The sequence below is a fragment of the Lupinus angustifolius genome, unplaced genomic scaffold (genome assembly GCF_001865875.1).
Source record: "Lupinus angustifolius cultivar Tanjil unplaced genomic scaffold, LupAngTanjil_v1.0 Scaffold_32_82, whole genome shotgun sequence".
Taxonomy (NCBI): domain Eukaryota; kingdom Viridiplantae; phylum Streptophyta; class Magnoliopsida; order Fabales; family Fabaceae; genus Lupinus; species Lupinus angustifolius.
In genome coordinates, this window is record NW_017720727.1 from 1,933 (window position 1) to 74,021 (window position 72,089).

General features: G+C 30.9%; 5 protein-coding genes across 8 annotated transcripts in view; 2 read left to right on the plus strand and 3 right to left on the minus strand.

Moving 5' to 3' along the window:
- Nucleotides 1–13,261: 13,261 nt before the first annotated feature.
- Nucleotides 13,262–14,511, plus strand: LOC109338641 (probable carboxylesterase 9). Its single transcript, XM_019575915.1, has one exon. The coding sequence runs from the start codon at nt 13,426–13,428 to the stop codon at nt 14,380–14,382; it is 957 nt and encodes a 318-aa protein (XP_019431460.1). The 5' UTR covers nt 13,262–13,425; the 3' UTR covers nt 14,383–14,511.
- Nucleotides 14,512–24,976: 10,465 nt separating this feature from the next.
- Nucleotides 24,977–33,174, plus strand: LOC109338649 (probable carboxylesterase 8). Of its 2 annotated transcripts, none has more exons than XM_019575928.1 (2): nt 24,977–25,595; nt 32,897–33,174. In XM_019575928.1, the coding sequence occupies exons 1-2, from the start codon at nt 25,040–25,042 to the stop codon at nt 33,157–33,159; spliced, it is 819 nt and encodes a 272-aa protein (XP_019431473.1). In that variant the 5' UTR covers nt 24,977–25,039; the 3' UTR covers nt 33,160–33,174. The 2 variants fall into 2 exon arrangements, with proteins under 2 accessions (XP_019431473.1, XP_019431472.1); XM_019575927.1 differs by lacking the exon at nt 32,897–33,174 and adding an exon at nt 30,044–30,957 and having other exon boundaries at nt 24,981–25,595.
- A 2,237-nt stretch (nt 33,175–35,411) lies between these two features.
- LOC109338647 (receptor-like serine/threonine-protein kinase At2g45590) lies at nt 35,412–37,816 on the minus strand. Its single transcript, XM_019575925.1, has one exon. It carries the CDS (start codon nt 37,719–37,721, stop codon nt 35,736–35,738), a length of 1,986 nt encoding a protein of 661 aa, XP_019431470.1. The 5' UTR covers nt 37,722–37,816; the 3' UTR covers nt 35,412–35,735.
- A 14,569-nt stretch (nt 37,817–52,385) lies between these two features.
- Nucleotides 52,386–59,223, minus strand: LOC109338648 (synaptotagmin-5-like). The gene is made up of 11 exons (XM_019575926.1): nt 58,767–59,223; nt 57,650–57,751; nt 57,240–57,290; nt 56,733–56,853; nt 56,352–56,473; nt 56,163–56,261; nt 55,584–55,664; nt 55,401–55,486; nt 54,929–55,154; nt 53,557–53,721; nt 52,386–52,914 (listed from the first exon to the last, which is right to left on the minus strand). The coding sequence occupies exons 1-11, from the start codon at nt 58,869–58,871 to the stop codon at nt 52,528–52,530; spliced, it is 1,545 nt and encodes a 514-aa protein (XP_019431471.1). The 5' UTR covers nt 58,872–59,223; the 3' UTR covers nt 52,386–52,527.
- A 5,723-nt stretch (nt 59,224–64,946) lies between these two features.
- Nucleotides 64,947–72,089, minus strand: part of LOC109338646 (putative acyl-activating enzyme 19) — a 16,620-nt gene continuing 9,477 nt past the window's right edge. For 2 of the 3 annotated variants that reach the window (XM_019575921.1, XM_019575924.1), the window contains exons 6-17: nt 70,843–71,492; nt 69,618–69,693; nt 69,420–69,506; nt 68,312–68,355; nt 67,559–67,667; nt 67,407–67,466; nt 66,492–66,573; nt 66,322–66,386; nt 66,176–66,235; nt 65,806–65,850; nt 65,535–65,644; nt 64,947–65,328 (exon numbers count right to left, since the gene is read on the minus strand). In XM_019575921.1, the coding sequence (XP_019431466.1) occupies nt 65,097–65,328; nt 65,535–65,644; nt 65,806–65,850; nt 66,176–66,235; nt 66,322–66,386; nt 66,492–66,573; nt 67,407–67,466; nt 67,559–67,667; nt 68,312–68,355; nt 69,420–69,506; nt 69,618–69,693; nt 70,843–71,492 (1,620 nt within the window). In that variant the 3' untranslated portion in view covers nt 64,947–65,096. Of the gene's footprint in view, nt 65,329–65,534; nt 65,645–65,805; nt 65,851–66,175; nt 66,236–66,321; nt 66,387–66,491; nt 66,574–67,406; nt 67,479–67,558; nt 67,668–68,311; nt 68,356–69,419; nt 69,507–69,617; nt 69,694–70,842; nt 71,493–72,089 lie in introns of those variants that run through there. The other variant, XM_019575923.1, reaches the window with a different exon arrangement.

A 72,089-nucleotide genomic window follows, 5' to 3' on the forward strand; every position in this document is an offset into this window, starting at 1 on the left:
CTATCATTTCTATTTTCTCTTGTATTATTTCATTTCTTTTATGTTTGAAGAGTCAATAGTATGTAAAATAAAATTAGAAATCAAAATAATGGGCACATGATATAACTTTCAATTATAAATTGAATTACATTACTGTGACGCTGGTACTGGTAGGGTCTTTGCTCTACCAAACTCGAACTTGAAAATTAAACCTGGATAAAACCTGAATTTGAACTCGATCACATTGAATTTTCCCCATTAAATTTAGGTTGGGTTCGAGCGGGTACCCATTGAGTTTTTTTTATTGTCATACCTAATTGTAAGATATCCTTTAGATAATTGATTAATTATTTTCAAAGTATTGTGATTTTTTCTCTCTCCAAAAATCTCAATTTAGAAATAAAACTTTAATATTTGACATTGGATTATATATATATAATGAGGATAAACTATCTCCCCATATAAGGAGACAAGTTATCTCCTCCAAAGACAATAAAATCAAAATGTGTGTCCTATTTAATTTTTATCTACAAAAATATTTCTAAAATTAAACAAAATAATTACATGTCATACTTTTATTGACTATAGGAGATAAGTTATCTGCTATTATTATGAGATATTTTAATCTCATATATAATTTGTCTTTGCTTAACGAGTAGCCTAACTCACAGAGAAATGAAAAATTAAAATAAGTAGAGAAAAATAAAAATATGTTTTCAAATCATATTTGTTAGGGGTGAGCATGGGTTGGATAAGGCTTGTCTCTTACCCAATCATAAATGTTGATTGAGTCATTTATTTAAACTCGGACCCAATCTTAGACCTAAAGCTAATCTGACCCTAAATATCGATTGAGTCAGCCTATGAACCAGAACATGGTCATAGACCTGATTAAATAAAATTCATATTTATTTTAGATAAAGTCTCATCAATATTATTTATTATTATGGATATGTAATTTGACATATGAAATGATATGTCTATGTATATTTTGTTGATAATGTATATATGATGAAAAATTAGAGAATCAATAACACTTACGATCAAATAATATCATTACTCTGTACAGAGGTATAAAAGTTCGGTTCAGTTTGACTTTTTGTATAATTCAGTGATCGAACCGAACACAAAGACATGGTTCAGTTCATTGTGATAAAGTGCAAATTTTATTAGAAGAACCAAACTGCTCATGAATACTTTGGTTCAGTTTGGTTCCACATTTTTCATGTTTTTTATCAATTGAAAGTTGAAAATGTATTACAAGAAATATTATTTGTCCGTAAAAGGAAAAACACTATTATTATCAGTAAAAAATTGAAACTAGCAATTGATTCTTAGTAACATATATAATAATTATGTAATTTAGGCGGAAATGAATAACCACACATATGCAATAGTAGAATTCATAATTAGTAACATATATATTATTACTAAGATGAGAATAAAGTGTGTCCTAATAACATGAGATGAGATTATCTCATCAAAACAATGAGAGGTTGTCACCACATTAAAATCTGCTACCACAAATAAATTAAAAAATATTATAACTCTATTTTTATTGTCTCTTCCTTACCCTATCTTCCCAATGTGATGTCTAATACTATCATGTTAGAAATGTTCCTAACCATATCTTTATAGAAATGTTCTCCATATTGCCCCAACCTTAAACCATAAATATTTCACATGCTAAATGCTATATATTCCAAAGACAACTCAAATTAAAATGTTTGTAAAGATGAATTAACCCTCATTGTTTGAAAAGATTTACAAGTTCATTCAATTCATGATTTGATGGAAACATACAAACAAAATTGGAAGAAGATTATACCTAACCAAACAAAATTACAAAAAAAAGAAGTGGAGAATGAGTCACATTCTTATTATAAACATGAGATATTATATTGGGAAGACAAGATGAGTCACATTCTTACTGTAAACATGAGATATCATATTGGAAATATAGTATAGGGAAGAGACAATGAAAAAAGAGCCTAAGTTTTATAGAAAATATGAGAGTATGAGACATGACATTAGGAATATAGGGTAAGGAAGAGACAATGAAAAAATATATATAATAATTTGTTAACATTTTATTTTTTTTAATTTATTTGTGGTGGCAGATTTTAATTAAGTGGCAACCCTTCATTGGTTTGAGAAGATAACCTCATCTCATCTTATGTGATCAAGACAAACACTTTATTCTCTATTAACACTAGTTACCTAAGATTATATGATTTTCTTTGTAGAAATTAAAAATATTAAGGTAAAAATATGAAATTAAAAATTAATCAATTGTAGTAATTACACAATGTTTTATCTTTATATATACTAATGTGTTCATCCGTACTTTGTGTCTATCGACTCACATTCTTATTTTTCTCATATGTGTCATTTTTGTGTTACATTCTTTAAAGATAAAAATTCAATAAAGACCAAAGATGTAAGAAGATTAATCAAATATAGAATTGAAGAAGAAAATATAAAAATAAGAAAATGTGTGGAAGAATAATAATATATTGTGAAAAAATAAAAGTAATATTTGAATTTTATGATGATTATTAATGTAGGAGTTAAACATGGTAATTTTGGAATGTGAAAAATTATGTCATGGTATTTATTTGTAATTTTGACTTTATATATAGTATAAATATAAATATATAGTATAAATTTGTATATAGTATAAAAGTATAGATATATAACAATATAATTCACAATTTGTATCATACGTTCATACATAACAATTTAGTAACATATATCAATTAATACTATATATAATATTACAATTCACAATTAGTAACATATATTGCAATATATGTAAAATAATTTATGGTATATTTAGTTTCAAATTCAATACTATGAAAGTTAGAAGATGTTACATATCATCGTGACACTGAGAAAATATCACATATATATATAACAATTTAGTATGTAGTAACCTATATAACATTAACATAATAACAATATTTAGTAACATATATAACATTATAATTCACACAAAATTGGTTGGTAATTTAAGCCACAAAATTGTTTGAAGAATTCTCTAGTATATATTTTTTAATATGTGGTTTGGTTCAGTTCCAATAGTTCATAAAGTTCAAAAACCATGAACTGAACCGAACATAAATGATTCCTTAAAATAACTGAACAGAACCACGAAACCAAAATGAACAATATTTTGTGGTTTGGTTTGGTTCAATTCCATCGTTTTTGCAGTTTAAACCATAACCGCTAGAGATGAATAAGACTCGTCCCTACTCGCTCACCCGACTTAGCCTGATCATGATCGTGCTCGAACAGGGTCAAGTCTCATCGAGTCTAGGTCAGGTTTGGACTTAAAAACTAGATCCAATTAATATTTTTGGTCGGGTAAAGAACAAACATGACCCGACTCGAACATGTCTCATTGTTACATAGTCTTCATGTTTGCATGTGTTTCTATTTAATTATATATAGAGTAATGATATCTCTTTGGTTGAAAGTATCATTCCTTTAATTTTCCCCAGCATATATCATTTCATTTGTGAAATTAATAGTCATAATAATAAATAATATTGACTAGACTTTATCTAAAAAAATTATGCATTATATTTAATTGGGTCTATGATCATGTTCGGGTTCAAAGACTGACTACATCAACATTTAGTATCAGGTTAGCTTCAAGTATAGGTTTGAGTTCAAAAAAATGGCACGATCAACATTTAGGTTCGGGGTCCCTTAACCGACCCATGCTTACCTTAGTAACCACTTACACATCCTAACTATGTACATAATTGAATAGAGACACATCTGGGTCGGGCCTTGCTTCTCCTCTTTCCAACCCTAAATAATATTGACTATGTCTATTTTTTAAACCCGAACTCAACTTTAGATCCAATGAGATCCAATCCTATTTAAGTTCGATAATGATCGGACCAAGATAGGTGAATGGGCTGAGTTGAGTCCTGTTGACCACTAACATTAGCGCATATAGAATTAAATGTTAAACTTGTAGTACACATGTCAAAAGGATAAGAATAGATGATAACTATTCAATAGCCAAATGTCAAACGTGTTGTATCCATGGCAAAATATCAATGACAAATTGCACATTACCGATGACAACTAATTTATAATAAAGTATAGATAGATTACAAGTAACTAAGAAGCACAAAAGTTGAATGTGATATGACATGAAAACGAACAATGTTCAAAACTTAGGGTAAAGACGTATTTTGAGTAAACACCATTTTGACACCATGTGTCTATATTTAGATATATTTAATTTAGAGTAAAGATTTATTTTGACCCCTTAAATTTTTGTGTGTATAATTTGAATTGTAAAAAATTAAAAGTTTTAAAATAGTTCAAAAAATATCAAATGTCGGTCAAATTATTTATTTTATCATTTTTATGACTCTTGGTAAGTATTATTTTGACTCACTTCATAATATTTAAGTATTAATTTAGATTTTTATTTTTGAGAGACCAGATACACTATGCTAGAATTTACATTTAACAATTTTCCTTTAATAGTGCTTTCTAGCACAACGTTGTTAAGTACAATACGAGAGATAATTAATAGCGTTCTTTTAAACAAATGTTATTAAAGTTTATAGGTGAATATAATTTTAACAACGCTTTCTTCAAAGAGTGTTGTTATATGTTTGCCTAAGATATTCAACAACATTCTTTTAAGCAAGTGTTGTTGATTTGAATCTATTTAATAGTGTTTGCTTAAATAAGTGTTGTTAAATGTGACATTCAACAATGTTCAATACAATAAGCGTTGTTAAGAATCATACATTAAAAAGCGTTTGTTTTAGTTATTACTTAATATGTATTTATGAAATTATTTAATTTTATTTTGAAAGATATAACTCAAATAAATATTACACGAAAGTAATCCAAATTGTTAACCGAAACTGATATGCTAGTATTTCATATATAACACAATTTGGTCATACATATACGAAAAATGCAATTGGTTATTATTTCAAAAAATATTCTAAATAATTAACCAATATTATTAAAATAGAATATTAAGATATATGATTTGACACAAAAAACTCATATTTGGTAAATAAAGTAGCTATTTGTCATTCCATTATCAATAGTTGAATATAATATGACAAATAAATAATTTTAAAGAATTTTGATATTTAACAACATTTTTTAAGCAAACGCTATTGATTTGAATCTATTTAACAATCTTGCTTAAATAAAGGATGTTAAAGATGACATATCAACAATACTCATTATAATAAGCGTCGTTAAAGTCACACATTTAACAACGCTTGTTAAAAGTCATATATTCATAAAGTGCTTGTTTTAATGAACGCAAATCTTTGTAGATTTAAAAACAAAATCTCACACACAATAATATACTTATTATTGAGTATTCTATTTTTTTATTATCTTTTTTTCCTCTTAGTTTCTCTCTTCAAGCAAGTTATAAGCTTTTGGTTTCTATTTTCGAGTACAAGGTCAATCATTATCTGATTTTACCTTATTTATTTATTTTGATTAACTCTTGTTGCTTGCATTTATATCTAAATTATCTGTTTATTTTACAATATGAGAAATGTCAAGGTTGAAGCTAGGTGGAGCTGTTGGTGATTCACCAAACTTGCAATCTCTGTATGTATTTCTTGCATTTGGCTATTATTTTTTCATCCATATGTAAATTTTACTTTGATTCTTATTATGTTGAATATAAATTATGTCTTTTTATCTTATTTTTTCTTCAATTAAGGGAGAGAAGAAATTCATAGATTTGTCTTTTAAATCTTAATCACCTTCACTTTCGCTACTGCATATATTCTTTTGGATCAATGAATTTGAACTAAAGGACATGAGTTCTTTCAATGGTTTATGAATTGGGTTTCCAAAATGATGTTTATACAATCAAATCTCTGTTAAATGTGGTGAAATTTGACATGTTTGTTACGTGTTTGATATAATGTCTAAGAGAGATTTTGTGAAGAAGATATTTGCTGCTGACCTTGACACGGTTTTGATGAAGACACCAACATCACCAAAAAGAAGAAAATGAAGAATATTTATGAAGGCAAAGAAGATTAAAGCTTCAAGAAGATTAGAATAAGTCTCTATAGGTACTTCTATCTTAAAACTCTTACTTATGCAAAGTAGTAATGCTCAAACTATTTTTAAAGAATAATGAAACACTTTGAAAATACTTCAAAACAATTTTTGAAAAGATGTGTAACAGGTTACTTAATTCAAGTAACAAGTTACATTTGAGAGAAAAAGAGTTATCCAACTTAAAACTGCTCAGAGTAATCCATTACTGCATTTGAGTAACATATTACCAGTTTTACAAAAGCTGAGTAACCGATTATCCAAATGGTGTAATCGATTACTCAAATTCGAATTTATAAATTCAGTGGATAGAATATTTGGGTAATCGATTACCCAATGTAAGTAGTTGATTACTGAGGACTGTTGAAAGAGATTTCAGATTTCAAAACGAAAAGTTTTCACTCCAAACAAAATCTCTTCACTCTAAACAACTCCTACACTTTTAGAAAGGCACCTTGGATGTTTGGAAAGCCTATATAAAGACTCTAAACTCTCACAACATTAACACACAACTTTCACCCAACTCTCATAAATTCTCTCACTGTTTTTCTGCACTTTTGCACTAAGTTCTTAATCTTTCGAAAGATAATTTATTCTGAGTAATTGCTTCAAAAAGTTTTCACAATTATATTGAGCATTATTACTAAGCATACAAAGAGAGTTGATTGGATTGTTGATTGGATTGCAAGTGATATAATATTTCATACTTGTAAAGGCAATCCAAAGTCATTGTTGTAATTCTTCATTCATTGCAAACAATCTTTCTTTCACATGCTGTGAATAGAAAGGGGATAGAGTGACTTGGAAAAGTATTTTCAAAGGTATAAATATTAGTGAGTGTGTAAGGTACAGAGAGATCTCGGGGTGAGATATTGTAATTACAACTGTTAATATTTAGTGGAAAATTTGGAAAATTTCTTGTGCTGCAAGAGTACTGGACGTAACCTTCAGTTGACAAGAAGGTGAACAAGTATAAAATACTTGTGTACTCTCCTTTCCCTTTCCTCTTTACTTTATACTTGTTTATTTTTCTGCAATATTCCGCTGCACATTAACTCTTACATTTTGCAGAAAAAGCTACTATAATTTTAAGTCAACTAATTCACCCCCTCTTAGTTTCAATCCTGTTCTTACAGATTTGTCTTATTTAAAAGTAGACACTTAACAACGTTTGCTTCGGTGAGCACAATTAAATGTTTATTTTATACCGTGCTTCAAAGCGATTTTAAAATAACCATATATTATACTACGCTCACATCGACAACATGTACCGTAAGTATACACAAAAATTTATAAGGATCAATAGGTACCCACTCTTGAATTTAAACTCAAAATTTATATCTCTAAGATGTTCTTCAAGTATCAAATAGTCTAGAGTTATTAGGCCATGTATAGAAAGTTGAGATTTCACTAATTTAGAACATTTTTGACAAAAACTTCAAAACACATCTACATCCAACCACATTAATGTCAAACATCCTTATTTTTCACCTAATATAACACTTATATTATCAAAACAAAACAAAATATTAACTACGTGGAGCTTTACTGCAAAGTTTCAATAAAAATATCAATTATAAATATTTTAATTTTCAATGAGTTTTTTTAACATATTTCTTAAAATAAGGACTTCCATGTCAATAACGTACTTTGCAACAATACAATTTACCTGGAATAAGTTGAGTCAACCTTTGCTCAGCTCGACTCATTAAGGATTGACTCGAATCCAGTTTTAAATTGAGTTAAAATTTAAACTATTATTCATCTTAAGTTCGACTCAATTAAAGTTCACAAATTTTAGAGCGGATTAACAGGTTAAAATTTATGCCGCTCATTACCATAAGTTTAAAGGTAAACAAAGTGTTGGTGGATTATAAATTTACATATAGAGAAAGCTTGTGAATTTTAATAATAAATGTAGTTAGAATTAAATTTTATCTAACAAAGATTATCTACATGTATATGTATATGTATATGTATGAATAGAGAATGACTCAAGTGAGAAAATAGTTAATATGTATGATTTGATCTTATATGAATTCTCAAGATTAAAAGATAAGTCCAAATGATTTTTTTAAGTAATAATACAATTATCAACTATCTTTTAGCCTTAATCATCCATGTATGTTTGTATGCATCAATTTATTGTTCTCATCATTTTTATATAAGAGTTGTTCTCACTTGAGTCTCTCATATAAGTATATATGTATGTATATATATAATCGAGTCAAATTATATCTAACTTATATTTGTTTTGTTCATTTAACGAGCTCAATTTTTAGTTCTTTTACTTAATGAGCTAAACTTTATCTCAAATTCAACTTGTTTGGTTCATGAACCAACTTTATCGAAGTAAATAATATATAAAAATTTAAACGAATCTCAAATTGGTTTAGTTTATTATCATCTCTAAGTGCAATCATCCTATAAGACATAACCCCTAGCTACAATAGTTAAAAGATAATCAAGAAAGTGATACTATAACATGTAAAAAAAAAGTCATGTACATGATCCCATCCCAAAATAATAAACATTATAACAAAATTGTAGTAAAAAGTGGTCACCCCCACACCTTGTCTCCAATACTAGAGCCCAAACAAATAAGAGATAATGTGAGTGACCAATTAGTGAGCAACTAAGAATATAATAAAGTGAAATGATACTATAACATTTAAATTATAAGTACCCACCTTGAATTAAGCCATCCGGAAGCAATGGGTATCAATCACCTAGATGCAAAACAATTCCTTCAAGCATTTCTAGATGCAAAGTCATTCATAACAATATTAACATTAATAATTTCCATATCTTTCTTAGTAATACATAATAATAAAAAAAAAAAAAAACATAAAATACTTACACCATTTCATTTTTCTTGTGATATTATTGACTTCAAACATGTTTCCAACAATTTTAACTTTGAGATTTTCTCAGGAAATGCTATAAACTATACAACTAAAGTGAAAACATGACTTAAGAGTAAATAAGCAATTGAACATGTATGCATTTTTATTTCCAAGATTACCCTTCTCTATAACATTTTTCTATTCTTAACTAAAAAGAATATAAACCGAAAATAAAATGATATTAATGAATGATTTCAATGCATATATAAGATGATTCCTTGAGATTAGTTTAGAGAATCTGTTAATTGGTATTAATCAAGGTTGTTTAGGCAGGACCGGACCGGACGGTCCGACCGTCACTCGGTGGTGGGAACGATCTGGTACTACCCAAAAACCGGGGAGTTCTCCAAGCCGCTTCTGACCGTCTGAAAACCGATCTAACCGATTTAGGCCGGGAAAATCTGGAATAACCCGACTGGTTTAACCGGGACGACCTAAATCTATTTAAAAAAAAACTAAAAACCTAAAATAGAAACAAGGGAGAAGGGGTGGTTTGGCCATTTACAATGTTGCACAACACCCAGAAAACAAAAACCTAGCAGTCAAGGAGAACCTCTTTCGCTCATCTTCGATCGTTGTTCTGAATTACTGTCACTTGGCCATCTCTTTCATCCATCTGCATTGTTATCTACCATTGCCTTCACTGCTGTCTCGTGGTAAAAACCCACTTTATACATCTATGTAGTTGCATCTTCTTCACTACTACCATCCACATAAAGTACTTCTTTATAGTTTATACTATATCACGATTCTTCAATTAATATTCATTAATTATTGTTGTTGCCTTGATATCTTTGAAGAGACAGTGAAACACAATGCTGTTTTTTATTTTGTTTTAAAAGAATGCATATGAGCATATCCATATAAGATATATTTATTTAAAAAATCGCATAGTGCCATGACATATGTGGTTTTAAGAGATACGTGCTACTTATTTTAATTATCACACGGTGCCACTTATTTAATTATTATAAAATTTTAATTATCACACTGTGCCACTTATTTAATTATTATAAAATTTTAATTAATTTTATAATATAATTATATATGATATCATATTGTCGCATGGCTCACCGAACAGTCTAACCGGTTAAACCGGTTAGAACCTATACAGAATCTGTTTCGAGTTGATGTTCGGCTCGAGTTTCATAACATTGATATTAATAATATTTAAGATGAAGAAAATATTTTCTCCTTCTTGGAAGGTTTCAAATACTATATAATATTTGTTGGTTATGCAATAAAGAAAAGGTAACAAATTAAATGGGATTTCATTTAATTTGAATAGAATAAATAATAGTATTGTTTCTAGGTTAGAGAGGAAGGAGAAGTTGGTAATGATAGAGATAAATGTGATTGAAACTTATAGAAATTGATGGCCCTCGTAGTAGAAGGAATAAGAAGATAAAATGTAATTAAATATATATGATTTATTTTGTAATTTGCCTAAATCATGATTTTTAAGTTTTACTCATTATAGGTACCATTAATAATTTGGGCCAATTTTATAATGCATGTCCATGTCTTTTGGGAAGGCATAACATGAAAAATATGTTTATCTATTCTAGAATATTCGCCCAACATGCCCTTTTTGCCAATGGGCATTAGTAAAGGGCAAAATGGACAGCCACAAATATTATGACAGAAAGTACTGAACATCAAATGTGCAAATATATATGCATTTTGTTAAAATTGAGAAAGTGTATTACATTTGTTATATATACATTTGTACAAATAAAATATTGTCATTTTCTTATTAATATAAGCATTTGTATTTTATATATTATATTTGTACTATTTACTTGTATTTTATATAAATTATGTACTATACATATGTTGTATTATATATATGCATTTGTATTTTGTATGTATTATTCCATTTGTATTGATGTTTATTATGACAAATACATTTTTATATCTGTATGCAAATTATGTAATATTTTTGTTTTTTGTATGTTCATTGTATATTCATATATATATCTTATTTCAGGTGACCCGCAACTCTGTTTTGTCCATATTTATGGTGCGCATGATATAATATTTTATGTCCTATTTAAAAATGTGCATGATCATATCCTCCCTAATTAAGCAGATATTGCATGGACATGGACAAAATAATCCTAATTGCCAATACTAGTGATAGGTAAAGAGAATAGAATTAAAAAAAAGTAATTAAAACATTTCACATAAGATTAAGAGATGTTTTAACAAACTCAAAAGCAAACACATTTGCAATACGCACAATTCCTTAAAAATATCATTTAAGGCAAATTATAATAAATCACTGAGAAAATGGTAACTAGGTTACTCCAAGTAAGCAATTTTTCTTAGAATATTTTTTAATCAAAATTTGCATTAAGATTTCCCTTTTTTCAATTTTGCTCATACAAATCATTTATTTAATCATGAGAATGGATTCTTACTTTCATGAAATCGATTCTAATTGCTACAAATTTATTTTTTTCTCATTCTAATCATATGGAATATGGAGGAGGCACTTCTTGTGATGTATCCTATATTTCCCAACATAGCTCAACCTTTTAGTACCCATGTTTCCAAAGATTAGCTTTTAAATAGATATATGTGATGAGTGAGAAAAAAATAAAATGCAATGCCTCTTATATTCTTCTTATTTATTGTAAGGTATATATACCTTTACTCTTAAAACTAAAGAGTAATTAAATATTTTGGTGTCTCATGTTTTTCGACCTTATTAAGTTAGTCCCTATAAATTTAAATTATCAATTTAGTCTCCAACGAATTCAACGTGGACCCACATTAGTCCTTCTATCCATACTCGCCAATTAACATTAACAACTTGTTTTATGTGTGTCATTAATTGTTGACTTGACGAGACATTTTTCGTCCATGTAGGCGTGTCTCACACATCATCAATCCATATGTTATTTTTTCCCACAAACAAAAACGACGTTGTTTGTAATTTTTTCAACTTTTTAACTTGAATCTCGTTATGAAATGATGTCGTTTTGGTTAATTTAAAAAATGAAACCATGACATTGTTTTGAGTTTCTTCTTCCGCCTAAAATAGGAAAAGAAAAGATCGAGTTACAATCCCCACAACCTTTAACAACAAATTAAAACTAAATCATTCAAAAATGAAAAGCTATAGTTACGTGAGCAGTAGCCATGAATTGAAGAGGTCACAACATAATGTTATATTTATGATGTGTTTGGCATAATGTATATACCACTATTATGTTAATGGCTCATGGTTATAAAAAATCTACTACCAGCCTCACCTGCCTATTTCAAATTCATAGCACTCTTATTTTATAATATGAAAATAAAAATAAATTAGGCAACCACCACTTTCAAAATTAATTCATTGAACAAGGATATAAACTGTGGTACACTTTCCGAGGGTGTCAAATTCATAGGAAAAAAAATCAAATTCAAAACATTGTGTTTTATGTGTTAAGTATAGATTTGGTCATGATTGATCAGGTTCCTAAATTTGAAAGCGAAAACCAAAACAATTTATTAAAAATAGACCAATAAATTCTGAAAAAGTTTGGTGTTTTGCGAATTTGGTTTTTAATTTATTATTTGGATCGATCTGAATCTAATAAAAATAATCTTTAATTTGTTGAAAATGTATAACTTTTTAAAGTGCAATATATTCCAGTTAACTCATTTCTTTATCTGAAAAGAAAAAAGAAGGTACAAGTATACGGGTATATAGTAAATTAGAACAATCTATAATGTAATTTGTGTTTTCCTATTTTGCCCTCAATATCTTTTTATTTCTACTAAAAAACCCTATAATATTATTTTCTTATTTTATCCTTATTACCTTCTTATTTTAAAAGTGTATTTAAAAAATTGAATATTAGACTAATTTAATAAATTCAACCGTAAATATAGCGCAAAAAATTATATTTGAATTTATAAAATACAAACTATACATTACAAACGATAGGAAAATGGGTTGACAAACACGACAGTGCATGTCAACAAGCTAGTAAAGATAACTGTAAAATATCATTATCTTTTACGTAAATCACAATTATTATATAGCTTTTAATTATAAATATTTAAAAATTGAAAATAACATGCAAGTTAGAGTTACACATGCACCACATTTTTAGTTGCAAACTACTATACTTCATGCGTGTGAAGAGGGAAATCTTACTGAACATTTCAACATCTCATAAATCATAATGTAGTTAGTTTCTTGCAATATTATGACCACACAATATTATTTCATTTGGTGCAAAACGTTACACATGTTAGGCTAACCTACTCTACCTAGTAACCTTTCATCAATGAAGAAAAAATCCTCATCCACACCAAATCCCATAATTTTAGAAAATCAACCATTTCTTACGTACTTAATTACTAATCCTAGCATATGGCTTCATGTAATTGCATCCCAACAAATTTAAAACTACAATAATTATTCTCTATTTTCTCACCTGACCACCCAAAAGAAACAAAGAAAATGTCGAAATTTGATCCATATAGCCATCTTGGTGTCTCACTCAACCCGGACGGGACCCTCACCCGCACCATCCATTGTCCCGTGACGGAGGCGAACCTCGAGCCCTCTCCCGGGATCCCCACTGTCTCCAAGGACTTAACCCTAGACCAAGAAAAGAAAACATGGCTTAGAATTTTCAGGCCAACAAAGCTTCCTTCCAACGACAACACGGTGGCTCGGTTACCAATCTTGATATACTTCCACACTGGTGGTTGGGCCATCCATGACCCATCCGATTTCCCAATACATGCAAAATGCTCGCAAATCTCCTCAGATATCCCCGCCATTGTTGTCTCAGTGGCGTACCGTCATGCACCGGAGAGTCGCCTCCCGGCGCAATACCAAGACGCCCGAGACGCTATCTTGTGGGTCAAGAAACAAATGAATGACCCAGATGGAGAACAATGGGTGAAAGATTATGGTGATCCTTCAAGGTGTTACCTATTTGGATGTGGTTGTGGTGGGAACATTGCATTTAACACAGCCATGCAAGTTGCTGACTTAGATTTGGAACCTTTAAGGATTAGTGGAGTTATATTGAACCAACCCATGTTTGGTGGAGAAAAGAGAACAAGCTCAGAGCTTAGGTTTGCAACAGATCAAATATTACCCTTGCCTGTTTTGGATTTGATGTGGGAGCTTGTTTTGCCTAAAGAAACTGACCGTGATCATAGGTATTGTAACCCTCTGGTTAAAGGGCCACACTTGGATATGGTGAAGAAGTTGAAGAGGGTCCTTATTATAGGGTATGGTGGGGACATATTGGTGGATAGGCAACAAGACCTAGTGACCATGTTGGTCAAGTGTGGGGTTCAAGTGGAGGCTCGGTTTGATCCTGTGGGGTTCCATAATATAGATATGGTGGATCCTTCAAGAGCTAGTGCAGTTATAAATATTGTCAAGGAATTTATTTTTTGAGTTTTAGTTTTAGATAATAGTGTAAGTTGAATTGAATAATTATATCACTCTCATTGTGTCCTTGAATTAATTTATCTTGTATTAATCACAAGAAATTTTAATAAAAAATTGTTTTGAGTTTTTTTTAAAGATGAGAGATTAATTTGTTCGGATACTAGTGTGGCCATTTTGCAATGTCTATCCATCATTGAATTTACTAGACTTGTGTATGCAAGTAACACCTATTTATGTGGTATAAAAGTAGAACAAATATCTTATATCTCAAAGAATTTAGTCAATCAAATTCATAAAATAATATAAAAATATTAATTTTTATTTTTAATTAAGTAACACTTTTTAATTAGATGGAAAATATAAAGTGAGACAAAAATAAGAATATTTTTGGTAGTAAAAGTAAAGTCAAATCATTGTAAGTATTGTTCTACAAAAAAGATGAACAATAGAATGCTATGAAAGTAAATAATATACAACTAAAATTACAACAAGCACTTGTTTAATTTAGTGTTATAAAAACCGGTTTGGACTGACAATCGGATTGGTTCAATCATGAACCAAACATTGGACCAGTATGAATCTCTCATATCAATTTTGTACCAAATTCAGAATGAATCGATTCAACTCGATTAGTTCAAGCCTAAAATCAATGCTCAGATAATCAAAACAGTTGAATTGGCCAAATTAATCAAAAAAACTATTTTTTAAAACAATCAAAATAATGCCTTTTAAAAAATGGATAAACATGAGATATAGTGAATAAATTTCAATTCAATCAATATTAAAATTATTTATCAGATCATATTTATTGAGATCAATTAACTTAAATGGAATAATTTTATAGGTTTAGTTCAGATTTAGATAAATTATGGATAATTTTGCCACCAAAAGTAAATATAAATGTAAATATCTTTGTTGATGCAATAGAAGCAATTGTTGCACATTATTGACTACAAATAATTAAATAAAGAGCAAATAATAAATAGAAGATATGAAAATAAAAGAATTTGTTAACATAATTTAGTCAATTGTGCCTACATTCTAGAGAGCATTGAGTAGCTATCATATTATTTTTGAGAATAAATATTACAAACTCCAGCACACTTTTGGACTTTGCTACATGATGTGTTTCTAATTCATGCTTATTTATACTAATATATAAATTCAAAACACGACTAAAGAATAAATATGTAATTGAACAGACGTAATTTCTATATTATAATTTTGTAGTTTGCTATATCTAATGTTTTTTATGTTTGCTTTTGTAACATATAAGTTGCTAATAATTTTGTAACACATCTTGCAAATAATTTTGTAACATACATGCATAAAACATAAAAATGAATGTAATCTAATTTGATTTGATACATTTCTTCAACACATAATTAAAATCTAAATCAATAACTGGTTGAAATTAAAAACTTTGAAGGAAAATAATGTACCTCTCTCTATAGAAACTTTAAGAAATTTATAGGCACAAGTTGAGAAATTTATTGAAAATTTATGTATAGATTTGATATTAAAAAATAAGAATATGAATTGACAGACACGAAGTGCTGGTCGGCACACTAGTAATTAATAATGTGATAACAGGATTGAACAACCATAGAAAAAAAACTTTATGGTAAAAAAGGTGATTGTTAAAAAGTTGTTGAAAAAGTGGGTTTTTAGAAGGGGAAAATGATTTCAAAATTTTAGTTGAAAAAGTGTTTTTTATTAAAAAGCATGCGATGTTAAAAGTTATTTCACTTTCAATTTTATACAAAAATAAAAATCAAATTGAATACTTATATACCTAGTCATTTAATTTACTAAAATAGAGATGAGCGATTTTTGGGTACGCGATGGACGTTGAGCAGTTGTCTTGATTCTCTTAGCACGTCATCTCTCCATTGATATTGAAACTGAACCGTGATGAAGGTTTAATGGAGGAATTGAGGGAAACCTAGTGTAGGGTTTTCAATTTGGGGGAAAACGAAATTCTTGGAAATTGGAGATGGAGAAGCTGGTTTATGGAGTGGAAATGGAGTGAGGTGATTCGGTTTGGGCTAGGTTAGAGCTTAGGGATGATATTGGACTTGTTCCTCTGAGATTTGAGAGAAAAAGAGATGAATGGAGTTTTGAAAAATGCCCAGAAACACTTCCGTTTCTGATATACTGATATCATTAATCGATTAACAGCATTACTTAATCGATTAACCTGAGTTAAAAATACAAGGTTTCAAATTTTTGCCCAGTTAATCGAATAACTTATGACCTTAATCGATTAAATGCATCAGATACAACATTTTGGATGTTTTTAAAAGCATGTAGGGATTTCAAACTCTTTATTAAATCAATTTTAAGCAATCACATATATATATAAGGCTTTTATACACAGAATCATTGATCATACAACGAATAGTTAGCATTCAACATGTTATTCATATTAAAGCATACAAGGCAAATAAGTCATGCAATGCAATTTCATAAGCTCAATCAATATATTTTTCATCAAGGATTCCTAGTGCTCTTCGAAGAACATAGAAAGTATCCCGTGAGAGGGGCTTGGTGAAAATATCCGCTAATTTCTTAGATGTTTCAACAAATTCTAATACACAATCACCTTTTTGAACATGATCACGCAAAAAATGATGTCTTATTTCAATATGCTTGGTTCTAGAATGCAAGACGAGATTCTTGGAAAGGTTAATGACGTTTGTGTTATCACACTTAACAATGATCTTTTCTAATATGAGCCCAAAGTCCTTAATTTGTTGCTTCATCCAAAGGATTTGAGCGCAACACACGCCATCGACAATGTATTCCGCTTCAGCGGTGGACAAAGCAACACATGCTTGCTTTTTACTATGTCATGTCACTAAGGAACTGCCTAATAGGTGACAATCCCACTAGTGTTTTTTCGATCCAACTTACACCCAGCAAAGTCAGAATTGGAGTAACCTACCAAGGATAAGGAGACATCCCTAGGATACCATAATCCCATATTTATAGTTCCCTTTAAATATCTCATGATACATTTTACAGCAATATAATGTGATTCTTTTGGCAAAGCTTGAAATCTAGCACACATACAAACGCTAAACATAATATCTGGGTGGCTAGCAATTAAGTACAATAAGGAGCCGATAATCCCACGATATTTAGTTACCTCAATCATTTTTCCTTTTTCATCTTTGTCAAGATAACATGTGGATGTCATAAGTGTAGATGCATCTTTACATTGCTCCATATCGAACTTCTTTAATAATTATTTGCAATACTTCGATTGATGAATGAAGATGCCACTTTCCATTTTTTTTTTAATTTGAAGCCCAAGGAAGAATGTCAGCTCACCCATCATCGACATCTCAAACTCCCCCCGCATCAACTCAGAAAATTCCTTACAAAGGATGTCATTAGTAGATCCGAAGATAATATCATCAACATATATTTGTAGAAGTAAAACATGATTATCTAATCTACGTATGAACGAACTCAATCTATCATACCAGGCTCTGGGAGCCTATTTTAGGCCATAAAGGGCCTTCTTGAGTTTATACACATGGTTCAGGTATTTGAAGTTTTCAAACCCTGGTGGTTAGTCTACGTACACCTCTTCTTGAATATAGCCATTTAAAAATACGCTCTTAACATCTATTTGGAATAGTTTAAAGTTCATAATTGATGCAAAAGACAAGAGCATCCTAATGACCTTAAGTCTGGCTACAGGAGCGTAGGTCTCATCATAATTGATCCTCTCCTCCTGGTTGTAGCCTTTGGCCACTAAGTGAGCCTTATTTCTTATTATTAAGCCAGATTCATCTAGCTTATTTTGAAAGATCCATCTGGTGTCAATTACAGGATGATCTTTTGGTTTGGGGACCAAGTCCCACACATTATTTCGCTCAAACTGGTTTAGCTCTTCTTGCATAGCTTTACCTCAGTGTACATCCTCGATGGCTTCATGATGTTCTTTGGCTCTATTTGAGATACGAATGCAACAAAATTACAGAAATTACGTAAAGAACTACGAGTTACCACCCCCGTAGATATATCGCCTAACACCTTATCGACTGAATGATCCTTTTTAGTTTTCCACGCAATAGGCATGTCCTGATGTTCTTGTTCTACTATTTGCTCAGCATCTTCTTGTTGGATTTGATTCATGTCCTTGGATTGCACTTCTTCTAGTGTACCTGAAATGTCATCATAAAAGACCTTTCCATTCTCTTTTGGAGAAAATTCGTCAAAATGAACATGAATAGACTCTTCTACTTCCATGGTATATTTATTGAACACATGAGATACCTTACTATGTAATAAATACCCTAAGAATATGTCACCATCAGCCTTCGAGACAAATTTTCCTAATGATTTTTTTCCATTATTTAAAATAAAACATTTGCACCTGAATGCATGAAGATGAGCAATATTCGATTTTCGACCTTTAAGAATTTCATAAGGTGTTTTCGAAAAAGTAGGTCTAAGTAGTATTCGATTAATTGCATAACAGGCAGTTCCTTTAGAACTCCATTTTTCCTCTCAACAACTCCATTTTGTTGAAGGATGCGACGAGCTGAGAACTAATGCATGATGCCATGCTTATTACAAAATTTATTAAATTTATGATTTCCAAATTCTCCGCCATGGTCGGATCGCATGTAAATAATTTTCAGGTTAGACTGGTTTTGGATTTGTTTGGCTATACATTTAAAAGATTTATAAGCATCGCTCTTTGATGCTAAAAACAAGATCCATGTGAATCTAGAAAAATCATCAACAATTACCAAAGCGTAATAACTTCCTCCAAAACTCATAATTTGCGACGGTCCAAACAAGTCCGTATGGAGAAGCTCCAAAGGTCTAGTAGTGGATATCGCATTCTTTTTATTAAAGGAATTTTTTACTTGTTTGCACTTTTGACACATGTCACAAGAATCATGAGTTTTAAAATCGAGTTTTGGAAGACCGATTACCAAATTATTTTTAGATAATTTTTCTAAGTGTTTCACATGAATGTGAACGACACGTCTATGCCAAAGCCAGATGTCATCTTCTTTTGAAATAAAACATTTTGAAAACAAGAAAGTGACATCCTCCAGATCAACCATATAAATATTATTTACGCAATATCCGAAAATTTTTATATTATTAGATAATACATCACGAATGATACAACAATCAGAATCAAATGACACACGATTACCTTTGTCGCATAGTTAGCTTATGCTCAACAGATTATGTCCCAAACCTTCTACGTATAGAATATTCTCGATTATAGCGTGAGTTGAGTTGCCAATCTTCTCGGTGCCTAAGATTCTTCCTTTGTTGTTGTCTCCATAGGTGACGAAAGCCTTTTCTTTTAGTGACAAGTCTAGGAATTTTGACTTGTCTCCAGTCATATGTCTCGAACAGCCGCTATCAAGATACCATTTTTGCCCATATGTTCGAAGACATACCTCCAAAATAGATCACCAGCTAGTTTCAGGTATCCAAATTATGTTCGGTCCTTTTCTGTTAGTAACGAGGGAGATATCTTCCTTTCTTACCCAAGCATAAATACCATTGGGTATCCCATATCTCCTGATGTAATAGGAATGAGAGGTGTAGCCATGTGTGCCACAATAGAAACATGTAGGGACTCTACTTTTCTTATTAGACATTTTATATGGACGAGTTAGAGGTCTCCTATATGGTCTATTTCTATGGGATGGGGGAACATACCCTAATCCATTGTGGTCACCAACGTTTCTCATTTTACTAAGCATAGTGTCTAATTGATGCTTACTATTTGTAAGTTTTGCGAGTTTTTTATTTAGTTTAAAATTCTCGTTTTTCAAGTCATCGCAAGACTCACAAGTAGTTGTTTGACATAAATTATTTTTAGAGCAGTCGCATGAAGTACAGGAAAAAATTAGATCTAAAGTTTCATTTTCCAATTTTAACTCATCTAATTCTTTTTGTAATTGAACTATTTTCTGACCATTTAGCAAAATTATTCTCTTTCTATCAGCACTAATTTTTGCTAATTTCTTAAGCTCTTCATGCATCTCAACATAAGCATCATATAAAACATCATATGAGGGAGAATCATCAGAAGAGGATGATGTGTAATATACCTCATTTGTAACATCCTTACTACCTGATCCGCAAGTCTCATCTATTATGGTCATTAGGCACAGCTCTGCGGTGTCCTCTTCATCTGAGGTGCTTGATGTTGTTTCTTCCTCCGGTACATCCCAAACAATGTATGACTTTTTCGATTTGAAGTCCCGAGGAGTGCTGCCAAAGGCATGGAATCTAGATCCTTTGACTTCATGATTGCCGTCACTTTAGGTTGCCATCTCCTCTCAAGACAACGTAAAACTTTATTAGTGAGTTCTCCTCTGGTAACCATTTTATCTAGAGCAATAAGATGATTAATAATGTGAGTGAATCGCTTTTGCATGTCGCAAATTGATTCACTCGGTAACATACGAAATAATTCGTATTCATGTGTAAACGCGTTTAGCCTGGCGTGCTTGACCTCGCTACTGCCCTCGTGCGTCACTTGTAAAGTGTCCAACATTTCTTTGGCACTTTGACATTGAGATAACCGAAAGAATTCATCGTAAGATAGGGTCGAGGTAATTATATTTTTGGCGTGAAAGTTGAACTGGACCTTCTTGCGCTCTTCATCGGTCCATAAGCTTTTGGGCTTTGCTTTCGGTTCGCCATCCACTAAGTGAAGTGGGACAAAAGGACCACTAATTACAGATTCCCAAATATCCGAATCAATAGCCTCTATGAAGATCTTCATTCGGACTTTCCAGTAGGCGTAACCCTTGCCACTGAATACGGGAGGGCGTTTAATGGATGCGCCATCACCGCCAAAGGGGTTGGTGAGACCCATTTAAATTCCCTACGGATCACATGGATACGGTTGAGCTAGCACGTCGTACTAGCTCTTATATCACTTGTTAGGTATCAGTGGCCTAGAACACTTAGAATAGGGGGATGAATAGGTGTAGCAGTTACCAATCACCGCTTCTTGCACCAAAACCCAATTCTGGAAATAGCTCAGTTAATCGATTAACACCTAGTTTTAATCGATTAACACATGCACAGAACATAATGATCAGAGAGGCAGATTGCACAATTATTTAAAAACAATTAAACATAGATAAAGTAGATATTTTTAAGCATTATTAATAAGCATATGGCAGTGAGCAAATATGCAAAATATCAGCTATAAATTCAAATTGAAACAACAATAAAAATAAAGAAGATTTAGGGAGAGAAAAGCGTGCAAAGATGGATTTTTATCCTAGTTCATTTGCAGTCCACTTCAAACTACATCCAGGCCTCCCCTTCTGATCTTTAGAGATTTTCTTCTTCACAATATTGAATATACGAGTGATTACACACACCAATTCAATTACAAAAATATAGGTCACTTCTTTCTTGAAATCTAGGACATCTAAACCCTTGGCTTGACTCTACCTTTCGCCTGAGAAAACCTTTCTCGCGAAACAGCCACAACCAAGATTCTTGTCCTCAACTCAAGACCTCCTAGTCTTGGTGAAGAATCCCAATCTCTGTGGTGGTACAACACCAAGAGATCAATCCAAAAATACACAAAAACATATTAAAACAGCAAGGTATTATAAGCACAATAATGCTTGAAATATTACAAGTAAAAGACCTTAAGACTAACCCACTCACCTATGAAGCACAGATTCGTCAAACACCCTCACGTGTCGGTGTCCGACACGTATCCGACACGGATTCGCTCGGATTCGCGAAAGATACGTATTCATAGAGTATCCAAAAATTAAAAAAATAAAATAAGATAAATAAATATTAAGACACGTATTCGATTCGTTTTCAATAAAATATAGGATATATGGATTCGTTTTCAGTAAAGTATAGGATATATAGATTCGTTTCTAAATAAAACAGGATAAGATAGATTCGTTTCCAATAAAACAGGATAAGATAGATTCGTTTCCAATAAAACAGGATAAGATAGATTCGTTTCCAATAAAACATGATAACATAGATTCGTTTCATTAAAATAGGATAAAATATATTTGTTATGGACAACAATGATTTTAGGATAGATTCGTTTTCATTAAAATAGAATAAAATAGATTTGTTATGGAGGGCATTGATTTTAAATTTCTATATTTTTTAGTTTGGATATTTTGATTTACACTTATAATTTTATCATATTTTATGTGTTTTTATTATTTTATACGCGTATCCCCGAACGTATCGCATCCTGTATTTTGGAAAAAATACGTGTCGACGTATCGGATACGTATCATACCCGACACACATATCAGTATCCGTGCTTCATAGCCACTCACTAATCACTCAAGCCATCAAGAACATGTGAGTTAATCAAAAACATAAATCAATATATCTCTCTATCAATCTTTACAAATAATGCATGAACATGTGAGCAAGATAAGAATGAGCATAAGAAAGTGTAAAACAGTATGCAAAACCATAAATCAATTCAACATGATAACTCTTTTCTCACACATGCAACTCTCTTGCAAAAACAGTAAATACAAAACGAAATATGCTCTCTAAAATTAGCCCTATACAATGGAATACAATGCTACAGTTTTCTTGAAGTTGCCTCTATTTATAGTAAGCAGTTTTGATAGTTGGATTCGTTGCAAACAGTTAAACGGTTAAAACAGAAATCAGTTATAACAAATAACAGACCTGTTAATTGATTAAGACTACCCGTTAATTGATTAACCAGTGCAACAGAATGAAACAGAAAACAGTTTTAACAAAAACACTAATTTAACAGAAAATCAGTTGAGTTAATCGATTAAGTCACCACGTTAATCAATTAACTAGCATATTAACATACATGGTTCAAAAGGCAAACTTCTCATATGTTATGCACAACTTATATACATGTTCTAGCAATTATATATACCTAATATGCACATATAACATGTATGATTAATGCATGCACATACAATTAACTACATGATATATCTCATGGATATGATATGACAATTAAGATGACTTGAGAGACTTGCACATAGGTTCACCTCACCTATACTCACTTACTACAGCACACATCCCAGACTACTTAGAATAATGACTCTATTTATGTCCTAGTCTAGATATGATCAAATGAGCATTAGACATGTTGATTGTTGAGTCATCTTCAAGCTTTAATAGAACCTTGTCTTCATTAAAACATAGGCAAAGTATTGCTAGTGCTATCCTTGACATTTTGCACTTTCAAAAAATGTGATTATTAAAAAGTTTTTGAAAAAGTGGGTTTTTAGAAGGGAAAAATGATTTCAAAATTCAAATAATGTTTAGTTGAAAAAGTGTTTTTTATTAAAAAGCATGTGATTTTAAAAGTTATTTCAGTTTCAATTTTATAAAAAAATAAAAATCAAATTGAATACATATATACCTAGTCATTTAATTTACTAAAATAGATTAACGAGTGAGATGAAATCTATCCATTAGATTAATATATGAATGAATTAGATCATTTGAAGTATAATTTCATGATTATTGATGGATCACAATTTTATCTATCAATTATAATCAAATCTAAATCCATACATGTGCCATCCAAATCTATAATGAAACACTCAGAGAAAAATATACAATAACAAAATGAATTTTATTCATGAAGTAATTAAGGTAACATAATGGAAGGAGGAGTTTCAGTAGGGAATAAACAATAAAGATCACATATTTCAAAAGTATGTCTCTAACTCACCATGTATCTTCCAATAAAATTTTGATACATAATAAAAGATTAACATATCACTTGAATTTTGTTTCTCACTACTCAATCTTTTAATAGATATTAAAATTTCATTGGATATGACAAAATTGATGAAAAGATTTAAGGACAACTAGTCTGCATTTCTAACTGGGGGCCTTCTATATATGAGTCAAAATGGAGAATGTTGTTGGGCTCTTCAATTTGGTTTCTGTAAGATTGCATGAGTTGATTATGCTTGTGTAAGGTCATAAATAGTAAAAATGTCTTCACATAATAAAGTTTGGTCTAAAAGTAGTTGGAATAGAGATGATAATGGACTTGTGTGAGTGCCGGTAAATTTTTATTTTTAATTATATATTTATATATTTTGTATTAATAATTATATAAAAATAACTATTTTATAAATAGTAATATATATGTATAAAAAATTTATGATTATAGTCTAATGACAAAAATTATTATGAAATAATAATAAAATAATTAATAAATAATTTTAAAATAATAAAAAATATAAAACATTCCATTAGAAATAAATTTATAAATATATAGGTATTATAATACTCGTTCTCACTTATAAGATATTATTATAGGTATTCATCAGTCAAATATTTTACCATCCCCGAATCTTATTAAGATAACATTAAGAAATAACCACCTGAAATATTTGAATAATAACTCGTTGTTTTATATTTTGTCTCAAATTATATCTCATATTAATAATAATAATAAAGTAAAACTAGAAAATATAATAAATTTTTAAATTTTGTAACTAATATGACATATTTTTTATTAATGCGAAACAAGATTTAATATTATGCGTAGTGAGCCCCAAAAACATGTGATCATTGTTTGATCATCATGCACAATATATAGTGAACATTTTCCCAAATTCTGAAACTCAAACCGAGTATCAAATCAACAATGGCAGAAGAACCACCACCCTTCCAATCCTCAAAACTTCAAGACGTCTTGAAAATCCACCTCAACCAAAACGACACCCTCACCCGGAGCTACGACGTCGTTCCATCCGTCCCTCCATCACCCACCCCACCAACTGACCCTAACTCAAACCCAATCCATGCCCTTTCCAAGGACATACCCTTAAACCCAACCACCAACACCTCCCTCCGCCTCTTCCTCCCTCATCCTCCTCCACCTCCCTCCGTCAAACTCCCCGTCATTCTTTACTTCCACGGCGGCGGCTTCATCCTCTTTCATGCTTCTTCTATCGTCTTCCATGATTCTTGTTCTGCCTTTGCTTCACTATTCCCCGCCATCGTCGCCTCCGTCGAATACCGCCTGGCACCGGAAGACCGTCTACCTGCTGCATATGATGACGCCGTTGACGCAATTAATTGGATGAGAAACCAAGCGCTAGACCCCACTAAGTCGGAGCCTTGGATTCGGGAGCATGCAGACTTTAACAACTGCTTCTTAATGGGATGTAGTGCTGGGGGCAATATCACCTACTTTGCAGGTATGTACACCACTAGTTTCTTCAACTCTACATTATCTATTTGGTTTTTTTCCACAACTCTCAAAACTTTTACATCATTTTGAAAACATTTCTTATTATTAATGTTGTTGTGTTAATTCAAGTCTGAAATATCATATTGTTTTTTAATAGAATTGATCTAATAGTTTATAAATGGAACTGAATAATTGAACTATTCTCTCAAGATTTTGGTCCACATGTGGCTTTTTACTATTCTTATGTTTGTTAACAATTGTATTCCCCCATGATTGCTTCCTGTTATGATGGGATTAAACAAGTGATATCATAGCATATAATTTGATACTTGAGAATCTAATAGGAGTTATAATAGTATTATTTGCTTCAATTGGAATTAAGAATATGTTGGGTGGATCATATAGATGAAAATAAAATCACTGAAAAATAAATAGCTGGAGAAAAAGTGTCACCAAATACCGTTGAAAAAGTTGTATTACTTTCAACCCAAGGAAATAAATAGAGATGAGTCCGTTTACACCCTGATTGCACTGTCGAGACTATTTAACGTGGGGTTGTAAGAGGTCGGGATAATTATGGGTCAAATTGGGTAAGGTGGGGTAAGGTTTGTTCATTGCCGACTATAAATGTTACTCAAATTATTTTTTAAATTTGAATTCGGCCCTAGTCATGTAGCGAATATATGATATGTATCATTTTCAAACAAAGTCTTTTTAATATTAGTTATCATTATGGATATGTAATACGACATATAAAATGATATGCATATATATATATATATATTTTGTTAATAATGTGAATATGATAAAAAATAAGAGAAACTGTGATATTTTCGATCAAAGATACGTTATTATTCTCTACACAATTGAATATAAATATATATAAACATAATGAATGACCGACAATGAGCCGAATTATGTTTGCCTTCTACTCAGTCCTAAACATTGATCATGCTTAAATTTTGGAATCGATCCAGACCAGACAAAATTCAACCATATTTGGATCCAATCACGATCGAACTAAATTGGGTGAGTGAGTAGGGTTAGGTCCTGCTCACTCCTAGCTAGAGGTATTGATATGAGTATCTCAAACATTCTCATTTTCTATTGGGTGCGTTTGATAATTATAAATAGTTATAAAGAATGGTGTGAGATCCATTTAAAAATTTAGTTAAATTGTTTAAATGACGTGACATTATGGGGGGAAAAATAAACAATTATATTATAATGTGTCTAGAATCTTTAATAGAGTCCTACATGAAAATGCTCTTGCAGCCTTTCTTTTATGATATAATAGCACATGAAAAGTGATCACCATTGAAAGTAGTACATCTCCATATTGGGAGCACGTTTCAAAGTTAATCCATTTTGTTATTGTTTGTAAGAAAATATATAGTTATATAATTTAATTTATATTTTATATGTCTGACGAATGAAAAAATTAATGGAACATGAAGTAGGCATTTTGGACCAGTAGCATGTGTGAGTCCAACCTCATTAGATAAATTGATGCAAAAAATGAAATGCTTTCGTTCAAACAAACAAACAAAAAATAGTCTAAAATGGTAGGAAGAAGAAGAAGTTGAATTGAGTACGCACATGGCCAAGCAATGAGAAGTATCTTTCACATAGCTGTATCTTTTCCATATGTTTGAAGTGGACGGTAGAAAGTATCGTGAAAAACTAAAGAAAAGTCACACATGGTGATGATATTAAAACATCCATAATGGTTGTTCTTGAAGTTATTAATAGAATAAAAATAATTTTGCTTCTTATTTTTTAAGGTTTGTTCTTAAATAACAATAGCAGCTATTGGTAATTGGTAAATAAGAACAGTTCTTGTCTAGGAGATATGACTTTTATGTGTTACGGGTACTTTATCTATTTTATTTATATTTTAATTTACTATGTTATAATTTGTTATATTTTGACATTATATTTAATTTATTTTAATTAATTCAATATTTTGTTTTATTTTTGTATCCACGTAATTTATTTTTGTAATTTACAAAAAAAAGTTATATTTTTAGTTTAAATTTATTTATAATAAATTATAACGAATACTTAATTTATTAATAAATGGGATATTATTCTTAATACTTTGTTATGTTTATTGTAAAATATAAAAGTGTAGTGTAGATTGTGAAACCCAAATAAAAATAAGAATGATGTTTGTCATTGTGATGAAAAATAGGTATTGTTCTTATTTTATGGGAAGTTGTAATAAAATTATAAAATAATATGTAGGTGTCAAATAAGAATGAAAATTTTGTTTGCTATTGAAGATGATCTTAGAGCAACTACAATGGTTGTTCTTAATCAAATAAGAACATTTTTACTCTGTTTTCTATTATGTCGTTCTTATTTTTTGATTTTTTGTTTTCTTGGCCAATGGAAAGTGAGGAGAGAGATAGCTGTTATGAGAAAAATGTAGATATTGTAGGACTCAAATAACAAATAAGAATAATGTTTGTCATTGTGAGAAAAAACATATCCTATTCTTCTTTCATGGGAAATTCTAATTAATTATAAAATAATACATAGACTCAAATAATAATGAACATTTTATTTGCTACTAGAGATGATCTTCTATCCTTATTTAAAATGAGAGATGCATGACACTTTTAACCCTAGAAGTAAGAATAAAAAATAGAGTTTCACTCTCTAGTAATGGAGAAAATCCTATTTATCTAACTAAGCTACTACATAGATAAGTGGGTCCCACTAATGCTTTTAGCCCTATCAATAAAAAATATATTACACCACAAATCTTCCTATATAAGAAAAAAGTTACTAAATCTTCCTACAATGATTAATAAATTGTAATGTATGTTATTTTTCTTTCGGTGTTGAAGGATATAATGGTATTTTGATATTGTTTATTTATTAATAATTGATTTATAATATATATTAAGATAGGAAGATCAGTAAGAAACTTTTCTAAAAAAATATATCATTAATATTTGAAGATAAAGCAAGATACATGGGCCTATATATATTATAATTGGCCTATTTCACTCTTTTTATTCTATATATACATGTTTGATCTTACCTCTTGATATATACTTGAGGTTAACCGGAAATAATTTTTTATATTATTATTATGTTATTTATTATTCATTTTAGTTATAATTGACTTTTAAATATAAAAATACAATAAATATTTACAGTAATGGAAAATAAATATAAATGTTAGGCATTAAAAATACTTACAAATATATGGAATTTCTATTTTTTATTTATTAACACAAGAAACCTTTTCTTTTTAAGTTCTTCTTATTGCTCCGCTCTAACATATATTCAGATTGGGTATTTTATTCTTTGTAAAATTGAGGTTATTTTTGCATTGATAGGATCAGTTTTTTTTTAGTTTTATTTTGCTTCTCTAAATGTCATGGTTAATTGTGGTTAATCTTATTTTGACTTTAGTTGTAGACTTCTAGTAACAAAGTAAAACAAATTGATTGCTTCAAAAGGAAAGATGAATACAATATATATGCTATCTATTTGGCACACTCTACAACGAGGGGACGAAATAAAATTATACAATAATTAAACTATATTCTCTTTCAAATGGTAAGGATGCTTAAAGTCCAATCTATTTTTCAGCCTTATAAGACAAAAATCTTAGCTCCATGGGGTAGAATAGAAATAGGGGAGAAAGAAAAGGAGGGGAGAGAAGTTATAGAGAAATAATCTCCTTTTCCCCTTTGATTTAGAAGAGAGAATGGGAAGAGAGAAAAAAAAAGTGAAGCGAGACTCAAGTATTTTGTTTCTTCTCTCATGTTGTCCTAAATTATATCTCAAACTATGTCCTACGCAAATAATAATGAAGCAAAAACATATAAAAAAAATTATGGTTATTTAAATTTTTTAATTGAAATAACATATTTTCATTGGTGTGAGACAAAATTTGTGACATTGTTTGGGATAACATATATCTATTCCAAAGGTTTGAGAGAAATATTTCTCTTCCCCTTCTTTTATTTTTTATCTAAAACCCAACAACACAAAAATATACTATATTTTTTTATCTATTTTTCTCTTTTGATTATCTTCGTACTTTCTCTTATACAACCAAATGGAGCATTAGAGAAAAAGATGTATACACCAAAAATGTATGAGTTTTATATATCCTTACTTCATCATCTACCATTTATGTTTTATTATCATTAACTATTAAATAAAAGTAATACAAATAGATGATGGATGATGTAGACAAACTAATTAAATTGATTATCTTGATAATCTTATTTTTACTCAATGATACCTTTGTAAAAGTATTTATTAGATAACTTTTAGGGGAAAATGATGTTGAAATAGTGTAATCAATAAATCAACTAGTGTGTTTAACTTCCAAATGAAAATTTAACTTTTATACTTGCTTAATTTTTATGTCTTGTACTCTAACCCCTCTTTTGTTACATTCTAACTAAATTCACCCCTTATTCATAGGTCTACGTGCCCTTGACATGGATATAAATCCTATTAAGATCAAAGGTCTAATAATGCATACTCCTTATTTTAGTGGGGTCCAAAGATCTGAATCAGAAATAAGATTAATCAATGATGACCTTATCCCTTTACACAAAAATGACATAATGTGGACCCTATCTTTACCAAAGGGTTCAGATCGTGACCACATGTATTGTAATCCAATGGTGTCAAATATGATTTATGGAGACAAGATTGGACAACTACCAAAATGTTTCATCAATGGTAATAGTGGGGATCCTTTGGTTGATAAACAAAAAGAGTTGGTTAAGATATTAGAGGGACATGGAGTGCATTTGGTGCAACATTTTGTTGAGGATGGGTTTCATGCTATAGAGCTTTTTGACAAGGCCAAGGCAATGATTTTTTGTGAGAATGTGAAGAAGTTTGTGGTTGAGACTATTGCTTCTTAATCAATGTGAAATGTGGATCTTAATCAATGTGAAATGTGGATCTTAGTGTGAGTGGGATTATGCTTTATTGTGTTTTATATAAAATAAAAGTATTTTGTGAGTTGGATTTTGGATGGAAAGAAAATAAAAGACTTCATAGCCATAAAATAATACGTTTGTAAGATGATTTTGAAGTCTTCTATTTTCCTTCATTCACCTCCAAAATCCAACTTGCAAGCATACCCTTAGGGTATATTTGCGAGTTGGGTTCTGAACAAGAATGAAGGAAAATGGAAAGGTTCAAAGTCATAAAATAGACTTGTGAAATAAGTATGAGTATTTTATTTTTTTTCATTCTTCTTTAAAACCAAACTCGCAAATATACCATAAATAATAATTCAATATGAATCCTAAGTTTTTTTCTTCAAACTATTGTATGTTTACTTGTCCATGAATCATGAGTGAATATTTTCTTCCAAGGGGTATCATGTCTTACTTCTTTGTCCATTTCCAAAACTCACAAAGGAGAATTGCCCATTGGTGTACCTGTATGAAGGCAACTTTTGGCTACTAACTTTTTTTTGCATTGGCACATAGCATCAAGATATGTATTTAGTAGACACAATGTATAAAATTTTTGGCATAAGAAATGAAATTTTCATTAAGCTAATGGATAATGAAATCGTAAGAAATTGGTGTTAGGAATGTGAACAAGAGAACATGGAAATTTAGTTACAAGTTGGCCTATGTTAATTACAAGTTAGCCTAAGAATTTATAAACATAGCTTTAAAACACAAATATTATACATAATAATCTAGCTGAAATTTCATAATTGGTACCCATAATGTTTTTTTATAACGAACAGTGTCTTCTCACCTATAGATAAAAAACTAATTTTTTTGTGGTGGATGACTATCCTTTCTAACAAGTGTCGCTCTTAAAAATCGAACACTTGATTTTTTTAGTCTATCTAAGAATCTAATGAGGTCTTATGCTACTAGATAACGACGTGTTAAAATTTCGAATTTCATGCCTATAATAGTTTTTTTGTACGATCAAGAGTATCCCTTCATCTTTTTTGGGTAGTGAATTAATCTTTTGGATGTGTGGATGTCCCTCCCAACAAATGTCGCTCACAGAAATCGAAACTTTGACATTTTGATCATCCTGACGATTTAGCAAGGTCCTTACACCACTAGACCAGCACGTTGTTGTTGTATGCCTATAATGATTTGATACATCATATACATGAAAACATGATTTATCAAATGTCGTATCCCAGGCCTATTTATGAATGAATACTGCAGCCACTCACACATCAGATGCATATGGACCACTTCTGTAGCTATTTATTACACACACCAACTTACTCTAATTTGTATCAAAGATTTAAGCTATTCAAATTACTCATCATGTATACTAGCAATGTAGATATTCTGGTGCAAAAGAAACAAAATAACCAATTCATCACGGATTATTGAATTCACACATCACATGCAATTATCACTCATCAACCAAGGTCTTTCCTTATACCTACAACAAAATATTGAATTCATTTTGCAGCCAAGACATTTTCCTTTTCCATTTTCATCACGTATTTACTGCTCTGTCCTTGCATTGCATTGAAAGATCACATTATTGGGCTCATTTAAGGCACGCGCAACAAGTTAATGTGGTTTTTATACACACCCCATCAGTAATGACAATAAAATAGTATATTTACTATATAGTCCTTGTGTTTTATTAAAAATATATTATTAAGTCAAACGTTTAATTATTAAGAGCAATACTTCTTATAAGATGCAATCACATATCCTGAATGAAAAGGGTTAGTTTTATACTTATAAGGTGAGGAAATACTCTTAGTTTATGCCACAAAAAAGATATAAAGTGGGTGTTTCTCCTCATTGTGGGCAATGAATGTGATGCCTGTAGAAAATGAGTTTAATATCAGTGTGACACTATTTTCATGCATAAAAAAAGTGATCCAGTGCACAAGATTTCATCTAGTAGTGGAGTCTAAAGAGTGTAGTTTATCCAACATTACATCGCATCAGAAAGGTCGTTTTGACACTTTTTAATTTCATGTTTGTGTAACATTTGAAGGATTAGTATCTAATGGTAAGTCATCTTCAATACCCAAGTGGGATTTAGCCAAGTACGTCTAAAATCTTTGATTTTCATGATTAAGTAACAATCATTAACTGATGTTACATGTCACAATTGGCTGAAAGTCACTGTAAAGAGAGAAATAAATAGCAAGATCGAGTCTAGTGTGTCCAAAATCCAAATCAATGCTAATAAGCTATAATAGACGCTGTTTTAGTTTAGAGTTTCAAAAGGTCATGCAAGACTTACCACACAACATCCTTATTGCATTACAACATAAGCATAATACAGCAAAGTACATTTCCTAAACAGATTCCCGAGGACTAGTTTGCAAATTAACCAACATTTTGGAAGATCCATTGCAGCAAGGTCGTCACCTATCATCACTAATGGAGAAAAGTTCCTTTGTTCATCACATGTTCTCGACTCACCACACACTCTTGGACCTCCTCCATGCCGCCACCATCAACAAGCAACGGCGAAAATTGACTTCAATTCATGCACTTTGTGTTCAATTTTTATTTTATGGGTTCTATTTTAGTTTCCCTGCATTGCATTTTTTGGAAACGATATGATCTTCTGATTCTTCTACCCGATTAAAAATTATTTGATGTAATCTGAATTGCATGAATTTAAAGTTACAATTTCATTTGTTTGATGTTAATCCTTTTTAAAGTTTCAAATATACGTAGTAGTTTGGTGATGATGAAATGCAGAAAAAAGGACGTCACACAAATTTGGAGATGTTGGGCTGATCTGGGTTAAGATCATTGATCAGCTATTGGCAGTGTAACTTGTTATTTATTGGGAAGTGGACAAGAATTGAATTTGTTTAGAACTTGTTCATTGTAGCCTCCCAACACCAAGAACCATAACTACTTGCTCTCCCAAAGTTTATTTGTGTTATGGTTTTTGAGTCTTATAGTTTTTCAAGATGCTGGAGGAAGATTGCAATGTTTTCAAGACTTCATGTCCATGTCCACTGGTTTCTAATCAAAGATGACATGGTTCTGTGGTGGTGGTGGTCAATGACAGGAACACAATGGTGGTGAGTCAAACGTGGCCAGTTGAGATGATGGCGGCCTTGACGGCTGCTGAACGTCATTTTAATGGAAGGGCTAAAGGAAACTATCAAGAAATATTGTCCTTGATAGCAAATATTTTCAAAAGGGTGATAGCAAGTCAATGTCAGTGAGCATGGTGGCTCAGTTGACCTCAAATAAATCCCGTGTTGTGTTACATGTTCCCAAGCTGCCTTGGATTCTCATTTGCACCCAACATATCAAAAGCAATGTTTTGGCAACATTGCTATTTTGTCTCCTCAAAGGGGCAACCAAAGATGAAACAAAATTCCGAATCTGCCAAGTCTATTCCAACAATTTCAATCTGGGTTATGTTATTATGTCATTGGATTCTTCCCCCCTTCATAATATGGTTTTATTAAAAGTAAAGTACACCTTGACCATGCAACTCTTGTCAAAGTAAAACAATTAGACTCATAACAAATGCACATTAAACCGCAAGTAACAACATGAATGGATATTTTTTGTATCCAACATCAGTCAAAAACTCAAGAGCAGCAGCAGCATGGAAATATTTTTTATTCAATTCTTTCATTATTATATATTTCAAGTATTAGGTGGAAATAACAGAAATCTTCTTGAATTGCTAATACAAAGCTAAAATTTATTTAAATCATTTTAACAAATTATATAATGTCAACCAACAAGGCGTTGATCTAGTGGTGTAAAATTACATTGGATCCACAAATATCGTATTTGGTAAAAGGTCAAAAATTCAATTCTTGGGAGCAAAAATTGTTAGAAGAAACAATCATGTACCTTGAAAGATAATAATTACTTATCCAGGGGGTGAGATAATATCCTTAATGTGAATGGTTCACTAAAAACTTTCATTTCAGAACAAAAACTTACCAACCCCAATTATTTCTGATTATAGTACAGCAATAAATTAGTGGAATCTCACCTACCTTACAGATATCTGAGTCCATAAATCATAAGTCTCCCAGAGATGTGAGAGAGACAGAAAATGGGGGAGGGGTAGGGGGAGCCAATTAAGAAATAGAACTACCACTTATAAATCATCCCTAAACTCTATACATAAAAGGGGCGGCCAATTCAGAAATAGAAGCAGAACTTAACCACCACATGCAAACCTTACAGAAGCCTCAAATACTAAGTTCATCTCTAATTTATGTAGCCTTAAAAACTGGCGAAAACAATGTGATGGGCATTATTTACATAAACAATTATCCTTTTGTGCTTCTAATAAAGAGCCACCTATTCTTAATTAATGATTTTGTATGGTTCTAGCTATTCAGTTTTAACCAACTATTTGGAAATATCCTTCAAAAAAAGAAAGCAATACTCTTTCTATAAAAAGCTGTACTCTTTATTTTGCTCCTAGGGGTTAAAAGCTCATGAGTGAAACTGTGAAATGCTTTTCATAGGTCCAAACACTCATGATAAAATGATGTTATACTTCTCTCAATTTTTGGTCACAATGCACTCTCCACTTAGCTCACAGTAACCTCATAATTGCTTGTAAAAGAGAGAAATGGGGCCATGACATATGTTCCCTTCAACTGAAATTGATACTGCTTACAATGGCACAATGTGAATGTATAAAAAGTCTAAAACTTTATAAAGTTAGAGCAACAAAAAATGAATATATCTTCCCCGGGTCCTATGTACGCACCAAGGTCATGAAAACCTTAGGCTCACAGTCCCAGTCAGAAGGCACTAAGCAAATATATTCGTTAAACAAAAGTCCAAATAGCTTTAAAAGCAAAAGGAAATGTTCCCTTAACTTTAAAAGACCAGGAATTTTCTGAAATTCAACAAATTGATAAACATAACATAATTTGTGCTAAAATCATGAACTCAAAAAAGTTTGTCAGATTAAAAGGTAAGAGCAAGCCAGGTCAGAGTTATGAAGGAGGTAAAAATATCACATCAAAGGGAAGAAACTGATTAATGTAAGACTTGTCACTCAATATTTTTCTCCCTTTTTTGGTTTTCTGAATTAATTTCTACAAATGGTAAAGAAAATTAGAGTTTAACTACAACCATAAAAACTCAGAAGTTAATGGAAACAACAAAGAACAACTCAATCACTACTAAAACTAAACTCACCGAGCCTTCTTCCGTGACTTGAACGGAAAATTAGAGGGCGGTGATGGCGAGAACTCAAAGGGTAAGTGGGGCGGCTCAGCTTCACCGGAAAGCATCCCCACAATCTCCTCCATGGACGGTCTCTTGGCCGGCGATCTCTGCAGACATAACAATGCAATGGTGATGCAGAGCAATGCCTGCTCTCTGTCCAAATAATGAATATTAGTGTCAACAAGATCCAAAAGCCTCCCATTATGAGCAAGCTGCCTTGCCCATGAAATGAGATTAGCCCTCTCAAATTCTGACATCGGCGACGCTGTTACTTGAAGCGGTCTTCTTCCGGCAATTAAAACCAGAAGAAGAACACCAAAACTGTAGACATCACACTTCTCAGATAATTGACCACCACCACCATACTCAGGAGCAATGTAACACACAGTTCCTCTCATACTTGGAGTACTACTAATCCCACCACTCTTTGGTAAATCACCACTAACCCAATCTTGACTATTCCTTCTTCCACCATTGCTTCTAATCTCACCACTCAACCCATCTAACCACCAATCAATACTCCCTCTACTACTTTTACTTTTCTTCTTCTTTTTACTCTGTTCCACTTCCTCATCTTTCTGCCACCAAAATTCACCATCAAGGCTTCTCTTTTTCTTCTTACTCTTCTTTGACAACTCCTCACAGAACTCCTCCTTCCACCATTTTCGTGGCTTCCGATTTTTCTTAGCCTTAACCTTATCCTCATCAAGTGAAGCCCACCAATTCAACCTCTTTCTCTCCTTATTGCTACTCTCCTTTTTTGGCTCTTCCGCCTCTCCTACAACAGATGCCGCCGACACAGCTGTCCACTCATTCTTCGGTCTCTCCTTCTTGATCTCGCTCCCGATCCACTCCATCACATAATCCTTCACCCTCCCTCCAGATTCAGACCCTCCCACATTGTCCTGCTTCCACCACCAATCCCTTCCCAAACCACCACCACCACCCTTCTTCTTAATCAAATCCTTACCACTATCAACACTCAACTCCGAAACAACACTCGATTTATCAACCCCTAACTCTGACGCAGGCAACGACACCGCCACCGGCGACGAATCCAACCGATCAATAGCAACCACACTATCCTCCTCAAACCCTAAATTAGTATTACTATTAGTATTAACAGTAATCACACTCTCACAATCCTCAACAACATCAATCACCTTCTCCTGACTACTATTACTATTGTTATTCTCATCTACCATTTCCAAATCATCTTCCACACTCTTCACTCTCGCCAAACCGAAATCTCCGATTTTCGCGTTGAAATCGGCATCAAGCAGAATATTGCTAGGTTTTATATCGCCGTGAATCACCGGCGGTATGCAACAGCGGTGTAGATATTCAAGTCCTTTTGCAACCGAAACGACGACGTTGAAGCGCGTGCTCCATTGCATAAGCTCAGGACATTTCCGATCAAGAAGCGCGTCCTGGAGGCTTCCATTCGTCATGAGCTCGTAAACAAGGATGAGCTTGCGGCGGCGGCGGTCGGAGGAGAAGCCGAGGAGAGAGAGAATGAACGGAGAATTGAGATTAGAGGAGAGAGAGAGTTCGTTATGGAACTCACGTTCTCCTTGGAGTGAACCGGGCGAGTCCATGAGTTTCAGTGCTACGGTCTGACCGGAAGGGAGGGTTGCTTTGTGAACCGAACCGAAGCCACCGTGGCCTAGTTTGGTGGAAGGGGAGAATGAGTTTGTAGCGCGGCGGAGGACGGAGTAGGAGAAGCGGCGGTGGTTGTGGAGGTTGTCGAATGGGGCGGTGCGGTTGTAGGAGAGTTTGCGGTAGAGGAAGATTATGAGGGTGATTAGGAGAGAGAGGAGGAAGAGGGCGAGGGAGGTGGATAGGATGATTAGGATTAGTTTGTTGCGGTGGTGGTGGTGGTGGTGGTGGTGGTGGTGGTAGGGTGGTGGAGACGCCGTAGAGGGAGGAAATGGTGGCGGACGGGATGGCATAATTGTAATAATGAAGGGGAAGTGTTAACCATTCACGATGAATTAAGTAAAGGGGTAAGGTAGTGTGAGTGATTGAGTAGGAGTGATATCCTACTTCACTTTTCTTTTCCCAACCAATCTTTTATTGAAAAAAAGATGTATACACTGATAATGTATAAAACATTATCTACTATTAATATTTAATTATTGTTGACTTTTCAAAAAAAAAATTACAATGTTGATGCATAGATTTTATACTTTATTTTATTTTGCAACTAACTTATAAGTAAGGAAGTAACTAATACATGTATCATATTGATCTAGTGGTGTAAGATCCAATTAGATCTCAAAATGATCAAAAGGTCACTGATATGAGAACATTACTTGTTTGAGAGAGACAATCATACATTAGTTCTTTACCTAAAAAAGATAAATAGATAAATTTGATAATACCAAAAAAGTAACTAATATATCTCCGGAGAAAAACTCGTATGAGAACCTATACAATATATCATAATTAGAAATAAATATATTTATGTTGTTATCATTTATGACTAAATCTAATTAGAATTATTTTTTTATTTTTCATTAATATTTCATTAGTTGTTTTTATATACATATTTCTCCACACATGTCTTTCTCTATTTTTTAGACTAGTGATTGTACTAGCAACAAATGTTCAACCATTGACATATAAATATTTATGTGATCACTAGAGCAATACTTTTGGTTTTGCGCACCAGTATAATAACAGATAAATCAACAAACACATAATTTCATTTCTATATATTATTAACATCATTCATTATTTATATTATTATGGACATAATGTTTAATGATATATAGATAATTTGTACCCAAAAATGATATATAGATAACATTTATTGTAACGGTAAATTTCCCATCTACAAATAAAATGAAATAAGAAAATGTTTTCTACATATTATCCCCGTGATGCTAACGTTAAATTTCCCATTTAAAAAAGATTGTAACGGTACTTTTTTCTATCCAGTGAGACTAATGTAATTTATTTAGGACATTTTATTATCTCAATAAGTGCTAAGTTGCTATCAGTAAATTTAAACTCTAGTGAAATTACATGCCATGTCCTAAACCCGAGCGAAATTACATGGTCATTGTTTAGATTAACAAAACTTTCACTATTAAATCATATCATAAAGTCATAATTGTCAAATACTAAAGACTAAAGTTTCATTAATTATATTTATATAATCATTCATTCAAAGTGGGAGAATGAGTGGAAAAGGAAAAAGGTTTAAAGAGACTAATTCATATGCTTAGTTAGACATGTAAAAATAGATTTGAAATTAAATACCGTGTATGACAAATTTACAAAAACTCATAGATAGATAAGATACTTGACTTATTTATACCATCCTATCAAATTCTTCACATATATAGTAAAAAAACAGTAAATGGAAAATAGCAAATTGAATAACAACCAAAATTGTTATATTTTGCTTGAATGATAAGTAGGAAAATATTTAAATACTGTATTTCTATAGTTAATTATTATTCATATGTTGTTTTACAAGTTGTACCAGTATATCTGCATTAGTTATAATTAATTAGAAAATAAGTAATTATTAATTTTTTAATTTAATATATTTTTTAATACAAATTAATAGTATATGCATGTGATATAATTTATGGACCTTAAATGTATTCCCTTATTTTACTCGTTGTGCTAAGTACAGGAATTTTGACTACCCTAATTTGAAGTTTTTGTGACAAGTGAGTATTTGATTTTGACAATATATCATAAAAGTCAACTGGGAAATCAAATTCCATTGATGTGCGAGTGAACTTTGGTTGGAGTAATAAACACGCAGGAGAGAAGAGCGCGTGGCGTGTGTTCCCTGATGTCACGTGTACTAAGCTCTGGAGCGTTTCCATTTGCAGTCAATAATACACTCATTGCCACGTTAGTAGACCCCACTAAATGTAAGGAAGAAAGATTTTGTAATCTCCGTAACCTTACTCACCTTTTATTTATCAACAAAACTCTTTTACAAGAGAAAAATATGTATATTAATAGTTTATGAGTTTTTTATACTATTATTATTGTATTATTTATCATATATTTTAATTATTATTGATTTTTTATAAAAAGTAATACAAATGAACAATAATGAATACACTAATTATATATATATATATATCTTTATATTGTCAGTGCATAAATTTAGTACTCCTTTTATAATCATTTATTAATATTGATTGCAATATATATTATCTTAGTATTGAGATTTATATATAATGAACATAGTATTCATCGTTACTTTTTAAATGATGTAATAATAATATGGATAAAAATAATAATAAAGTAAAATGTGGATAAAAGTTGAAAAATGTATAGCAGAAAAGACAATAATCTTCAACTAAAAATAAATGATTTTATTTATTTAGTGTTCTAACCCGTTTTCTTATTTTCATAGTTGTTTTTAATTTAGTTTATTTTATATGACAATATGTTGGAAAAGTCGTTAAATTTACATAAAAGTAAAAATATATAAATGTGAACACCATAATATGTAAGTGAAAAATAACTTTGGTTAGGTTTGTATAAATAAAATGACAACGTTTTATCATAATATTTTATCAACAAAATATTCATATCTCGACTATTCATAAATCTACTTTGTTTTTATGCATTGAATTAACTCTCACTTCATCTATTTGATGTGGCTATAATATTCAAATTATTAGTCTAAATGTATCTTTTACGTTGTACATCTTTTTTATTCAACGCAATTTTTAGTATTAAATCCTTAATTAACGGATAGTGGTTTATATTTTCATATGTTAAGGGTACCCCTCAGTTATATGATAAATTGTCTTTTTGTCTATAAATATCACTTATCTCTAACAATAAAACAATTTTCTTATACATTGCACTGACCCATAATATCGTATTTAAATAATAAGTTATGTATCAACTATATTGAACAAGTAAATATTCTTGTTTGTGGAAATGTACCAAATGCAATAATTCAGCAGAAAGCAATGCTCATTTGCTTAGTCACAAAGAAGCAGTCTCATGTCAGATATAAAGGGTTGACCTATAAACATTTACTAAAACATAACTTCTTTTTATGTATTAGGACAAAGTAACACCACTTCATTTCTATAACTATTGATGTAGTTAATAAACTATTGATTTCAATTTGTATATGCTTATAGTTTTAGGTAATTAAAATTAGTTAATTTATATGTGGAATATTCTTTTTAAAAATCCACGTGTATGTAAGTTTCAACAAAATTTAATAAAAATATATTAGAGATTATTTTTGGAAGATGGTTATTGGTTAGAAAGTTAGGAATTAGCAAGTTAGGGTAGTGTTAGTTACTTGTTTTACAAGCTTTCTTTTCATCTTTTCGCTTGTATAAATAAGTCATATTAGTTCTCTTCTTATGAATTCAATTCAATGACAATAATGAGAAATATTACATTTCAATGGAGACTTTGATTCTCATTTTTTTCCCTTTCTTGCTTCTTCAAGCTTTTCTTTATCTTTTCATTAATTTCTCATCTTTCTTATTTCATCAAGAATATATCTCTTATCTATGGCTCTTACCATATTTTAACATGATATCAGAGTGTAATTATTCAATCGCTTCCGCTTATGCTTTTATCGTTCCAAGATTCAAGAAAGAATCATCATCATGCATCAATCATCAAAGTGAGGAATCTTGCATTATGGCTAAGGATGATGATGATCATAGCGTAAATCAAGGGGTGTAGGTGGACTATCTTGTTGAAATGATGTAGCTTCATTTTCATCCTCTTTAATCACCATTGTTGGCTCCTCAAAACCATCAAGAAGACCATAAAAAATGCTCATTATTCTCTCAAATTGTACCACTAATGCTTCATTCTTCTTCTTTCAAATGCACATATCCATCACTAATCTTCACTCGAGACCTGATTGCTTATGTTTAATGAGGTGTTTTACAAGGAAATGCTTCTGATTATGGTTCCATCATTCCAAGATTCAACATTTATCATCATTCATCATCATTTTATCATATACAAGATTAAATCATTTTCTTATTCTTCATCACTTATCCCTCTTTCTTATTCATCATTGAAGCATCTCATTATGATCAAGATTTTGATCCGTTCTCTCTCTTTCATCATCAATGGTTGGTTCGCTTCTGTCCATGACGTTTAAGATCAGATCTAACTTCTATCATGGGTGGTTAAACATTGGATGGGTAGCTTCTATCCATAGTGGTTAAGCAAAGATATAACTTTTGTTATGGATGGTTAAATGATATAGCTTCTGCGGTGGGTAGTTAAGCGTTGTTATTGCTTCAAATAAATTCTAAGCTGGAGAGTGAAAATTATCACTCACCAACTTAAGGGGAGATATTAAAAATATATTAGAAGTTATTTTTGGAAGATGGTTATTGGTTAGGAAGTTAGGAATTAGCAAATTAGGTTTGTGTTAGTTACTTGTTTTACAAGTTTTCTTTTCCCTTTTCATTAATTTCTCATCTTTCTTGTTTCATCAAGAAGATATCTCTTATACATGACTCTTACCATATTTTAACAAAATCCATAAATTCTTAACTTGTGTGAGTTGAATAAGGATATCTATAATAATTAAGATTTATAAGACTATGATACATTATCATTTTTGTCTAAGACTCAATTTTAGACTATTCATGTTCAATTATTGAATAGCATCACAATCAATTCTTTTGTGTTTTTTAAGTTGAAAAAAATGACAATATTTTAATTATTATTATTATTGGTGGATACAAATTTGTGGTGTGACATGAAGAGAGTAGGCAAGTAAAATATGATTCTCACTAATTCATAATTCGGCTATTTAAATTAAGAAATTTGTATTAAGATTTTGAAGAATATTTGATTTTATGAGGCATCTAGAAAACTCTTAGTATGCTATTGGAATGTTAAGATTTTACCATAAATGCCTTCAGGATTACTTATTGTTGTTAAGTTATTGAGGAAAAAATATGGGCTAATTTTTTTCCAAAGGGAGAGTAAGAACTAAGATGAATCGAGTGTAGTTATGAGGATTTTGAACATGTGTATTCGCATTTTATATTTCCTTGTATAATCAACTGAGATGACTCTAAAAATACATTCTAATTTAAAATTTTAATTTTTTTATATAATGGAATTAACCCAGTAACTTTGAACATGCATGCTCACACTTTATATTATATTATGTAAGGTTGTGTTTGATTCAAAGGGAGGGAGGGGAGGAAATAAACATAATTAATTTATTTTCTCTCACTTGGTTTGGTTGATTAAGAAGGAAGAGGGGAGAAATAAGCTTTATTTAACTAATAGAGATTATATGTCCTATTTTGTTTCTCAAATCAATCCAAAAGTTACACTTTATTAAAAAAAATTATAAAAATATAAACTAATATTTTTTATATTATTTATTATAATTTAATTGACGAACATGAAAAGGTGATTATTTTGGGGCGTGATCTTTATTTTTATTTAACCTATTCAAGTACGGTTGTAGAGAGGAGACAAGGGGAAAGTTTAAAAATAAATGAGCAACTTTTCCTCCCATCCAAAATCGGGAGAAATAAAAGTGGGTAAGGAAGGATTTTCATCTTATTAATTTTCTTTCTCTCTCCTTTGAGCTTCAAAACCCGAAAAGGGGATTTAATTAATAAGAATAAATATAACAATAGGGTCAACAATTGAGTTGCATTTGTCATTAGATCAGTGGGTAAAGTTCTACTAAGAGAGTGATAGGAAAAAAAGACAACTTGCAAAACTTGAGGTTAAGAAAATCATTTAAATCGTTACAATAGTAAAGGTTTAATTTTTAAGTGGTTTCCTTCGGTTCATTTATTTCAATAATGGGACCCTATCCAAGATACCTATTAAAAAGATTTAAAATTTCAAATACTTGTTTATAAACTTTTAAAGTTAAGAAATTTAGTAAAAAAATTCAATTTGTTGAGAATAAAACACTAACAATCTAACTTTTATTTTATTATTAGGTGAGGTTATATATATAAATCAAACAATGTTATAATGTATTATCATAAAGATATTTATCAGCAATTCGTTGAGAATCTAGGATCTAATTAAACATTTAACTAAATAATAGCCTGTAACTTCATATTGATGAAAGTTCAACTTATTTATTCTTAATTACTCTATGCTGGTTATAAAGAGTTGCCATGAAAACTCTAGATAGTAACTAGCCACTATGATTGGTTGAGTAGTGTTCGGGACAATTGCACTGTATTATTTCCATAAGCAATACATTGATGGATTTGTTTGTCATTAAACGTTCAAGGAGCCATATTGTGACTTAATTAGATCATAACTCTATAATACAATATATTATTAGTTAAACTATAGTGGTCATGAAGAGTGAATATGAAAGTTCTATAATGATGCCAAGGAATGCATGATCGTGAATTAACTTTATATTATAGTACATTCCTCACTATGCTATGCTAAGATGTAACTTTTTTTTATAACTAATCGTATTTTCTCATCTATTAAGTTAATTTCTTTTGGAATGTATAATTGATTATCCTATCACTCATAAGAATAAAACTTTTAGTCTTTTAGTCTACGTATGGATTTAGTAAAGTTTTACGTCATTAGAATAACATGTTGTTGTTGGTATATAATGTCATTTTGTATCTCCTAAAAATTATAAATAAAACATTCCAAATGCTCATATGTTTGGTAAATGATTGCTTCATATGTCAATTTTTTGCATATGCTATACGCATTAAGAAGAAGCAATTAACTAATAGGTATTCAATCCCATTGTTTATAAAAAATAAAGAGTACTGATTCTTATGTTTTTCAATTTTATTGGTCTGATTCCAAAAATTTCAAATATGTATCAGATTAATTATTTTTAATATATTTTATAGTATATGATAAAAATTAATTTAACTTATGTTTAAAATTTTGATAACCATTTTTAGTTTTTTAATTTTTAAAGGCCAAATTAGTAATATAAAAAATCATGAGAGAGTAAAATGAATATTTCCTTACAAATAAAACATTCCCAAGTGTTATGAATAACAACGTTCCACTAAAAGCAAAATTGCCTTTAAACAATTTAATACTCTTAGTGGATTATAAACCTTGCCCTAATAAGTCCGTGTGGCTTTAAGAATGTTGGGATAATTATGAGATGAATGGAGCCAACAAATAATCCAAATCACATCAATATCGATGGACATTATGGTACTTTCACAAAGGCCTTTGACTTATTGTAACTTCGTAAGAGGAATCTAAAACTAAAAGTATCCAAATACCAAGAAAAAAAAGTGAGAAAAGTAGCACGTTGCTTTTTACAGCTTTCTAGACCAAGTTCCACGCCAAGGCATAACACAAGGAACAAATCTCAGATTAACCTGTGGTGATAATTTTCATGAATATAGTGTGATATGCAACGTTGTAAAGATTTAACATTAACACAATCAGTATATCATTTATTATTTTTTATATTACTTTTATTTCAGATAATAATCATTAAAAATAAATAATATATAATATAATGACAATATAAATAATTATTTCACTGTTGGTGTATTTTTTTTTTTGCCTTAAAATAAGGCTGAGTGATCAAGAGTAACTTTAAGGACTTATTTTCCCTCTACCCCTTCCATTTTATTCACATTCAAAGACTACCAATTATTTGTTAAACTATCTCACGTGGGTAACATCTCTCCTCTATTCACTTCCACAGGCTAGATTATTGTTAACGTTTCAAAATCAATATTCATTTGTTCCATATATTTTACATTCAAGGTTACAGTTTAAGAAATAATTATATTTTATAAAAAATGATATAATTTTAAATAAAATGATCATATTTAATACGCATTAGAAACTACATTAAAAATAAATTGAGAAATGTGTAATAAAATGAACATTAATAAATAAGGGTGTAGTTGAAAAATAAAGTATATATATTGATTTTATAAAATATTACAAATTTGGATAATAAGAAAAAGATAAGTATATGGTATGTAATAGTTCCAATTAAATACCCATAATTAATGATGTATTAATAATTTAAAATTAAAAGAATTTAGGAAATATGGTTTGATAAAGTGTCTTACCATGTCATAATTTGTCCTTCCATCTTGAGGCAGGTTTGTTTGAGCAAATTTAGAAAAAATTATAGATGAGACTAACAAACTTTAAACATTTTTTAATTATATATTTTCTTGATTTTTATCTATTATTTGTTTAATGTATTTTGTCATATATTTTTGCAAATTTTATCTTATTTTTAATGTACTTGAAACAATTAGTAAACAATTTTGTATTAATTTAGTAAATTTAGTTATGTTTTTAATAATTATTGTTTTAAATATACATTTGTTTATACTTTAGAGAGAAATATAAATGTAAGATAGATTACTATAAATAAATTTAGTTAAGTATAATGGACGGAGTTGCACAATTTGAGTGAATTTTAATTTTCGTTACTAGCTGTTTAGAAGTATGGATAAATATAAAATAAGTAATGATATTCTTTTAATAAAGGTGTGTTATTTTTATATTATATAAGTATATATTTTTATAATACAAAGTTTTATTCAATTGTTAGGGGATCTGGATTTAGATATCCAGACTATATCTTTCTCAACTTGTTAAAATATATCACTATCTACCAATAAGAATTTGTTTTAATATCAAAAGTTACTAAATTTCAACGCCAAAGTTTCAAAGTAATTAGTGATTGGATGTCCCTTGGTTAAAAAATAAAGTAATATATACATACTTGTTAAAAGTGATGTAAATAAAGGGATTATGAAGGGGGATAAACTTATTTGACAAATAAGTTAAACAATATATTTCACATCAATTAGTTATTCATTCTAAAAAAAATTAATACTTAAAATTAGTATATTTAAATTATAAGATTTTAATAAAATAAATAGCTAATATATGAAATAGGTTTTTTTTGTTAACTTACTCTCTCATTTATTATGATAGCATGATATAGTATTATTTTTTTGAGTCCCACCTTCCTTTGGCAGTGGTTAGTTGAAAAAGTAAAAGACGCTTGTTGTAGAGGTGATTGGTGAGACTCATATTTCCGAGGCCTAAAAAGATCTTTATGTTATGTCCAATATAATACTTTATTTGTTATTTCTCTTTTACAAAATAAAATAAGGAGAGAATATTATTCAAAACATGTGATTAACTTGGAATAAAGGATAAGATATTATTTAAAACATGTGATCTCTATTCGTAATTGATAATCTCTTTGTTTATAATAATCCAACTCTTTTTAAAAAGTAAATATATTTTTGAAGTATAAACTTCAGAACACATACTTAAATATTTACTTATCAACAAGGATTTGATATAGTAGTATCCATATTAAGTCTCTAATGTCGTATAATGTTAAAGACCCCAAAGTTTGATTCCCAAGAGAAGTACTTCCTAAAATAAATAATCATACATTAAAAATAAATTAATATTTACTCGCATGTGAATATGTGCCTTTTATTCACACTAAAAGTAATTACATTAGTATTCTACTTCCCAACTTAAAAAGAAAAGGCATTTAAAAAAATCTAAACCTCACTACACCTATTTTTATCTAGAGTAAATTACACTAACACCTTCTGAGTTTTAGTGAAATTACATAAATCACTCCCCACTTTTCTACACCTACACAAACCTCCCCTAGTTTTGTACTTTCATTACACTGACCACCTCCGTATGAGAAATAAGTGTAATCTTTTAAACAAAAAATATGATAAATGTAATTAAGTTAAACAAATCATGATATATTGTGTAGACAAGTCTAAATAATATACAAATCAATGTATCTTTGTTATTTTTTTGTTACAAAATGCATCAATTATAAAGAAATATTGTTTAAATCACTTTTATAATGTAGTGTAAATAACAAAGATATATTGATTTTATATTATTTAGACTTGTCTACACAATATATCATGATTTGTTTAACTTAATTACATTTATCATATTTTTTGTTTAAAAGATTACATTTATTTCTTATACGGGTATGACCAATGTAATGAAAGTATAAAACTATGAGAGATTTGTGTAAGTGTAGAAAAGTGAGGGCTGGTTTGTATAATTTAACTAAAACTCAGGACTGTCAGTGTAATTTACTCTTTTATCTATTTACTTGTTATAATATCTCCCATTTCCATTTGGTATTTGTTTTATTCCTCAAGGTACAATTTGGTCTTAGTAGGCCACTACCATGCAAATTGGTTTGTACATTTTGATAACAAGGAAAGGGACAGTGATATTTGTCTTCAAACAAAAGATTGATCTTGAGGGTCAGTGAATATTGTTCTTATCCTCAACATGCATTTGTATTAACATTGAAATGAGAATGAGATGGTTGTCGTATTAAGGTTTTATGAACATCACTGATTTGTACATTATCGTATTGTTATGCTTCACTGTATTTTTGTCCTCTTATTTGACATTGACATAGCCTTTTATGTCCTCTACTAAAATAACCCATGATGCTTCATCATTTTATTCTTAGACATTCTTTTTTCTTTCAGTGGACCATGTTGAAAAATTACAAAACCTACACTTATTCAAGGGTTATGTTCTTTCAATTTTGTCATATATTGGAATAAGATAAGAAACAAACAGTGTTATCGAAAACTGTTGATCTAGTGATATAAGACTCTATTGGATCCTCAGATAAACTAAAAGGTCAAACTCTCACACATTCCGAAAGAGATTAATTCCTTAACCGAGTATACTATTTGTTATACCAAAAAAATATTAGAATAAGATATTATAACAGATACAATTGACTCATAATCTTTATGGGTTTTAATCTCATTTTTGATTAGTGGTTTTGATTGTTCTTTGGTGAAATTTTAGGTATGCTACAAGCACTTTAGTTATTGCTTCCACTGTTTCTATTGATCTCTCCCAATATGCCCTTAAATAAATGCGTTTTCCCCCTTCTTTTTAATGTCCTTTGATCTCTATATCATCATTATTTTTTCCCTGCTAGTAATATCGATTAATAAAGTATTAAATAAAAGCAAACCTAAAAAATATAATTTCGGGCAGTTCTAAATAGGAAGATAATTAGAAGAAAAAATTTCATTTTTGACAAATAAATAAAAATAATATATTTTTAAGATTCATAATATCCTTATAAAAAAACTATGAACGAATAATATAATATTTTTCTACTATTATCATTATACTAGCATGTTGGTTGTTACTGTCATGTCTATCAACCCACTTTACTATCGTTTGTAACGTGTAGTTTATATGTTATAAATGATAAATATAATATTTTGTGTTAAATATTTGCATTTTGTAATTGAATTTATTCGATTGGTATAATATTCAACTTTTTTAAATACACTTTTAAAATAAGAAGGTAATGAAGGTAAAATAAAAAGATAATGTTATATAATTTTTGTAAAAACAAAAAGATAATAGGATAAAATAAGAAATCACAAATTACATGATTGAATGGTGATTATTTTGTATTTTCCTTTAAAAAAAAACTAATAGTGACAATTTATGGGTAAGTAACTAACTGCACAGATTCATGGTATTAAGAATAACTGCACAGATTCATAGTATTAAGATGGAGTAATGAAAAGATAGTTTTGAACATATTTGAACTTGTCCCCTTTGTGGTAGGAGACAATAACCTTACTATTACGTTAAGATCCTGGCCTCATAATGTTAAAGGTATTATAAATGGTTCTTTCCAAAAGCATATTATCCGTATCCATAGTTCATTTCCAATATATCACAAATGAGTTAGTGATTCCCATTTCCCTTCTTTACCTAATGGCACTTTGAGATACAAGAGAGAGCATCACCCTACCTGCTTAATTAGTTTGGCTTAATTAGTTTGGCCTGATTTTAATTAGACTAGTATATGATTAATTTTATAAGATCTAGGTTCTCGAATTTAAAAATTAGATGAAGTCAATATTTAATGTAGGTAAAGAACAAATATAACCTAACTCAAGTCATCCCATAATCACTTATAACTTATGTTTGTAAGGTTCGATTATATATATAGTAATAACATATTTTTAGCACAAAGTAGATAGTGCATTTTGCTGCAACAACTTATCTACTCATATTTTTACTAATATTTTTCAATTAAACGCTAGTTATTTATGTCACTCTTATGAAAATGATTTATTATATATCATTTCATATGTCATTGATTTTCTAATTTTTACTTATCTAAAATGAAAATACATTATATTTAATCAAGACTAAAGGTGATTCGAGTTCAAAAAGTTAGATCAATTAACATTTGGGTGAAGTTTTACTCTGCCAGTTTGAGAAGATGGGATTGAGATAGACATTGTTTGAACTTCCTTTTCTTAATATTTATCTTCAACAATTTGTGGGGAAAAAAGTGAACTTTCATTGCCTACCAAAATGCAAAAATACGACAAAAATCTGTGAGGAGTGATGGACCAGCAATGCTCCAATTTGTAAAGTACCATGGAGGATGTAACATGTTCTCTGACTCATTTCTGTGCACAAGGACCAAAGGAATTAAACAATGTTATGGGTGCTATGAGCATGAGGTACCTTGTTGCCTTCAAAAGTTAAGTGTGACTCATGGCAGAGTAGTGGACAAACATCATAATGATCCCGTGATGCTCATAGAATCCATAAAATTCTGTTTCAGTTAATAACTCTATGTGGTAAAGTGACATAATGTTATATTTATAAGATTCTTTTATGGAAAATATTTCTTTCATTTTTTTTGTTTCTAATTCATTTTCATGGCATGTCAATATGTGGGTAATTTGTAAGTAGAGATATCCATGACTATCTTAATTGGATCAACAAGCCTTTGGTATTTTTGTTTTAAAATTTGTGATACCTTTTTTATCATTAGATTTTGTTTTTAAAATTTGTTTGACAACCATTAAACATTACAAGTTTCTGCCAATGGAATTGTAGTATTACTGTGGCAGATGTATTATAGAATTCTACATGAATCTGAAAACATTGTAGAAATCTAGTAGTAAAATTAAGTATCTTTTTAAAAAAAAATATCAAATTCAAATGCTTGTAGGGTTCTAGATTAGAAAGTATTGAATAGGATAAAGTATATCCATTAGGCGATTGGAAATTGAGGCTGCCATGACAAATATTAGGGAAATTTGGTGACAGGTTGATTATATATTGGGGGCACATCCATAAAGTGTGACATCTATGTACCACTTGAAATAATTAGTGAAAAAAATATTTTATTATTAAACTTTTAACTTGAATATATTTTTTTAACCAATTACATTAAGTGACACATTTTGTGGGACATAATGCATGCTCCCATACATTGATTGTGATTTAAGAAGTCAAATTATGACATTGTGATGGTTATTATGTTATATTTTTGAATAACTCATGTATCTCATTTTATGAGTAAGAAACTAACCCCTTTTGAGGTATATAATTGTCTCTTCAAACAAGTGTTGTTCATAGAAATCAAACTTTTACATGGAAGTCCAATGTAGCCTTACACCATATACCACCGTCTCGTTGGTATTATGTTATTTAAAAACAAGGTTTAGTGGTCAAGGAAAGACCCTAGAGCATAGGAGGTATAGATCTTACTATGATCGTGGCTCAATGTACATGATAGAAGTTGGTTTTGGTGCTGCAACCTCTATAAATGGAAGTGATGTGAACAAGAAAAATAAAACAAAATTACCAAAAGGCTGTAGTACAAGCTAATGAATGGCCTATAAAGCTTATAAGTATTGAACTTTGGAAGGAAAATGGAGCTTTTGACAGTGATATTTAAAGATCAAATGGATTTTGGTGCTTGTACTAGTATTAACTATGTTTGGCATGTTGCTAAATGTAGGATTTTTGGAAATTTAAAGAGGTACCCTATGTTTGAACATCACAAGATTTTTTAAACATTGGAATGAAACAAAAGATAACTTATATTTTTAGAAATAACCACCCACTACTCAAAAGTTCATAGTTATTTGAGACAAATCAAGTATAGAAGCATTATCAAATAGATATCTGAATTTAATATTCCATTTCTATAGTGTAGCTCAGATATGTTTAGTTGTTTACAGATGGCTTACCAAGAAGGGCATGTGAAGTTCTTGCTGTCTTTCCCTGCAGCAAAAGGTGTTCAATTGATTTGGCAAAATAACAAGAATATCAAAATTCACAACCAGTCTCTCACATTAATAGAAATAAAAAAACAATGTGGTCTAGTAGTGTAAGGTCTCGCTAGATCTCCATAATGATCAAAAAGTTAAAGGTTGGCAATCACGCACCCCAAAAGAGATTAATTACTTACCGAAAAGGTGAGGAAATACCCTTAATAATACAAAAAAACATTAATAGACAATCTCTTTTTAGTACTACCAAGAGTATCCATCACCTTGTAGGTAAGAACCTAATCCATTTTCGGAGTGTTTGGCTGTCCCTCCCAACAAGTGTCCCTCCCAAAAATCGAACCCTTGACCTTTTGGTCTTTCTAGAGACCTAGCGAAGTCTTACACCATTGGACCAATGTCTTGTTGGTTAGACATGATCTACAATAGATTAAAATAACATTGATTTAAAATAAGGAATTTTTACAAATTTTCAAGTTCTTTTATCAACAAATCCAGGTCAAACTTAATTACAGATAAACATGGTACAAGTAAGCTAAATTGACATTTCTGCTATCACTTTTCAATCTAGTCCATTAACAAGATTCAAGAAACCATCATGAAAAACAAAGCAACGTGGATAATGTTCTATCTATTATCATTTATCAAAGCTTGAACCTGCAGCAAGGTCCATTCATTGCAGTGGCTTTGCACCACCACCATTCTCCAGTGGATTACTAACCGGAGTAGACGAGCCACTCTTTTTGGAGGTACTACTATGACCACCTATGATACCCATGAACCTTCCTGCCTTGTTCAGTCCGCTACCGACAGCTCCAAAACCGCTCCCGACAAGTCCAGCTCCGGCACCAATGCCACTGCCAACAAGTCCAGCTCCACCAACAAGGCCGCTGCCAACAAGTCCAACACCAGAACCTACAATTGATACAGCTCCATCTAGTGCATCCATTGTGCTTCCTATCACTCCATCCTCTTTCAGTTTCTTCCTTTGTTCTAGTAACTCTTTCTCTGCTTCTAGTGCAGCCAACTGCTCTTCCTTGTTAAATTGATGATACACGACCTGAAATTCCGACCTCATTGATTATAACTTTTAATCGACTAAGAGGGCCTATATAAGTGACCAACAAATAGGAAGAGCATAAAATATGCCAATTGATATTAAGATCTGTAAACTTATACGGAAGTGGAAAAAAATAATTTTGCAACTTAGTCCCTGAAATTAATCATGTATATGAGTTAGTCTCTGAATTCATTAAACTCGTATAAATGAGCCTATTCTCAAGTAGGTCTAACTTGATTCGAGCTTTGTGTATTAAAGGACTAATTGGCCACATAAATAAATTAAGCTTAAATATGGTTTAATCCCAGCAAAGTGCATTATTTTGATTTTAGTCCCTAGTGGAAGAAAAAAAAGGTTTTGAATCCTTGCAACCTAGATGACACACATCAACACTTCATGGATTTCAGCTAATGGTAGAGACGAAAATCAAAATAAACTATGTTGTAGGGACTTAATCCCAAATTTTTCTTTTCAGAGACTAAAAACATATTTAAAGAAATAGATCATGAACTAAAGTACCAAGTAATTAGAGGGACTAATTTGCTAAATTACCTGAGTAGGACACTTCTCATTCAATTTTTTAGCTTTTCACCTATAATTTCTATATACCACACACATCTACATGATAATGTCAACACATACCTTTACTGTTAAAGTTCCTCGATCTTTCTTGTCTTTCACCTTCAGCATATCAAGTGATGGCATAAGCCTCAATTCAAGCTGCTTCTCATTTTCTACTTCCAGGTCAATAAGGGGTAATTTTACTAATCCCAATCGCTTATCTTGTCCAATGTCTTTATCAAAAACCTATTTGAAGAATCATAACCATTTATATCGTGTTAAATAAATAAACAAGATATAGAAACAATCAACAACAACAATCAAGTCTTAATCCCAGTAGGCAACGTCGTCTACATGGACCAAACGATGACTTAATGCTCTATTACTGTGTATAGAGACAGTTTAAAGTGAAGTTGAGAAAAAGTGAAGTTAAAGGGAAAAAAACGTTGGACTTAAAACCAAAAGGTAAGCATCTATTGCTGTGTATAGTGACAGTTTAAAGTGAAGTTGAGAAGAAAAAAAACAGATCACAAACCAAAATATTGACATCTATAGCTGTGTGGAAACAGATACAACCCTTGCTTTGAACATGGGGAAAATTAACAAATAGACAACCTCTGGAGTCCAGAAAGGAATATAACATAACATTTTCCAAGAAATCACTGAAATAAGAGACCTGCCATTTGAGTAAGTAGTCAAATAAGATTCTGGTACATACGACCAGACCATGTACAACTTCCACCAGTGACATATCCATAAATTTTGATAAGTTGAGGCAAAAGACATACTACGAGAATTTTTAATTACTCCAGTAGAGTGTGATTGTCTGGACAGCCAAAGGGCCTAAGGTGCCCGTGCGCCATTATCGAAAGGAAAGATACAAGAATTCAAAGGCATATGTATAGTATTTTACCTGTGTCATTCTTTTTTCCTAACACAAATTTTTATAAAAAGATTTTCCCACCCTGACCTAGAAAGCCAGTTTTATGAATCATATTTATTATAAATGAAATTATTACAGAACGCTACACCTAAATGTTATTTTCAGGCACATGTATCCTTAACTAAATAGTAAGAAAAAAAAGTACAAAACCCTCATTAAAAGGGGCCATTTGAATGATCAGAATTAGAATGATCAAAAAACCTGAACTGTGAAACCGAAAGAAATCACACTCGAAGTTTGATATATGACTCTAATAATTACACTAAACACCATAACAGCAAGGAGGTAATTGACTAGATTTTCATCATATATCTAGAAAGTCCTTAAAAGAAGAAAACTAAAAAACTGAAAACTAATTTTATAAAACCACTTAATTTCTTCCACAAGTAATTAACATAACCAAAGATGTTATACATATGAAAGAAAAATGTCACAACATATTACTAAGAAAGAAGGCAGAAGAGAGTAGTAGCATAAAAGGATATAATGTATTGTATAATAGGGTAAAACCTCGAGAATGAGTGACTGGGTCTCCTTGTCTTCAGCAATCAAGTTAAATGTCTCATTCCAAACAGGATTCAAGTTGTCATCAATAACCTTGGTTTTAACCTTAAACAATGGTCGAATATACACAACTACATAAGGATCAGACTTTCCAATCATTTCCTTATTCTTTAAATCATTCGCTTTCACTATAGTCACTGTAAGCCTTCCCTGGGGTTTAAGCTCCAGTTCACTGCAAAAAGACGGGTAAAACAAGAAGTGTGAATATACTTTACAATTAACATTGAAATCAGCATTGTCGGTCTGTTTACTTTATTCTACAGGGGTTGAAAAAGATAAATTTTGATTGAAACTTGCACAATTTCAAACTCAATTTAAAGTTTTGTTAACATATAGTAACATACTTAGTCATGTACTGATCTGCAATCAGAGAAAAAATAACACTAACGGCAAAAACTTTCATAAGTTTCATACTAACCTAGTATCGACAGGGATACCACCAAGTGGAACGACAATCCGATGAGGCCATTGGAGCATATCAGTAACAATTGTGTTGACAGTATCCTGTGAAATGAAGGGTAAATATGTGTGTTATGTAAGTATTAATTCAAGAACAGTAAAGTAGAAAGAGGTAAATACATAAAACGGACAGGAATCTCACGTCAATCATATCTGAAATTCCAGGAAGTGCTGTCAAACTTCCACCGACCGCTTTCAGTGTGTAATCAATCCTAGGCTTTGGCTTTATTAAACGTTAAGGGATAAGTCAGTAATTCCAAAACTCAATTAATGCTATTTTAGTTGCGAATATGAATTTGACAAGGCCGAGATAAGAAAACAACAACAACAATAATCAAGCCTTAGTCCCACTAGGTGGGTTCGGCAAGAGAATAAAAGAACAGATCAATTATAAACAACAGTTCCCCTTATCCACACAAACTTGAGAAGTACATCATCGTAATAATGGTCCTAACATCATCGGTCCATAATAAATGGGTAAACCACTGAAGGTTATATTCAAATGCAATTAATATTTGATATGAAGAAAGGCATTATCTACCCTTAACTTTTAGCTTAATCAACTGTCTACTTAATCATATTCAAGATCTTCTAACAGAAAAATCAAAGTAATAACCAATTCCACAAAGCAGTCATATTCGCAGTTGGAACAAAAAAATCCAACAATATATTCTTTCACAGTTTCACATGTAATTTCAAGCTTTCCTCCCCCAAAGGTTACCTCAGCAAGTAGGGCAACAACAACAGCAGAAATGCATGGAATCTCTTCAGCGAGTTGGAATATAACACGGATAACAGTGAAAACCTGCAGATCCTTCAACTGAAGGAAAATGCAAAACACTCAAATTTCGACAAACTGAAAAGGGAACATGACAAAATTCATCAGAAAAAATATTCTGCCATGCCTAACCTGAATAGGGATAGATGCAACAAGTGCAGCTTCAACAGCCAAAATAATACTGGGATCACCACCCCAGCGGAAATCAATGTCCATAGTGATTTGACCTTTGGTAAGACTCTGAACACGAATCCCTGCACGGGTAAAGAAATTATGGATAGATAATTTATTGTCATACAAAACAATTCAACAGAAAAATTGACAATGATATTGTTGGATATGAAATGTTACGTATGAAACAGCACTCTAAAAGAAATAATGTCAAAATAGACTGACAGGGCAATCTCGCGATCAAGGCTGCATACATTTCTTTCTTTTTTTGTGGCTAAAAGAACTTATCCATTTTATAAGGGCAGTAGTAAATTTAGCTGGGAAATTACTATTTGTTGATACCTTCAATTTTTGGAGGCACAGTTCCAAGTGATAGCTTGCTGAACTTCAATGAAGTAATTCCAGTAGGCCTGTACTGTTCCAGTAGTGGTTCAACGGATTCTCTGATCACCAGAGTTGCTGCCTAAACGTAAACAAAAACCATGATGACCAAGTCAGCTATTAAGCGAAGCAAGACCACGCATGTTAAGGTTTGCAAGGAAAATTAAATTAGAAAGGTCTACTAGAGCCTAAAGCACAAGAAGGCACATGATTCATGTCAAAGGAAAGCCATGTATACATAGACATGTTATTTACAAAGTTATAGAATATATCTGAGGATAATTGGAGAAATACAACTACGAGATATTTGGGGGAATCAGAAAAGGATAAACATATATTGGGGTTTCCTGAGATGAACTAATAGGGACTTGCAATAAATCTTGTGAGAAATAAACGGATGACATTGTACAAATTGTTTTGAATTATTAGTATTACACAAATACATAATGAGCACGGAAGCATACTCACTTCTGCAACAAATGGCCAGAGTTTGGTCAGCTCCTTGTTTAGCCATTTCACCTGAAAAAGGCAATGCAACGAAGTCATACACACAGCAAAATAACAGTTTAAAAATGGGACCTAAGAGATACAGTTTCTAAGTTTGAACATTCCAGCTGCATTTGACAATAGATATAACTGGAGATAGAGTTGTAGCTTTGTTACAATAAACTTTATAATCAATGCACCACATTGACATAAGCACATGTCAAGAGACATTTGATAATACACCATTTCTGAACCTTCTTTAATGCAACTAAAAAAACCTATCATAACATAAGAACAAAATACTGTATTGGTATCATACTAGAAAAATAGGTACACTGTATACAATCACTTCAGTACAACATTAAGTTGTATTTTACAACTGAAAACCCTACCTGCTCATATAACGGAAAAGATATCCACTCAGGACAACTATCACCACAAATTTTCTTTACATCATCTCTGCTAAGGGAACCAAGGAGTTTAATGTCAACTGCCTACAAAGCAAATAGATAATAAATGTTAAGACAAAAAAATGACATTCACGTACTGAAAAATAATAACCCTGTTAGTGTCGTTAGTGTCATTCTAAGTAATTGTACGTTGAGATCATGTTAAATCTTACTCAATATCTTGCAATAAACCACTACGCAGTTCTACAAATCTCATTAGTTTGGTTTAATGTTACTACTGAGGTTAGTTATAACATTTTAAGTCAAGAGAACATTTTAGTTTTTTTAATCGTTCGGGTAATTTAGTAGTTTAAACTTTAAATTAAGGCCTGATAGTTACAACTAGAAAATACGACAGAGGTTACTATTTTCCTTTAGGTCTGAGGTCTAAACATCATGCAACAATTGCCTTCTCTGTGTCGAAGGCAGCAGGAGATTGTATTTCACTGCAAAATGACTTTCTAAGTCAGATTTATTACTTTCAAGGGTCTGCCTCTGCCTCTTACAAGAGAACATGGTCCGTGAATTAACCAAACAACCAACTACTTAACATGACACAAATTTCTTGAGCCTTAATGTTTCAGTGTATAATTTCTCACCATAAATAGTATTGAAACTCAGTACTGCTGACCTATGTGATCCTTCTTTCCAAATTCTCACACAGTACCATAAATCTAATGATCTCCCTTTTCTTGCCCGCGACCCTCGATATCCCAGAGCCACTTTAGACCTCAACTTATCCGAGTCAAGTCGAGTCAACAAGACTCATTTAAGGGGGGAAATCTCTCTTGGAACTTACTTTTTCCATTCACAATACTTCACTTAAAAAAATTACTACTGGAATCAACTAGTGTCAGTCCCAATTTTTTCATTCAAAAGTGATCAATCCAACCACTGATCAAATCTAAATTCATCAACTTCTTCTCCCCAAACATTACCTAGAAGCTAGAACAAACCATCACTAAAAAATGTTGATCAACAAAACCAAAATTAATACAAATAGAACAGCACCAATGATCTATAATATTCATGAATGGGATAAATTTACAAAATCATATACCTTTGCAATTCGTTTAGCACTTCTATACCTCATCATGCGTTCCCATCCAGCCATCAATGCTATGCCAAATAACACCCCCATAAAAATCCCAGAAATCAAACCCATTTTTTTCTTCCAAGATGTCAAACACTACCTTTACAACTTTGATCACAAACCCAAAAGCACTGTTATTCAAGCAAAAAAAAATAGAAACTTTCTGTTCACCCAATATAAAAATTGGAACTTGTTGAGAAATTTAAGAATAAAATCTCAAAGGGTGTCTAACTATAGAAGTTGAACGCTAATTGGAATAAGATTCTGAAGTGAGACCAAAAGTTGAAGAAAAAAAACCCAATTTTGATTTTTCTGTGACTGTTTCTGAAGGTGTATTTTGTTTTTGAAAACTGAAATAGAAAATTGAGTTGTTTAAGTTATAACGTATAAGGCCACTTTGAGTATTATGGTTTCATGTTCTCTTCCTTCACAAGATTTTTTATAAACAAAGCATTAAAGCCTTATTGCTGAGCTGTTACTCACCCCACCCTTAAGTTCTAATTAAAGTTTGCATTTTATTTTTATTTTTTTAATACATATTCAATTATTGCATCTATACCGACATGCGTTGGTTCAAGTAGTACATGTTTGATTCCTCTTACACAATGTCTAGGGTTTGAATATTGTGGATGAAAAAAATACATGCTAGGAAAGTTAGCTCCACATACTTGTGGATGTTCCCAGCTCGGATACAGGATTGCCTCCAATACTATGATACATGTGAGATACCAAAACAAATTATTGCATCTACGGATTTTTCTTAATATTTATGGACGGTAAAAATTTATATATAATCATTATATCATTTATTATTCAATTATTTTTAAGAGTGATTATAATTAAATATGAATGATACATAAAATAATAATAATATATAAAATTCATGGCATACTGTGTCTATCAGTAAAAGGAGTAATGATTTTTAGGATGAGTTATTGCAGCTAGGAGTTTTTCACATATCATATATTAGAAAGTGTAAAATCTATATATTTATAGTGTAAAGATTTATACATATACACTATATCATCTATTATTTATATAGATAATATAAGGGTAGTATATAAAACTCATACACTATTAATATATTTTTTTTTCTCATATTAGAATATACAGTGTATGGAGTATTTATACAATCAATAAAAAAATAATCATAGATGAAGCAATAACAAGTAAGAGTGTGTAAAAACTCTAATAATTTCTTATGGAAAAAATGTATATACACAATATATTTTATATATTATTAATGTATTACTCATCATTCATAATTAATTAATGTTGACTCTTTAAACAAAATATATAATTCAAGTTAACAGTGGATAATAAGTATATAAATCTTTAGTGAGAAATATATATATATATATTACACTCTTTCTTATATCATGGAATCAACATACATTATTGCATGAATCAATTAATTCTATTTATCTTGATTGGTTTTGGATATATTGGACCAAAAGAGAGAAAAATGAAAGTTGTCAGGAATGAGTTAATGACATTTTGCTTATGTCTCTTTCTAGCTTCCACATGTGTCCCTACTATATTATAAATTTAGAGTTGATATGTATTTTATGAACTATAATTCAAGATCTGCTGACATTGTTTCTCATCAAAATAATTTTTTTATTTGGCTTCAAGTATATTTAGTAAAAACATCAAATACTCATCATCTTAAAATAATTATTTGATAATATATTTTGTAACTTTTAGATTATACCTATTACTAATTTACTTTTCAATTAAAGAATGATTATTTTGATTTGAATCAAATACAAATATTTTTTTTACATAATCTTAAAATCAATTCATTTTAAACTTAAACAAATAGGCCAAAGTCTATTACATAGAATTGTGACACATTACCCGTTTCATATAATAATATCTTAGAATCTTGTCAAATTCGTGGGGCTAAACCATGTGTTTCTTTACTTTTTAGCATTGTGAGAAATTAATGGGTTAAATAAACCATTTGTTTCTTCATTTTTCAGCTTTGTGACAAAGGATTTGGAGCTCAAAATTTTCCTTTACAACTTATTTTTTATACTAGCAATGGTATCTTTTATTTTTTGGGTAATGAATTAATCTCTTTTGAGTGTGTGTCTGTCTCTCATAATAAACGTCACTCATAGTTATCGAACACTTGACATTTTGGTTGTTTATGAGATCTAACAGGATCTTATATAACTAGAGCAACATTTTGTTGGTCTTTACAAACCATTTACCTATAACACAATACATAACTAAAGGGATCAAGTTAATAGTATGTCATGTGGTCAATTACCTTACTATTAACTAAGTTTAGATTTATGCTTACAACTTTTCAATTCACATAAATGGGAAAGAATAATCATTAGTTTAGGAAGTATGTATCTATTTCTCATTAAGTACCAACTCGAGTTTGAATTTTGTATTTTAAGAAAATTTTACTAGAATAGAGTTAACCCTATATATTGTGGATATTTTCGTGCCTAACTAGGTTAACTTCATGGGGAATGCATGTGACTAAATAAGAAGATAATTAAAATATGTCTTTGATGAATACTTATATATTCAAAGAAATATTGATGAGGTACTTTATATTTTTGAATTTTAGTGTGCTCAAAAATATGATTTGGTATAATTTACCTGATATAACCTTTTCTATATAATTATCTTTTTGCTCTTATATGTTTTATGCTTTCTAAATTCAATTCATCAAATTATACATTAATGTTTGTTATCATAAAAGAGAGATTAATGAAATCTAACAAAAATGCATATTAGGTGTTATGAAGATCATTTCTTTAAACAAATAAAGATTGATCTCAAGATTATAGAAAGAAAGATTAAAGAAGGCTAATTTCAAAATTTCAATAGTAAACAGGACAAATTTCAAAACTTTATAATAAGTAAGGATCAAATACTATAGAAAAACAAAGAAAATAATAATATAATAAGACATTTTTATCCTTTTATATACAATAATAATACTTTTGTTATTAAAAATACAAGTAAAATCAAGTATTATAATGAAGATGATCTTTGTTCCTTTATAATTGAAGAAGACAACTTGAAATTTTGAAGCTACCTAATTTTAATTTCTAAGTTGTGTGGAAAGTGAGGAATAAGCTCAAAATTTTAAGCTCACTCTATGATTAAGTTCTTATTTAAGCGGGTTAAAATGCAAAAATACCCTAATGATATATTAATGAGGCGTATAATAACACTTTTAACATTAAGAAAAGGTAACGTGCAACTCAAGAAATGTGTAGCCAACAAAAACAAAATACAATAAATTTTATTATTATAAAGAGATCACCATTTTGGACTTTTTACAAGCAATGTAGAAAAATATGGCAAAAACTCTGAAATTTATGCTATGACCTTCTTCATTTTCCTGTTTTTTTTCTTTTCAAATATGTCTCCTTTAGCCTTTTCACCTCCATATAATATTTATTTTATTATCTTTCATATATGTTTTTATTTCCTTTTAATAAGAGCCATTCATTTTTCCATTGCATCACATAAGTTAAAGTGCCATACTGCATGTGAATCTGATGAAAATTGTAGTATCCTTCCACATTTAATAAAGATTTAAATCGGATGTGCTTAGACATATTTTGGTATAGGTAACTCGAAGTGATAATAATTTTACATTAATTTTTTAATTCTATCTATTTGCATATTTTATAGTTTTTGCTCTTGTGATTTCTCTCATATACCAAGTTATGCAATATTATTAAAGTTGTATCACTTATGACTTGGTTGAAGTATTGAATTAATAAGTTACTAGCTAAATTATTGGGTAACTGATTGAACTGTTGGACTCATTTTACATTAAAAAAATTGAAAATTTATAAATTAGTTAATATTATTTAATAATTTTATACTGCAACATAATAATATTATCATGGCAGGAATATTCAATTAAATAATCAATAATGAGTATTTTAATACAACAAATTCTCACTAATAGATTAAAAACATCATCAAACACCATCAAATTTTATACTTTAATCCCAACAAAACTAAATAAATAAATTTAAACTCAATAAAACAATTATTGTTCTGTCATAATATAAGCCAATAAAAAAAACTTAATTACAACAACAAACTTAATTACAAATAATTTGAAAACACAAATATTTTTCCTCTAAAAATTTGTTTTGGTTTTTTTTTATAAAAAATGACTGAACCAATTGAATTACTGAATTTATGATTAAACAAATAAATCGAATCAGTTCATATGGAATTTGGTACAATATTAATTAGATGAGCGTCTCATACCGATCAGACCAAACTAAGTTTAACAAATATGATCTTATATATACTAATGATGATAAATAGTATATCTGTTGTTCCAAAAAATTTATCACTCTATGTATTAATTTTTGTGATTGATTAGAAAAATATATTTAAGTTAAAATTGTAATAATTAACTATTTTTCTGACTAATTACAGAGAAAGTGATATATGAAGTATTACAATTTTTAGGATAAAAGATTTATTTGATAAAGAGGGGCAACGTGATTGTTGTTGTAAATCCAAGACTGGATGGAATATAATGGAGCCCAAGATCAATTCGATCATCCACCCTGTAAAAATGAAGAATGAGACATATTGGGTTACATGTCTTAGCCCATCAAAAATAAGTTACTAGTTTTTTTAAAATTAAGTTGTAATAATTAGTTCGGAGCTGAATTAGTTACAATCACTCGTCACCAAGAGTTAGTGAAGTCAATAGGGTATAGAAATGAATCAGCAAACAACTACCTATAAATATATAAGTACACATTATGGAGCCATGTCATAACCAAATTGTATTGAATCTAAAATTTGAGTCTTGCCAATTGTGAGAATTGAAGTTTCCGCTCGTAGGTTCTTGCATGAACAGACTAATATTATCAAGAATTGTTATTCTCTTTCGAGTGATCACATTGACTTATCTCTTACGCGAGTATGGTGCATTTTGCCGGAAGACAAAAATACATATCCAATAGATACCCGGCAAAATAATCATAACAAATACCCACAACAATTATTTTATAATAAATTTTAGTGGTTGAAATATAATGATAATTTTAATATATAAATAAATTTTATTAATCGCGCAATAATAATAACAATTATATATACAAATATATAAATATATACTTAAACTTAAAAATTCATTTAGTAATTATACATACCCACATAGAAGATAGAATCAACAAGACATTGGTTTAGTGATTAAGCTCTCGTTAGATCCTCATAAGACAAAATGGTCAATAGTTCAATTTTTGTGAGTAACATTATTAAGAGGGACAATCACACACCTTAAAAGAGATCAATTCTTTACTCATTGGGTAAGAAATACTCTTGGGAGTAGAAAAATATTCATATGCAGAGGGATCATATCATATTCATTTGACATTTCAATTTCTATGTCGGTCTCAAGAGTATGAGATTATAATATGCCAGTATTGTGAACATATTCTGTCTCTTATGGAACATTAATACATACTAATAGAGTAATAGTTATGTAGAATAATTAGAATGGTCGTATAATTATATGTTAACTTTTAAAGTGATCACTTATTTTATTTATACATTATCTTATGAATGCTTATATTCACAAATGATAAAATAAAACTATATATTGTATTGAGAGAGACATTAGAAAGACAATAAGTTTAATGAATGAAAACATATATCTTTGCAACATGATAACATACTGAAACATGACGTATACATGAGTATCATTAATGCATTGATCGATTTCTTAAACTTTTTTATGTGTAATACTTGAAACTTGAAAGTGTACGAATTTGTATTCACATAAGATTAGGAAACTGAACCAAAATTTCGTTCATAGGTCGTGCATATAAAAGCACGGAAATTAGTGAGACCCAAAACCCAATTTTGAAAAACAAGAAAGAGTTTCTACTCCAAATCAGAAACCATCAATTTAGAATATCAAATAGATGATATATCTTTCTAGTTTTATTAATTAATTATGTAAAATGCAATTTATTTGATTAAATGAAAGAGTATATGTATGATCATTTTTGTTTTTGGGATGTAGTTATCAAATTTCTGAAACAAACAGGTGATTTTAATTAAAATTCCTCCACTCCCCTGTCCCTCCGGTCACAACAAACTAAACACACTGTTAAGCTCAAGAAACTCTGATGATCAAACATATTATGCTTTTTCCTTTCCATTGTTTTTTATCTTCTGAAAATATAATGGTTCAACTGCTACAAGGCACTTTTCAGAATCTAAATACAGAACTAAACCGCCTAATATGGTTTAACAAAATTTCAACTAAATACATCAGCTTTAAGTTCCATGCTGCTCTGGAATTTCAATGGCAACACAGTGCAAGTAATCATCCCGACAACCAACGAAAATCCGTCCACCAATCATTAAAGGTGAAGAGAATACATCACCTGGCAAGTTTAGCCTTGCAAATTCTTGCACATCAATGGTTGGAAGATCCGCATCTCCTGAGAAATCCGAGTTCACTCGAAGAAGATGAATGCCTCCAGAACTGGAACAAATGCAAATTAATCTGGACAAGGAAAATGATTAAAATTGATAGCTGATAATCGGCATTTCTCCTTCAAGTGCGTGTTTGGGAAGGACTATTTTCTGGTGAAACAACCACTTCACTTGCCAAAAGCTCTCTATTTAACTGAACTTTTGATTATAAACTTTTTTCACTACAAAATAAGCTAATCAAAACAGATTGTAATTACGAAAATAAACAAGGCTAACCTGTCTGAAGAATCGGAGGCCTCAGATTTCAACTGCAAATGTTCATCAACATAAGCAGATGCCGTAATTGGATACCCAACATTGTATTCCCATTGTAGATCCCCCGAGTCCTGGTGTTAATGAAATGTGACAACAATATCATCAACCCAAAGGAATCATTTTGGATACTGTAGCCTATAATCATTAATCATGAATTGGATATAGCAAAGATAACAAATCCACCAAATACATGATTTGGGGGGTGGGGGCGAGTTTATCTGCCAGTTCTCACCAGTTTGAACGAGTAAACACTTCCCTTCCTGGAGCATACAATCACCTAAGGGGGGAAATACAAAACAATTACTGATATAATTAAAGTTTCCACTATAAACAAAAGCTACAGAATAACTATTTACACTAATACCATAACTTCGTGAAGATGCAAACACCTACTTTGGATGTGCTACAAGAAACTATTTGATTAATGCCCATCACTTTTCTTATCCGTTATACTATGCTAAATCCAAACAGAAACCGACATATGTTTTCACTATCTTTACTTGATGTTCACAAAAGGACATGAGGGTGAGTGGAAAGGATTGGTTTCATCAATTTTCTTTTTAAGAAATAGCTTTGTAAAATCCATAAAGAGAATGATGTACCTCATGAGGAAGAGCAGAAGGTATGCATGGCCCAGCAAATATTGGACCATCAGCAGTTTTCTGAGCAAAATTCACCAACAATGCCAGTTAAATTACTTCCATCTAGTTACATAATTTTAGAATTGCAACCATAATGAGGTTCATACCTTCCAAACTAACGATCCATTTGGATCTAATGCTCGAACACAGCCATCTACTGAGCAACATATTACTGCATCAAGCAGGAAAAAAAGTACACCACTATAAGGACAGAAAAATATAATAGACATAAGTAATTACAAAGACAGACAACAAAATCAAAAGGACAGACACATACCAGTTCCATTTTGGGTGATAGCCAGAGAACCAAACACAGGGACTTCTAACTCATGTAGCCATAATACATTAAATGGAGAAGCCTGGATTTAGTAAAGGAACATTTCAGTATAACATAGAGCAATAGTGCAAGTAACTTGAACACATCACTAACTTCTAATGTTGTTGTAGTAACAGATTAATGCATCCAATGTTAAAATCAAAGGATTAACACCATGGATCAATTCAAAGCAACACCAATCAGTTTTTTTTTTCTTTCAATTTTATAATTTTTCCTTTTCCATTTTTATAAAAAATATGTTCTACATAAAAATTAAACAAAACTAAACATGCATATTATATTGGGGAGGGATCCACTTCCTCCAAGAGTAAGTTCATCCTAGCCATCAATTATAGGGAAATCCAATGATTTGAATTAATGAGTAGATCTAAACCATTAGATATCCATATAATTGATGGCTAGGATGGAGAGTAAGTGGACCCACACTTTCTTATATTTGCTATAAATCTAAGCGGAAACAACTGAAATTGTGAACACCAGGCCAGCAACGGAATCTTAATTCCTAATCCATTAAGCTGTTTATATGCATCATTCCAAAGGTCAACAATTAGTTTAATTCATTAATCTTCCTAAAAAGGCCAGCTCAGAGGTTTCTGCAAGATTTACTTGATAAGCCCTCTTCTATTCTCCCAACTTAACACTCTGGTGATAATTGGAGTTACCAAAAAATCAACACTTTTAAAGATGCTGACATTTCTAATAGAAGATTTACACAAAACACTAAATTCAAAGCCAGAAATTTGGGTATTGCCATATTTGAAACAGAGCTCTATCATAACAGATCAACAAAATAGTGGCCCCTAAAGAAATAAACACTTCTGAATGAATATTAAAAGAATAATCTATTCATTATACCAATATTGATATAGCTGTTATACGACCACCAGTAGAGGCCACATAAAGCACACCACGAACCTACATGAAAAACTAGTATCAGATAATAAGAACTCAGCAATCTTTCACTAAACAATGTAAATGTATTGCATCATTTAGGAGAGAAAAGTAACCTCATCAATTGCTGGTGACCCATATACACTGCCTCCACATGGTAGCATATAGACAAAGCAATGATTTTTGTAATCAAGAGCATATAAGTTATGATCGTGTGAGCCACACCTGTATAAATAGTAAACCAATTCCGAAAACTTCATAGTTTCCAATCAAGCTACACAGACAATGTTGAACCTGTTGGACTTCAACCTTCACCATTGTATCTATTATGCGGTAGTTTTTCTAATGTGTGCCCAATGACACGTATTTAGCAACCCAAAAAACAAGTTTTCATGGGAAAAATAAATATATCACCTCTCAAAATCATAAATGCAGCACTTCTCAATGAAAACTTCCTTTCTTGGGTTGCTAAAAAAACAAGTACCTTTGTCACACATTAGAAAACCCCATTATGTAAGAGTATGAAACTTAGCATAGGTTAAAATGAAAAAATGTCAACCTATATCCATTCATGAATTTCTTTTCTTTTATTCCACTCCTACACTTTAGCAAATGCCAAAAATAGCTATTTCAAAGATTAACCTTCACACACCAGCAGCGCTCGAAAGAAGCAGCCTAACACACTCATTCCACCTAGGAGGTTTCTAAGTAGAGCAGATGCTATCTTCTTAAAAAAAGTTCACAATTTCACCTATACTTTAGTAAATACTTCAGATAAAGATGCACAATAAAGTACACATCCATTAAATTAATGATATGCAATATCATTGTTACTCAACCATATAGAAAGTGAAGCATAAAAAAATTACCAGATCAACTGTCTGCGTGTATCTACAACTGGCTGTGATTTTACCTACATGAGTTTATAACATTTGCAAATTAACCATATGAATGGGGAGGGGGAGAATCGTGCAGTGGCCTCTCTTTTAAAGGAGAGGGGACTGCATAAAGAAGTCAGATAAATGAGAAGTGTCTTTTAATTATAAAAAGAAAGTTAATCCTAGAGAAATGAGTGAAGGGCATAACTTGGAGCAAGATAATAACATAAGATACCCTCCAAAAAAGAGGTAAAAACTAATACAAGGAATGTGAAAAAGAAAAAATAGATGTAGCAGGGGCTGCTGGGTTTCTTTTTATCAGAAATGAGAACTCACTCGAAACAAGCATGAGCAAAACGCACAAGAAAATCCATGAATAAAATCTCTTATATGTTCATTAATATCGTAACACACCAAATTATCTAAAATTTCACAGATATTTCCAGTATGAAAATTTTGAAGGATCAAGTAGTATTTCATTATTTCACTAAGATTTTGTTTAATCAAAGTGAAAGATATTTACTGAAGACCAAAAATTCATTGAGCTAATGCTCAGTTCCCCAAGTCTAGCAAATCTGAATGACTCCACATTCCTGCACAGTTCCATCTACTATTTAAAGTACACCTAATTCAACTGTCTATCTGCCTAACCTAACTATACAACCACAACTAATCTAACTTCTGAACTCGTTCATTTCTATGGGAATAAACCTTCCAAACTCACTCTTATTTAAAAGGACATGCGGCAAGGATTGAACCCGTGATCACTTGGTCAAAGAGGCTCTGATACCATGTCATGAATCAACTCTCCCAAAAGCTTAACCTGTTAGGTGATGACATATTAATGGATTAATTATATATAACATTCTGATTTTACATTTTTCTTCACAGAACCTCTTTCTCCGTAAGCCTATCTCCATCAATTGTCTATGTATATGTAACCAGATTATTTTTGCAATTCCTTCTGAAATTACTCATCCCTTTACAGGGTCTCTATTGTAGTAAAAAATATTGACTAAAGAAAATCTAAAAGTTTCAGGCAGACACTAGGACACCTCAAACACGAAAAGGAGTTTGATACAGCATTAAAACCAGATACCTCTCCAGATGTTTGGAAACTCCAGCAGATGTGTCCATTTGAAAAATCAAGAAAATATATTTTCCCCATGTAACATCCAACAACAACCTAGAGAAATACCATATGTTAGAGAAAATGAATAGTCTTAAAACACTTATTGTACTGGAGTAACTTGAAACATTAAAAATGAAAACCCAACTTTAACAAATGAACACCTACTTGGGTAAAATCAGAAACAATTGCTGCGGTACATTCAACACGGCCTTCTAGTGTGATCTCCCACTGGACAGAACCACTAAACAGATTACTAAGTAGCAGTCTATAAGTTCTAAAGCCCAAATTCTCTTAATAATTTTAGAACCAAAAATGAATGGCACTGCTATTGTGGTATACACACATATATCACATGTTAAGTTATATCAAGTCTACTCATACAACTGGATGCTATACATTGTCATTGGAATGTGAGCTACGACTCTCTTCACCACTTGCTATATATATATGTGTGTGTGTGCGTGTGTGTGTGTGTGTATATATATAAGTGGTTACCACATGTAAATAGTTAACATTTCAGAAATAGAAGATCACTTTCTATTATACCTAACTTTATCTCTCAGCCGTTTTCTCTTTCTAACAGTAATAACTCCTACCTATAAGCCTTGTAAATTGTAATAAATATTTAACACTTGAAGGTACATAAACAGAAGAGGCTGAGTGTCAAATCATATAAGCAATTACTTTGTTAACACCATTAAACATGTAGAGGACAGATTTGGTAACTAGCATAAAACAAAACCGAAAGTTCCTATTTAAGGAAAGGGCGACTAGCATAAACAAAACTGAAAGTTTAACAGATCAGCATTGCAATAAAATGAAGGACATGACAGTACTAAATATAATTCGTGTACTGATGTACTTTCAGGTATGGCAATGATGCAAAATGGAAAACTATTCTTATCCAAATCAAGCATAACTCAACAAGATTGTGCAAACTATATTTTACAGAAATGTTACATGTTCCAATCTCTTAGGATATTTAACAGCTTGAAAACACAAACAAGTAAATAAGTAATTTGCCCTATATTACCAATTAACTTTTTCATTCTTTCAGGTAAACAAGTTCCATATCATCTTTGATGCTTCTAACAAAATCAAAGGCATGCAGATTGTACAGATGTTTATATGTAATTCACATCATATATCAATGTATACTAAAAAATCCAAGAGTATGAGAAACTAAATAATCAATGTGCACTAATGGTAATTTAGATTAAGAAAATAAGCTGTTGCAGGTTACACAAGTTTTCATTAGAACATGGAGATTAAACTGCAAAATGAAAATGCATTCTTTCAAACACAAATGTTCCACAATTTTATACCAATGACAGGAGAAGTGCTAAACAATGGAATAAAACCATCTATACAAACTATAATTTGTTGTTACCTTCTGGCATTTATACAGAGAAATTTATGTGAGTGAGATCCAATGAACAAATAAGTGTCTGAGCCTTTAACCACAAGCAATGGTGAAGCATCAACACAAGATTCCATGTTAACTTTCCAAAAGTCTTTCATACGACCCCTGCTACCTCTTGGAATATTTGGAGACCAAGTTGGTTGGTGTGCATCAATCACTGCAGGCTGCTCTTTATATGACACCATGTTGCATCGGCTAAATGAAGACGATAATAATATTGAAGAGGAATACCATGGAGAATTCTCATCAACCTCTGATGTAAAACCTATAGAACCCCTCTTCAAGCGTTTAGAAGGAACATAATAATCATCATTTCCTTTGGATATCATCTTTGACTCAAGTGAACCAGAATTTCCAGTAAGATTGGAAGAAAAATAGTTACTTTTTCTGTCTGTATTTAATTCCAAACAATTATCCAGCCTGTCATGCAAAGAGCATGATCCTCTTTTCTGGAGAAGAGCCATACAAAGCTTAAAAGGACTTGGGTAGTAATAAAGAAATCTCATATCAATCCCTAAACTGTGAGCAACATGTGCAGCAGAAAGAGAGTTACCACCCATTGTAAAGAAATCGTCATCCCTGCAAACTTTTTCAACCATCAAGGCATCAAGAAAGGCCTGTAAAAACAATTATAAAATCAATATTTCAGAAGAAGACTTTCATTTCATTATGCAATACCAATTCATGAAAATTTCAAGAAGGAAACAAAACTTCATTGGGCACAACATTTTCTTACAGAAACACTCTCACGTTATAATGTAGGTTCATATATTGATTTCATTATTTGTGATGTATCATGGATCACATAAAGGAAAGACATAGCAGTCACAGGTTTTATGGATAAAGGAAATTTAAGAAAAGGGATGAAGTACAAGTGTACAACTAAGAGGAGAATAAGGAACCATCCAAAACAAGAACGTCAATATACAAATTAAAAACAAGCAGTCATAGATGTGTACTTAACAAAACGAACATGCTTGAAAAGATCTAAGAAACTGATTTTTTAATTGGCCTTCCAATAATGAAATAATGCCAAGAAAAACAGTATTTTCAATGTGGACTGAACTCCTAGCCATTTGGTCATACAAACCTATAATACTATTTCAAGAACTAAATCAACCCTAAGGTTTTCTTATGGGGAGAGGGTGTGTGTCCCATAACAGGTTTGTCTCTATCAATAGCATATCAGCATTACCAATCAAAAAGCTGCTAGC

Coding starts and splice junctions, on each gene's coding strand:
- LOC109338641 (XM_019575915.1), top strand. CDS start 13,426: ATGTCGAAATTTGATCCATATAGCCATCTTGGTGTCTCACTCAACCCG.
- LOC109338649 (XM_019575927.1), top strand. CDS start 25,040: ATGGCAGAAGAACCACCACCCTTCCAATCCTCAAAACTTCAAGACGTC. Junction 25,596..30,043: donor CAATATCACCTACTTTGCAG/GTATGTACACCA, acceptor CCTTATTCATAG/GTCTACGTGCCCTTGACATG.
- LOC109338647 (XM_019575925.1), bottom strand. CDS start 37,721: ATGCCATCCCGTCCGCCACCATTTCCTCCCTCTACGGCGTCTCCACCA.
- LOC109338648 (XM_019575926.1), bottom strand. CDS start 58,871: ATGGGTTTGATTTCTGGGATTTTTATGGGGGTGTTATTTGGCATAGCA. Junction 56,854..57,239: donor TCTGGCCATTTGTTGCAGAA/GTGAGTATGCTT, acceptor GTTTACGTTTAG/GCAGCAACTCTGGTGATCAG. Junction 56,474..56,732: donor TGTGCCTCCAAAAATTGAAG/GTATCAACAAAT, acceptor TTACCCGTGCAG/GGATTCGTGTTCAGAGTCTT.